The following is a 72,089-nucleotide window of genomic DNA, read 5'->3' on the forward strand; positions in this document are numbered from 1 at the left end:
CCTAGCTTGGTCCAGAAATGATACCCAAGAAATAGATGTACTGATCCACATGTGCCAAGAGTACATCCAGAAACTGCTGCAATATCCTTAAGGCAGAAGCCTGTGATATACCCAATGTGTCCTCAATCTGTCTCTGGAAGGTTCCCACAGATGTGCCTCTCACCAGGCTGAATAATGAGAGGGTCACGGTCAGCTATCTGTCAGGTGCTAGGATCTGCCATATCACACATGCACTCAAGTTTCTCAACAACAGGTACTGTAATGACTCTGTCATAGTCCATGTTGGTGTGATTGACTTGTGACATACCTCTCTGGACTATATGAAGAGAGATATAATTGAGGTCTTGGACTATGTGTCTCAGGCATGTATGTCCTTAGCCTTAAGCAGCATTTTAATTCACCTAGAATAATTCCTCAATACAAACAGAAAATGATTGACTTCAATAATTGGCTGAGGTTTTGGTGTCATTTTAAGGGGATCTAGTATCTGTCAGCCTGATATAACATGATCGACAGACCTCGATGCTTTACCAGAGATGTGTTTCATCTGTCACCCCTGGGATTTCGGCTCCTGGCTAAGGCTCTTGTCACCCCCATAGTGACGTTTTTAGGCAGTGTCACAAGGACAAAACTCCCGACATAAAATATACCAACCAAAAACAACCTTAAGGTCATGTTGCTAAATGCTAGAAGTATTAACATGAAACTGCACTCACTGGAAGCAGTCCTCACCCTGGAGGATGCAGACATTTGTGCAGTCACAGAGACCGGGTTCAAGGCTGTGGAGAACACCCCAGTCATACTGGGTTACATCTCCTTCCACATGTTAAGACCACAAACTGAAGGCAAGAAAACTAAATGAGACAGTGTATCAATATTCATTAAGGATAAATACACCTACAGATCGGATGATGCCTTAGAGATACTTCAGGTGCAATTATCTGTTAGTAGGACACCCTGCATGAATCAGGACACCCACTCTGCCTATTTGGATCACCTTCAGTCTATCAAGATACATCCTAACACCATAGTTTTCAGTCACTTTAACAACCCTAGCATTGACTGGGTGAAATACTCATGCTCAAACTTACCTGCCCAAAGGTTCCTCAACTTTGTTAACTCTAGTGCTCTGGACCAGCTGGTTGACACGACTGCCAAGGATGCCAACATCCTGGATCTGGTGCTTAGAAATATGGGAACCACTGGAGCTACCACACTGTGAGTTTATCCCTGGTGAGATATGACCACAAATCAGTCTCATTTGAGGTTACTGTCACACCTAACTCTCCCCTAGCAGCAACTAGACTAAACAACTTCTCCAAAGCAGATTATAACCTCTTACAGGATGGTATAAGTAGCTTCATTGCACCTTCCCCCCTCAGACAGAACTGGTAAGTATGCCGAGCTCTACACCAATGCCCTATACAAGCACCTGTGTAACTGCATTGACTCGGCAGTACCTGTTAGGACCAAAACAAACTCTTCAAGGAAAAGAAAACCTGCCTGTTGGACAACCACCATTAACAGGCTTTACAATTAAAGGAAGCAACTGCTGTACAAGAGTAAGAAGGAGCGGGCTCAAAAATGGAGACACTCCCTCCTCATTTTAAATAAGGAAATAAAACTTCTTGTGAAGTCTTCAAAGGCAAACTACGAATCCAAGTTAGCTTCTTCAATCAAGAACAACCATAAGGCATTCTTTAGTTACATCCATAACCTAAAAGGTAAAGTTCAAATTTGCACTGAACTGGTAGTTAATAGCAGCACATACACTGAGCCGGTGGACATAGCTAACCTGCTAGCCAACAGGTTCGGTAATAACTTCACTCTCCCGTCCTCACCACAGGTACTTCATGACATCCCTACCACCTGTCCCCTACCTTGTATCTCTAAAGAGCAGGTCATAAATTCCCTCTCTAAGGCCAAAAACACAGCATCAATAGGACCTGATAAAATCCCAGGCTGCATCCTACATGGGCTCAAACAAGAATTAGCCCCACCATTGGCTACTCTTTTCAATTACAATCTAAACAGCTTCATCCCAGATGAATGGAAAACGATCACCATTATCCCCCTGCACAAAGGTGGTGTTTCTACTGACCCCATGAACTACAGACCTATTAGCCTGACTAGCCTCATCTGTAAAGCTATTGAGCAAATCATCATGGACCTTATCAACAAAGATATAAGTAATCTTCAAACACTAGACCCTACCCAGTTTGAATTTGTCAAGGGGAGATCATGCTTGTTAAACCTGGTGGACTTCTTCGAGACAGTCACAAGGACCCTGGACGAGGGAAAATCTGTGCATACGGCCTACCTAGACCTGGCCAAAGCAATTGACACTATCCCTCACTCAGGCATCACTGACAAACTCCCCCAGCTAGACATTAACCCTTATATCGTAAAGTGAGTTACAAACTGGCTCTCTGATAGAACCCATACAGTCAAAATAGGGGAATCCACATCGAACAGCAGACCCGTTACCAGTGGTGTTCCACAGGGATCAGTCCTGGGACCTGTACTGTTTGGAATCTACTTCTCTGAAGTACAAGCTAAAACTAAGGGACGGTGGCTGACAAAGTTTGCAGATGGCTGCAAACTGGGCGTGCTCATAGAATCTCCAAATGATGTCAACATCCTTCAAGAAGCTCTTATGCAAATGACTGGTGCAAAGTTGTGGCTTCAAACTCAGTGCCAAAGTATTTGTTATCATCTCTTTCAGCAAAAGTGATGTTCCTGAAAATTGCCACATCAATGGCAATAAACTAAGTATGAAATCAGTGGTGAAAGATTTGGGCACTCAGATTGACAGCAACCTTGCCTTTGATCACCATGTCTTCAGACTGCTAAGAAGGGAATTCTGTATGGTTCACCTCATAAGTAAGGGCATTGCCTCAAGAAAAAAAGCGAAGTTATCACCTCCATGTAAACTTCACTCATTAGGCCAATAACTGAGTACAATGCCCATTTTGGCATGTACCTTTCAAAGCACCTGAAGCAACTGGAGAGACCACAAAGGTTCCTCACAAAAAAAATTCAAGGTCTTCAGCAGCTATCTTATGTGGATCGGCTGAAATTGCTGTCACTTTATTCTGTTTCATACAGACTACTCAAAGGTGATCTCTACCTTGCATATAAGGTGATCTCTGACCCCACTTTATTGGAAATGCTGCACATCCTCAAGGCAATGGCACATGGGTTACTCACTCTAAAGACCTAAACCTGGTATGTGACATCAATAGAAATTGCTGGAGGGACAGATTTATCTCCCAGAAGTTACCACACCTTTGGAACAGACTCTAACTTCACATCAAACAGGTCCTCTTTAAACACAATCAGGACGACTGCATGGGTAACTTTAAATTCACCCTGGAGGTTCCATCTGTGTCCCTCTTGGACAGGGGCAATAGATGTTGATCATGGTAACAAGGGTAAAATTTGGCTAGGCTTGTAAGGGCCCTCGGTCCATTAGCCTAGAAACTTCCTATGATCCTATGACAAGTACAATGAGGACATTACATGCTTAATTGTCCAAGCATTGCTCCGGTGCCCCTATAGGGCTCAAACAAACCCAGTAAGACCCTTATAATGTTCCTGCCCACTCTGAACCAATAAAGGAATTCCTGATTATCAAAATTATAATGAGTAATTCTTTGCTTATATTTTTGTGTACTTGACTGGTGAGTGCCACTGGGTGAAATCAATTTTGGCCCAGCCAAGACAAGCAACTCTGGCCTAGAAGTAGCAAAGCTCACAGCAACTGATAGCACTTAGGTAGTCTTCCCTTTATATAGCACACCTGTGACCTGCGTGGAGAAATGGAAGAAATCTGACTACAAATTAAAGTGGTGAAAATATACTTCATTAGTGTAAGTAGTTTTACATCACTTCTCATTTCCCTCTCATTATTTCAACATTTGCATAAGCATAAGCACATTTGAGGGCATTGCCCATTGGTATGAATGGCTTCTATGAATCACAGCTCAGCTGAAGTTATTCTGATTGTCTTGGAAAGCCTAAATGCTTTTGTGTGAATGACTAACTTTAAAGTGTGATTAGACATGTCCAAGTCTGTAGGTTTTTCCTGAAACAGGTAACCTTTTCGATGCATTAGTATGATACTGATTTGACAGCATCCCTTTCTTTTCTTAACCCTGTTTCATGTTTCTAAAGCTTCACTTTTAAAATGTTTATGTTTAATTTGTCTCCATTCCAAATGAATCGCACCTCCATTCTACATGAAACACGCTTATCCATTTCTTCCTAGTAAATTGGGATTATTACCTTTCAGTATAATCAAATGTATTTTTTGTTCCTTTTTTTGCAATGTTCATATTCATGATTCCCACTTCTTGTGTATATGTTCACAGTACACGATCAATAAATTTAAAAGCTGTGTCACTGAGTTCTTTAAAAGACCTGTCAACCATCAGGACTGTACTACTTCCAATTTCTAACTATAAATTGAGATGCATATCTTCCATCTGTGGTTATACCAGGAATAGGTTAACTTTTTTATACTTGTGTTTTGCAAATTGATGCCATTGAGTACTCTGTACTTATTATATTCATTGAACATTTCCTATATCTCTTTCCAGCAAAATGTAAGCAATCATTGATAAGCTTTCTTTTAGTTCTTATAAGGACAGCTTTTTAATAGTTTTTTTAAAATATTCATACATTCCCTATGATCAGTTCTACTATAAGACTGGACTTTCCCACTTAAATTTATGATAACAAAAATGTGGGGTGTGTATTTATACACACATAGCATGTTCTACCTTTTCTGGATTCTACATACTAGAGACAGTGTTCTGTTATTATATAATTCTCTTATGTGATCACATATGACTGCAATCTATTTAACCTTCGAATCTTGTACATTTTTATTTAGTATTTCTAAAGGAAATGCAATACTTAGGTATTTTCAACAGTAGGTTTACTTGCTGAAAATAACCTGCTTTTTATCATTAATTTGTTATATATTTCATCTCATCATTTGTTGTAATTTTTTTAGCTCAGTCATATGGCTGGAAGCAGACTCATTAAGATTTTTAGTACCATTTTCAAATGTATATCACTATAGAATCTCACTAGACTTAAGATCAAAATTATTCTGTAATAAGCCTATCATTTGCCTTTATATCTTCTCACTTGGTTTATTATTCCTAGGTGAGTCTTCATTAACTGTAGGTTTCGGCTCCACAACTACAAAGAAGTATTGTTTTCTTGCCTTCATTTAATGTCATCTGCAGTTAAAAACCATTCTGTCCAACTCCTATGCAAATTGAGTGTGTGTGCTGGGATCTTTAATTCTCATTTCAATAAAACAGAAGATATGGTATATCAAATGTAAAGTCCAAACACCTTAAATGATTTAAAAGCTTTTATAAGAAATCTAATCTTCAGTAGAAACAGCTGATGACCCACCACTGGACCAGTAATCAAGGAGCCTCAATCCTCACCACTGACAACAGTGGGGGGCATACACTGGGTGAATGACAAGTACACACACAGTATTTCCAGATGCAGCTCTGCATCAAGTGCACTTTCCCTTAAGAGTACACAGAGACTGCAGTCAGTCTGGGGCTAGTTTCTCCCTCTTTCTCCAGATCCCCAGTAAGAATCCCTACTGGCACAGCTGTAGAGTTGAGATCTCAGCTGAGTGGCCAAGCCAAGACCTCCAGCACCCTCTCTGTTCAACCCATGCTTCATGTCCCTGCCTAAGTAGCTGACACACAAACTCTTGGAGGTTTAACTTACATACACACACACACACACACACACACACACACACACACACCTGGGAAAGGCTGGCACAGATTTACTAGCTATGCTCCCCTTTGCCCAGACTATAAGGTAGTTATCACTACCACCAGCCAACTCCTTATCAGCTACTTTAAGGCCCTTAACAAAGGGTGTCCAATCTTACTGTGTAATGTTAATATTAATACAAATAGTAGTTTGACCAAGAGCAAGGCTATTAGGAGTGGCCCACACAGTGTCACCAAATAAATATGCAAGTACTCTCAAAACTTAAATATCTCTTGACAGATCAGCCACAATGAAAGGTTTAAATATAATACTAAATAATAAAAGAACAAGAATTACTCAGTATATATTCACAGTGACATCAGATTTCAAAATCACAGGAAATATTTAAAACAACATTGCAGGACAGTCTCAAATAAATAAAGAAAAATATCTAAACTAAGCTTTTCTATATTCCTGACTATCTCTAAGAGAATTATACTATTCCCTCCCGCACTATCATATCATATGCCTGCAACCCTAGGCTCCACCTTAGTAACTTGGGATTTTGCTGGCTGGCTCAATGTAGCCATGTTAAGGGATTGTGGTCTGTAACTACAGTGAATTTCCTTCCATACAGATAAGGCTGAAGTTTCTGCAGTGCTCACACTATGGCTAGACATTCATTTTCTACAGCTGCATAGCATTTCTCCTTGGGTTTGAGCCTACAGCTGAGATATACCACTGGGTGCTCTTCTCCTCCTGAGGAAACCTGGCTGAGTAAAGCCCCCATCCCATGGTTTGAAGCATTCACCTGCACAACAAATTATTTGCTGTAATCTGGACTGGCTAACACAGGGGGTCCTCCCAAAGCTCCTTTAAGCTTCTGAAATGCCTGCTCACATGCTGGAGTCCACACTACCATATATGGCCTGTTTTTTTCTTGTGAGGTCTGTGAGGGGAGCATCTGTGGCACTATAATTGGGGACAAACTTACTGTAGTTCTCTGCTGTACCTAAGAATACCCTCACCTGCTTTTTGGTAACAGGGGCAGGCCATGCCTGAATTGCTTCTACTTTGGCAGGTTCCGGCCTGATCTTACCACTTCCCATTCTATGTCCCAGGTTGGACACCTCTGCCATGCCCACCTAACACTTGGGCTTAATGGTCAACCCTGCCCTCTGTAGTCTGTCCAGTACCTCTCTGAAATGCTGCAGGTGCTCTTGCCATGAATGGCTGTAGATGGCAATATCGTCCAGAAAAAGCAAGGGTGAAATCTCCTGCTTCTGTTAGGATATGATCTACCAGCCTCTGGAAAGTCACTGCAGCATTTTTCATCCCAAAGGGCATCTTCATGAACTCATACAAGTCGAAAGGAGTCACAAAGGCTGACCTCTCTCTCTAGCATTGGGAGTCAGGGACACCTGCCAATAGCCCTTGGTAAGATCAATAGTGGTAAGATACTTAGCCCCACCCAGCTTCCCTAGGGCTTCATCTATCCTAGGCATGGGGTAAGCATCTGCCTCTGTGCGACTATTTAATTTCCTGTAGTCCACACAGAACCTGGTTCTGCCATTCTTCTTTGGTACCAGCACCACTGCAGAGGCCCAATGACTGCTGAACTCCTGGAGCACCCCTAGTTTAAACATTTCCTGTATCTTCTCCCTCAGAGTCTGTTGAACTTTCTCATTTTCTTAGGTTTCCAGATGTCTCGGTCTCTCTGCTGATTCTATTTTGACCTCCAAAGGCTGCAGGCTCTCTGATTCTATTTCCAAAAATTTGGTCTCCAGTTCAAGTCTGTTTAACTCCAGATGGATTTTTAAGGCAAAGTTGAACTGTCCATTTACTGAATCCCCAAGGTCAGTCTGGTTGTCCTCCTGGTTGGTGGTCCGTGATGCAGCTGTGTCTAAGGCTGAATAATTTCTGCTTTAGTGAGGTTGGCAGGCATCCGTCTTTTGGCTTGGCACATTTCAGCTAATTGGCTGCTTGTCAGCTTGGCATAATCCTCTGCTGACATCTTTGCCTGCTCTCCCTGATTAACTAAGCTAACAAAAAGTAAATAAAATTATTGTGATATGAAACTCTGAATGCTGACTGTGTGGCTGCTTGAGAGTACAGACAGTTTCTTTTGTGACCATGGTTTACAGGCTACAGGAGTTCAATATCCACACTACTGAATCCCAGTATATGATGTGGTGTTCCCACCACTGCCCACCAATAATGTGATGACCCACCACTAGACCAGTAATCAAGGAGCCTCAGTCCTCACCACTGGCAACAGAGTGGGATGTACACTGTGAGGATGACAAGTACACATACAGTATTTCCAGATGCAGCTCTCTGCATCAAGTGCAAGTTCCCCTAAGAGCACACAGAGACCACAGTCAGTCCGGGGCTGATTTCTCCCTCTTTCTCCAGATCCTCAATAAGAGTCCCCACTGGTATAGCTATAGAGTTGCGATCTTAGCTGAGTGGCCAAACCAAGACCTCCAGCACCCTCTCTGTCCAACCAGTGCTTCATGTCCCTGCCTAAGTAGCTGACACACACACTTTCTATGAGGTTTGCTGTGCACACACACACACACACACACACACACACACACACACACACACACACACACACACACACACACACACACACACACACACACACACACACACACACACATGCACACCTGAGAAAGGCTGACACAGGTTTACTAGCTATCCACCCTTTTGCCCAGACTATAAGGTAGCTATCACTGTCACTAGCCAACACTTTATCAGCTACTTTAAGGCCCTTAACAAACGGTGTCCAATCTTACTGTGTAATGCTAATATTAATACAAATAGTAGTTTGACCAAGAGCAAGGCTATTAGAAGAGGCTCGCACAGTGTCTCCAAATAAATATGCAGGTACTCTCAATACTTAAATATCTCTAGACAGATCAGCCACAATGAATGGTTTAAATGTATTTTATAATAAATAATAAAAGAACAAGAAAATAGTATATATTCACAGTGACATCAGAGTTCAAAATTACAGGAAACATTTAAAACAACATTGCAGGACAGTCTCAGATAAATAAAGAAAAATATCTAAACTAAGCTTTTTCTATATTCCTGACTATCTCAAAGAAAATTATACTGTTCCCTATTTACTTACTTCATCAGAGCAAGGCACATGTGTGGTGAATGGCTCTTGTCAGGTCCAAGACACAATACAGAATGCTTTCTCTCTTAGATAGTTCGCAAATTAATATCTCAAATACTACTGTTGGGATAGCTTGCAGAATGACATAATCTCTTGTCATCTGACTCTATCCCAGGTGAAACCCCCCACTGCTGGAGGTTGGCAGTATTTAGTATATACCTGTGGAAATGCAGACTTCAGATCTTTGGCAGATGCTGGAGGTCATAAAACAATTACATTCCTTCATACTTCAGAGATAGTAATTAGCTCACTCTGAAGACAATACAGAAAACTTCTCAGCACAGACATTATGTCTCTGGCCTGGCTTATAAAGTAATTTAATTTCAGCTGTTTTTCTTAAGTTAACCTCCTGTATTCCAGTTTCCGCTGTTACCATATATGCATTTAAACAGTTACAATAGTACATGTAAATTTCTGTTCTATTCTTGTAGTGCACCCTGTCGTTACATTTTTAGCACAAGCACTTTATAAAATACCTATTTTAACATACATATCTGTATGGACCAGTTTGATATATATATGACATACAGTTCTAATACATTTGTAACGCAAGCATCTTATACAGATCATGTTATTTTAAGCACAAGCACTTTATAAAATACCTTTTTTAACACGTTTGTATAGATCAATTTGATATACATATGACATGCAGTTCTAATACATTTGTAACACAAGCATCTTATATAGATCATGTTGGTATTCACAAATGAAATATAATTATTTACAAAATTCCTGATAGCTGTGCTGGCAGTATCTCCCTTTGTCACAACAGCAACAGCAGTAAAATTAACATTTATTTACTTAGATATAGCCTTACAGAGTAGCTGATTTAACTGTAACTGGAGATGCTCATAGACTGATTATATTTATTACATGTACTACTCAGGTTAGCCCCTTAAGTGTCATCTGTATGCCCCACATGCAAAAAAGCATGGTATAATATTCATTTTAACTTAATTGTCTGTGTTATCCCTGCAGTGTCCCAGTTTCTTTTGAATCCTACTTCATAGGTAGGTCTTAAAGTATAATACTGGGAATGGGTTCCTTGAACTTGTTCACTTTGCCTTGCAGCGTTTTAAACACACCCATTTTACTTCTGTTATTTACAATGTACATGTTGCCACTACAGGCAGGCCAGTGTGATGTGGCTTTGTTCTGGCTTGTTCTTTTCGTGTGTGTGTGTGTGTGTGTGTGTGTGTGTGTGTGTGTGTGTGTGTGTGTGTGTGTGTGTGTGTGTGTGTGTGTGTGTGTGCATGTGTGTGTGCATGTGTGTGTGTGTGTGTGTGTGTGTGTGTGTGTGTGTGTGTGTGTGTGTGTGTGTGTGTGTGCATGTGTGTGTGTGTGTGTGTGTGTATGTGTGTGTGTGTTTAATAAAGGGAAAAGCTTTCTGAGATTGAGATGCATGCTAGATGAAACCCAGTTGTGGGTTTTGATGTTCTGATTGAAAACAATCTCAGTTGGCTAGATAGCACAGAGGGAAGGAGACTTGACTGTGATACAGGGGACCCCCCCACACACACACACACATACAGAGTCAGCTTTCTACTTACTCTCTGTACAGTGACTACCCAGAACACATGTATCCATTCATTTATTACATACCTGTACCGGGACTACTTCCATAACAGTGAATGGGCATGAATGCCCTCAAAAGGCATTGCTCACTTTTTCCCTTCTAGGGAGAAAGAAATAGGTCAGCAGATTGATTCAATTAGTTTAGAGTCATAGTCATTTCTGGGACAGAGCAGATGGTTACATTGCTGGATTTACATGTGGCTTCCCCATTGAGACCGATTTTTATGCTACATCATTCACCACCAGTGGAAAACTGTAGTGGGAGAGAGGTCTCTGAATCAGGAAGGCTTACCATGACATGAGAACCTAAGAAGTTCAGGCTTTAGCATTGCAATAAGCCTTTTTGAATTCCAGGGCTTATTCCTCTACTCTGTATTTCAATTTTTGTCTATGTCTTCTTGTGTTCACAAGACAATGCTATTCCACTGCTGTCTTCATGTACTTCTCATCTGCTATTATTTTGGCATAGGGCTAGGATTTTGGCCCACCGATATAGCCACACTCTTCCTAGAGTTACTGACGTTCCTCATGAAGTCAGCCTTGTTTATAGGTACATACATTGTTTACTAAGTAAACAGAGACAATTCAACTATTCCATAGCTACATCGGATCTTGTATATGAAGACATTGTATTATGAAAAGTAAGAAAGTGCTCCTCTTCCTGACCCCATGCTATGATTCTTTTAAAGGTCAGTGCTATGATTTTTAATGCTCGAAGATTGAGAGGTATGTATATGTTTGGTAGCTTGTGCTAGGCTTTTGTTAGCTACAAATGATGTAGAACTTGAGCTCCCCATATTGCCTCACATTCTGTGATCTCTGCATTTGTTTCCATTTCACAATTAATAGTACTGATGTACATATCCTAGCAAGGTTAGTAGGTTTATCTGAAAGACTTGAGTTTTGGACTTCCAGTATGGTTGGCTAAGATAAAACTTACAGTTTGCTGAGCCCACCTAAACAAACTTACTAATTCACTTACTTGTGCTCATTTTGAGAAGTAAACTTTTGTTTAGAAGCAATCTGTCTGGCCTACAGAGATACAGATTATGCTTGTGACAGTGCTGTCACACAACCCATGCATTGCAAAAGTGCCATACGGCCATACCCCTCAACTGTACACGTTTCCACAGAATATACAGATGTCTACCTCTGCATCATATTTTGGTGTGTTCCCCCAAATATCTGTCCCTACCTGGCAAATAACAGAAGATTTGAGTCATTAAATAATGGCAAGCATTTGAGTTTAAGACACCACCTCCATCTGAAAAGTCATGCTAATGCAAAACCTATTATTCTATCAACTTTTGAAGTTTGTAAGAGCAATATTTAAAATCTGTCCCTATATGTCTCCTTACAATTGCCCTTATGGTGACTGACAAGGAGTATTGATGCATGTAAATAAAGTGCTTTCATTATTTTCCATTTTTTCCCCATTATAAGGTATGTTTAAGCATAGCTTAGCGGGTTTGCACGTTACGGCCTTCTGCTCAGCATTGGGTAAACATCTCATAGCAGTTAAATAAAATGTATAGCTAAAATCCTAATGACAAGATAGCATAGTGATTAGTCCTGGCTTTGCATGCAAGCATTCACTTTATTTTACATGGGAAAGCATTGTTGAAAGTAATTTTTTTATGTTAAATTATGTAATGAGTGATACTTGTCACCAAGGGTAGTATAGCTGGTCCAAAATGGAAGTGTGAGTGCATATAACATATGAAATCACCCATGTATACACAAGTGTCCCATACAGTATAGTCACACCCCATGGTAATGTAATGAAAGCACATAAGGGGTATGTCATGTAATGTAAATCATATACACTTAATAATATGTCAGGAATGATGAATTAATCTACAATCCTTTTAGTTTTTTTAAAATAAAAACTGAACAATGCTAAGTAGTGCTCAGCTATGCTTAGCCAGTTTAAGCATTGCTTAGATGTAAATTCTAAGTGGCAGTTAGCTCAACTGAGTGGATTTGTGCACTGTTAAGCAGTGCTCAGCATTTACCCCTTTAACCACTGTTCAACTCAGCTTAATGGATTTGTGCACCGCTTAGCTGAGCTTAGCATTTTCAATATGGTCCAATGACAGCAGAGGGTGGGAATATGGCCTTATTTAAACCACACAGGTGGGAATATTGCTAGAGCCTGTTGTAGCTGATCTGTGAAGGTACTATGTTGGGTATTGGTGAAGGAATGTGCTTTTGGGCACAGCACTGGGGTATTCAGGAGTCCAGGGTCATGACTGGACTCCTTGTAGAAAACTATGATGATAGACTGCTGCAGGGCAATTACCGGGGCTCACAATACAAAGCAGAAGCCTGGGACCATCTTGCATATGATCTCACCAATGCTACTGGCATCCCCCAAAACTGGTGAGCAGGTATGGCACCTTTATGCCGACCTAAAGCTGAGGAAGGGGGCACTCTTGGCCCAGTAGATCCAAGATGCACAGGCATGGAATACTCCAGTAGTGTGTAAGTATCAGTATCAAGTAGTTTGTACCAAAGTCTAGCCTGAGTATGTGATAGACAGGTATGTATAATGTTTGTTTTTCTCACCTACAGCTGCAGCAGAGAGGGTTAGCAACATCGAAGCCCATGCTGACAGACTGTTAAGGCTGCATCGACAGGCTGGTGAGTACAAATCTATCTTGCAGTATATAGTGAAAATAACTAAGAAGAAGTACATTGTTTGCTGCCAGTAGGTATGCTGTTACTGTGTCAACAGAATAAATAACGTTTGTCAGACTAATATTGATCTACAGGATATGTGTTACTAAAGCACTGTGTCATGTCACTGTAATAAAGCTCTATACCACAAACTGTTGTGTTTACTCCAGTAAGGTTTTGTAGAAATAGAATGTATACAGGTTCTCTACAGCAATTATGGGTTTGACAGCATGCATTAACTGAGGTTGTTCTGAGAATCAGCTGTTAAAAAACTATAGATTGTGGAGCTGTAAAAAAAAGATATAAATGAAATATGAAATATATACTGCACTAAGCTCTGAACCCTGAATAGTAATGTGTAATGTATTACAGTATGTCCCATGCAGCATTGCTATGTGTTAACCTTTGCTGTCCAGATTGTATTATTTCAAAGGATTAATGCACAGTAAACTATCTGCCATGCATGCATCTCAGGATTACAAGGTCAGACTGCCAACCAAGAGAGTATTAGGCAGAAACCAGTCAAACAAGAAACAGCAGTTTCTCAGTTGCTCATTGTGATGAGAAGTCACTTAGTTGCTAATTTTGCACACCCAGACATGGATCGAATCCAGGGAGTGGTAGTAAGAAGTGTGCATATTTACACATAAGGAATCAGGAATAAATGTAGAAACAGTCAGGTAGTGTTAACAGATATTTTTCTCCACAGGTATTACAGGTAAAGAAATGTCGGTAGTAGTTGTATGAAGGGTATACTAATACACCATGTACAACTGTTCCACTGTCCAACCCTGTGTCTGCAAATGACAGCAGGATAGGTACATACAACACACACTCTTCCCAATACATGTCTCTCAAGTGTCACGCTTTCACTGCTAGTGGTTACTGCTGCCATTAACCCTGGATACAGATAGGAAACCGGGTGAAGTATGCCAGAGGCACACTCACATAACAGCAGTGCAGGGTACCCATTCTGTGGCAGATATGTAATCCTGACATGTATGAGTCCCCTCTAGTCATGTACCCAGGGTTGTCACAGTTTGCCCCATACCATTCCAGATTAACAGTTTAACAAGTATGTTTGTGCTACAGAAGCTATGGGACATAGGTAGATGTAAAATGAGGGAATACCAGTAGAGTATTGAGCAGTACTGTTGTGAAAAATAGAAGCCTGTACAGTTGTCAATGTACTTTTTGTCTCTCCCCCAACCCTTTATCTGCATTGATAATTATCATTTATATACTACGGGTATGTTGTTCTCAAAACCTAATGTTGGGACTTGTGTTCTATTATTGTTCATATATTTGATTGGTTGCATGTTAACATACCTTGTTCAAATAGCATCGTTGGTGGCCTGTTGCTGTCAGTGTTACTGGCACACTGTTACAATGCATATACCTTGTTTAAATAGCAATGTTGGTGGCCTGTTGCCGTCAATGTTACTGGCACACTGTTACAATGCATACTGTTGTTCCATTTATGCATGTGTTCTGTTTGCTTTACAACTGTTTCAAATCTATTTTAGGGGGTTAATTGGAACACCCATGCATGCTGTTATAACTAATTTTGAAATGTTTTGTTCATAACTAACCAGTATATATTGTAAAACCTCAACACCATAGCATGTTTGGTAAGGCAGAACCCAGATTATCCGCCTGTCCCACCTCATCTGGCCATGGCACCAGGCCCCAGCACATGTGGGACCCAACCTGGAAGTGTCTTCTCCACTGGTCCTGCACCACCTTTGGGTGGAACCATCTCAGTGGATGAGGCCCATCCTACCCCAGACTCGGGCACAGAGAGGAGACCATCACCGGCCACCAGTTCCAGGGTATGGTGTGCAGTGTCATCTGCATGGAGTTGGATGGATGGCTGCACTAGATGGAGGGCTGCCTGGTGCATCTCAAGAGGCAGGCTGCCCCTCTTGTCCAGCCCTCAGCACCACCACCTTCAGGGCCATGAAGGTGCAGTGGTGACTGCCCATGAGCAGGGACCTCAGTCTCACTGTATCCATTTGGGGGCTCATGGGCTTCAGATTCCCAACCACCTTCCATGTCAAAGGTGTGTACCATCCTCCTGTGTCATATACTGCCTCTGTCTGCTGTCTTGTTTGTCTGTGAATGGAACCCCTCCTACCCAACCTACCTCCCCAAACATACCTACAGCCCTTCCCCAACATCCCATTGTCACCTTAAAAAAAGGGCATCTGTCCCACAAAAAAATCATTGCCCCATGCATAGCTCTATATTTCATTCACATGTACAGTGAAATTAATCAATCTACCCACAAATTATTCTACAAATGTCTGTTGCCAACACCTCTCCCTGTGGGGTGTGAGGCTGTAAATTCCAAATTCTACACATTATTCACAGCTGTTGCTGCAGGCGAAATGTAGAGCTATGGTCCTTTCCTACACTCAGCCTGCACATCCCTAGCTGCTTTTCCTAAATTTTTACCCACTGCTTGCCCCCATTTCACCACTTTCCTATCACCTTTTTTTCTTTTTTTTTAATTAAAATTAGCATGGGTGTAAGTGGGAGTAAGCGCCGCTAAGTGAAGCTAAAAGGACTTAACCATCTCTTAGCATCGCTTAGCTTCATGCAAAACTGCACAAATCCACTTACAACTGCTTAAAAGTGCTTTAATCACTCTGTCTCCATCAGCCCTTGTCCTGCCCAGCAACAAAATAACCAACGCTGGCAAGTCTCAAACACAGGACACTGTGCATTACAATCACAGCAATGTACCACTACACAATCTGAGCCATGAGGATTGTAGAGTTTTACAAACATATCATGCATCATGGTCATTTCATATTAATGATAAAAAGTCATCACTACCAAGTCTTTAACCAAGGACCATATACACTACAATCACAGCAGCATACCTCTACACCATCTGAGCTGTAGGAATTTTATAATGTTTTTACAAACACATCATGCACTATAGTCATTTAGCATGAGGAAAAATACATAGCTGTAGTACTTTTATATACATATATATGTATATAGAAATACACACACACACACACATATATATATATATATATATATATATATATATATATATATATATATATATATATCTCAGAGCAGGTAGAAGTAGCTTTACAGCCACCGTCCCATCAGTTGGATCTAGCAGTAGTGTACAAGCCCACATCACAATACTATGTGAGCATCTACTTAGCTGTATGGACTCAGCAATACCTGACAGGACAACATCATCTCCCTCAAGGTAGGGTAAATGTCTGTGATGGACAGCAGCAATACACAAATACCATAATAGGTGGAAATAATTGCTGGACAGGGCCAAGAAGGAGCAGGTGCCTAAGTGGGAGCAATGTCACATTGGTCTGAACAAGCAAATAAGGTTACAGATGAATTACCCTAAGGCTATCTTTAAGTGCAAATTGGACACATCCACCAAGGCCAATCACTAGGCCTTCCACACATATGTACACTGTAGTCAACCAAAGCCTGAACACCATTGTCATCCCATCTGCACAAAGGACATCCACTGTCATTCCTATACACAAAGGCAAAGCAATCCACTGACCCAGCTAATCATATGTACATCAGCCTCAATAGCCTGATCTGCAAGAGCATAGAAGGCCATATCAAGGACATTATGAACAGGGACATTGGCAACCTCAAACTGCTTGAGCCCACACACAGTGTGGTATTGTTACAGGGAGAGCAGGCCTGTTAAATCTGGTAAACTTCCCTGAAGTGGTCCACAAACACAAGGATGAGGGGAAGATGGTGAACAATGCCTACCTTCACCTAGCCCAATTCTTTCACAATAATCACCAGGTTGCCAGAATACATAAGCCTACACATTTAGGCATCAACCTGTATGTTACCAGATGGGTAGCTAACTGGCTCAATGATAGTACCCACTCAGTCAAAGTAGTGGAAGCCATCTCTAGTAGTACAGTCTTCCAGACCGGTATACCCCAAGGATTGGTCTGGGAGCCTCTACTGTTTGAGATATACATTTCTGAGGTACAAGACAAAGGCAGTGGGCTGTAGCTGACCAGTTTACAGATGCTTGCAAGCTGGCCACTGTCTTACATTCCCCTACTGATGTGAGCATCCTTCAAGAGGCCCTTACTCAAAGTAATGACTGGTGCAAGAAGCATTCCCTCATACTGAATGCCAGGAGATGCATCATTTTCCCTGTTGTGCTAGATGTCATCAACAGTCTGCACTAATTATGAGAGTAATAACAATGTACTGAGCATGCAATCAGATGTGAGGTGACTTGTGCACCAAGGTTGATAGCAACCTGACAGTTTCCAACTGCATTGGGACCATTGTACAGAAGGCTGTCTACATGGCCCACCTCACAAATATGGGTATGTCATCCATGAACCAGGAGGCCACAACATCCCTGTACTCCACCCTTATCAGATGTATTACCAAGTACTATGGTTCCTTTGCATGTACCTTGCCAAGCAAATGCAGCAGTTGCAGAGACCACAGAGGTTCCTGACCAGGCAAATCCAGGGTCTGCAACACCTATCCTACACAGATAGGCTGAAAGCCCTGTCCCTGTACTCAGTCTCATAAAGACTGATCATAGGTGACTTGTGTCTGGCATACAAGGTCATTTCCAAATCAGCCTTGATGGTGTTTCTGCAGATCTGTAAGACAAACCCCACTCATGCAACATGCACACAAGGCCCTCACCTGGTCTGAGACATGTATAGTACTTGTTGGCTGGATAGTGTAGTGTCCCATACAATACACTATCTGTAAAATACACTCCCTCTACATGTCTAGCAGAGTATGTGTATAACCCTCTTGAAGAAGAAGCTGGATGACTGCATGGGAAATGGATAAGACACCCCTGGAATCCCGTGTGTGTCCCAGCTGGACAGGGAAAACAGGTGTTGGCTTTGAAGGGACATGGGCGAAAGTCTGGAATAGGCTTATGAAGTCATTGGGGCCAATAGCCTGGTATCATCTTATAAGGCTATGTACCTAGTACTTTACATGTTTCCTGTATGTATTGCAGACTGTCCTGCAATGTTGTCTGAAATGAATACCTGTGAGTCTCAACTGTGTAGGTACTGTGGTGATAGTGTATACTCTTGTTCCTTCATCAATTATTATCACATATCATTACACCCTGTCATTGTGTGTGGTCTGCATAGCACTAAGTCAGCTCTTAAAGTACTTGCATATGCACCTGGTGACAATATATAGCTCACTCCAATAGCCTTGGTCTTGGTCACAATTACCATTCTACTAATAGGCCCATCACACAGTAGGATTTGTCACCCTTTGTTGTGGGCCTTACAGTATTTATTTATTTGTTTACCGGGAAAGTCCACTGGGCCTGCGAAGTGCCCATTTTCAGTGGAGACCCAGGGAGAAAAGCTCCACATACACTTACATACAGATATAGTATTAACACAATGAATACATTGTATAATGCAGTAGTATTGCATAAATTAAAGCATAATTATACAGAAAATGTTAGAATAACATAGAATCATTGGAGAAATGAAGGATAGTTATTGTAACTTAGGTGTGTATGAAATGTAAAAAAGTGTATAAGAGTAAGTGAGATGTTAGTAGAGAGATCATTGAGCATAGGATGGAGGAAAAGAGAGAGTGAGGCAGAAGGTTAAAGTGGGGATAGCAGAGGCTAAAATGACAGCAGTAGGAGTAGATTTGAAAAGGCAAATGGGGGTGGGCTACTTATGGAGTGTGAAACAGTAAGTAGTCTGAGAAAGGTTAGGTTTTGGGGTAGTCTATTGGAGTAGTCAGTAGCTGTGAAAGAAATGGATTGAGGCAAGCGGAACTACCGTAAGGTCTGGGCTGAAGGGCCCATAGGTGTCCAAGCTGTGCCAGACTTTACCAGGAGTGTGTGTGCATGTGTGTGCGTGTGTGTGTGTGTGTGTGTGTGTGTGTGTGTGTGTGTGTGTGTGTGTGTGTGTGTGTGTGTGTGTGTCAGCAAACATAATACTGCAGGGTATTAATTTACATATGTTGCCTTCCCCTTACAGGTGAAGATGGGGGTTGGTGTCTCTCCCCCTTACAACCTGATGTCAGTGTCTTAGTGGGCTGCCATGATGATGGTGGTCATAGTGAGGCACAGGTGGGGTTGTTGGGGCCTAACTCTGTGCCATTGTTTGGTATCCCACTTTCACCCACCATGTCCCCACACACAGTCAGTATGCCCACACATACCCAGTCCCCAGCAGCCACAGATAATGGACAGTTGGAGGGTGGTGGCATGGAACAGGTTAGTGTGTTGACTATGGCAAGTGTGAGTGTAGACACCAGCCATAGCCAGAGATCAGGCGAGGTCACACACAGACAGATGGACAGGGGTGCTCAACAGAGGACTGCTGCCCATCAAGCCCCTGTCACATGTGCCACAGCAGGTATCAGAAGATGCATTTTATGGTCCATCATGGAAGCAAAGGCGATGTCATGGAGAGACAGTGGGGTGAGACATTGTCACTGCTCAACTGTGCAATGTCTGTGCTTGAGCATGTGGTTGGAGTAGGTCATTGGCCAGGTGGATGTAGGTCAGCAACATGATCAGCTGAAAGCCCACGTGGTCGTGCACATTCACAATCCCATAGTGGCAGTATCACCAGCACTACCGAAGGGATAGGACATCCACATGCATTGATGGTGTGCAGAGAAACATTCACACATCCCTATCACAGGCCAGTCACCACCAGACATGCACAGCTCCTCTGCATGGCCCAGTTGAACACCACCCCTCTAGACACACACATATACACACACACACACACACACACACACACACACACACACACACACACACACACACACACACACACACACACACACATGATGTCAGCCATATGGCTCAGCCTAGGCCTCTGGCAATCCAACACCACACCTTGTGCATGCAATGATACTTATGCCACAACCCTGTTATCCATACCATCGATGCAGGGACATGCTCATATGGGTCTGATGCACAGGGTGACTATAGTACAATGTAGCAATGTAATGCTGTGTAAGGTGCTGTCTGCTGGCAATAGTTATGGGTACACATCGAGGTGTGCTGACTGACTGTAGTGTCACACACTGTATTCTGTTTGTGATTCAGGTATCTGTGTGTCTACAGGCTGTGGGCCTGCTGAGAGTAGCAATGATGAGTAAGGCAGAGTGGAAACACAGTGACCTTTTCATAGCCAAGGTACAGCTGTATATGTACATGTTTACCAGGTGTGTTTGCATTCAACAGTGTGTGATGGGCAACTATGGCAGACAGTGTGACCTTGCTTACATACCTTTGACACAGCCACCTAGCCTTCATACATGTCACCTGGGTGTTCTGTAGGACTACAGGCTCACACATACAAAGAAAGTCACTTGAGTACTGGCACTAGGTCCCTCTCAAGATTAGCCATTACTTTTACTGCAACAGATAGAGCTATCAGCACCTGTTGCCCTTGCCATTTCTGTCCCGTCCACTCAACTGTCATGCAGTTGATGAGGGTATGCCTGGTACTGTGCATGACAGGTTTGGGGTATGTATTCCCAACAAAGGTCAGCTTGTGTTATTCTAACCTGACAAATTCCAGCATGTGTGTCTGCTCTCTCATATGCATGTCTGGAATCTCATGCTGGTAGTGCACACTGAGTCATAGTCCTGTACATGGGACAGCTGATGAAGGGCTGAGCACAGCCCCTACCTGCACAGTCTTATGAACGACATCACTAGATGCATAACAAAAATAGCACAGCAGTACTGTAATGTGGCAGTGTCTGCCACTACTATTCAAGTGGATGATAATTGCAGGGGCTGTTAGATTGCCAATGGTGGGTTCAAAGGCCCTTCACATGTTAGAGCCATCTGACACACACACACACACACACACACACACACACACACACACACACACACACACACACACACACACACACACACACACCACTGCATGGGGACATGCATTGGAACACACATGCACATTGAGGTGACACTTCTCAGAGTAGATGACCTACCCATCTATTAATGTACAATATAAAGTGATATGACCATTGCATGCACTGTGGTGGCTTGGTGTTAGAAACTGTGTAACTGTGCATGTACGGTGGATGACATCTGTATGGGCTGATGCTAGGTTGGCAATAGGGGAGTTCACAAGGTGGAAGAGGCACACAAAATGGTATAGCCATCACACACACACACACACACACACACACACACACACACACACACACACACACACACACACACACACACACACACACACTAAAGACAGCCACAGGGGCTGTGCATACAGAAACACATACACAGTTGCCAATAACATAATAACCCTATGTATCCACTTGTACGTACTATAGTGCTGCATACACATGACATGCTCCACATAGATTATATGCCTGGGACATAACACACAACCTCTTAAAACAAGTAATCTTGTGAATGCCTTCATGGATAGTGGGATAACCCACCAGACATCACAACTGATCTCATCTACTGCTCCTACAACCCTGTACAAGTGATAGAATGACAGACTTTGTATCAGCATGATGTGTCAGTCAGGTATGATTTCTGATGCTGGCATGTGTGTCACTGCAGTAACTTTGACATATTTGTTAATGATATCACAGGAATGCTCATTGTTTGGGAATACAGACCACATATAGGTTGCAAACATGTGGATATTCCATGTACATCTGTACAGATGATTGGCATGTGCTGTATAGTGCTACATGGTGCATGTGAGACAGATGCCATTAACAGGCTCCTTAAAGTAATGTCATGGGTAGGGGGTCAACAGGCCTTAAAATTATATAACCTACACACAATAGCCACAGGAGATATGCTTCAAACACACTACTATAGTTGTCAGTATTGAGATTAGAGCCCTACCTATCTAATTATTTCCACTATAGTATTACACAGTTATTGCACACCCCACAGAGCTTAGAGGGCTGACAAGTGTATACAAGTACATCTAAGGTGAATGACATCAGCAGACATTGTAAAGTCGGGCAATGGGTGGTACACACCTCAAAATGGTATAACCCACCCCCAGAGGATATGATTCTTACCCAAACACACACACACACAGGGATGATGGGATTTTCACACACACACACACACACACACACACACACACACACACACACACACACACACACACACACACACACACACACACACACACACACAGTATCACAGTTGCTAGTATACAGAGTTACGCAGTTATCACACATGCCACAGAGCTTATAGGATTTAACAGTGTTGCAAGGTATATCTACGGTGAATTACATCAAGAGCCCTTGTAAAGTATGGCAATGGGAAATGTACTGGGTGGGAAGGGCATCAGAATACATTACCCTACAAACTTACAAACACCTTCACACACACACACACACACACACACACACACACACACACACACACACACACAAACACACACAGTATCACAGTTGCCAGTATACAGTGTTACGCAGTTATCACACATGCCACAGAGCTTATAGGATTTAACAGTGTCGCAAGTTATGTCTAAGGTGAATTACATCAAGAGCCCTTGTAAAGTATGGCAATGGGAAATGTACTGGGTGGGAAGGGCATCAGAATACATTACCCTACAAACTTAGGTAGTACTTACAACCCGCCCCTCCACCCTCAAATCAAGAACCTGGACATAGTTCTGGAAAAAGAAATCAGAAAGGAGTTCAAATTATACAACAAACACAACAATCTTACAGAAAAAGAACTGGAAATTTTGAACGATTTAAGAAACAACATACAAATCAGAATCATGAAGCCAGACAAGGGAGGGGGAGCTGTCATTATGGATAACATTATTTACGAAAGCAAAATGAACAGCATCCTTAGGGAGGAAAGTAAATACAGAAATGTATCCATCAATGAGGTGAATGTGGCCTATCAAAGAATAGATATGACCTTGGACAACATGCTTATGGAGGGAACTATAGACAACAAGCTGCACAAATTTCTGTATGTACCAAAACCCAAGATTCCAATTATTTTTGGTATACCCAAGGTGCACAAAAATGTCTATGACCCTCCATTAAGACCCATTGTGTCAGCTGACAATTCCAAAACACTTCCCATGGCCAAATACGTGGATCTCAAGACTAAACATATTTGTAATAACAACAAATATATCTTGAAAGACTCATGGGACCTACTTAGGAACATCACCAAGGACCTTTTGACGGAGAATCTCATCTTTGTCACTATTGACGTGGTTGACCTCTTCACCTGCATTCCTCATCAGGAGGGGATGAGTATATTTGAAGAAATGGTCTTTCTGGACAAGACACTCACACACGCAGAGAAGGTAGCTATAGTAGAACTTACAGACACAGTACTGAAGTACAACTTTATTACATTTAATGGAGAATTCTATCAACAACTTAAAGGGGTAGCTATGGGTGCGGCATGCACACCCACCTACGCCAATATTGTACTGGCAGGATGGGAATGCCATTTCATCCTGAATTCAGAATATCAAAGATACTGGTCCTTATATAGACGCTACCTGGATGACATTGTAATTTTTTGGACAGGAGGCTATGAGAAATTAAATGAATTCCTCGAATACATCAACCACACTACCAATTTTCTGAGGTTTACACATTCTATATCAGTCGACAGGTTGCAATACCTGGATATTGAAGTGTACAAGAATGACAACAATAGAGATTTGGAAACCAAGGTTTTTAGGAAAAGCACTTTTTGTAATTCATTTTTACACTTCAACAGCGTACATCCTCCACACTGCAAAAGGAACATTGTCAAAGGACAATTTGTCAGAGGAAGTCGGATGACCAGCACAGACAAAGACTTTCTTTTTGAATGCAATACTTTGGAAGGCATGTTTGGTGCAAGAGGATACCCATCTGATTTTATTAAGGACATAAGAAAAGAGGTTGAGGAAAACAGATCAACAAAATTCAGACCTATTAAGGGTTGTAAGACCAACATTATTAGCCTCACCTCTAATGTCGACACCCCTGAGAACCAGCTCACTTCCAACAAGAATTACAAAGAAGAAGTATCTGAATATCAATCAGCCCTAGTTCTAGAATTTAATTTATTTAATTCCAAGGTAAGAAGAATATTCCAAATAGAATGGAACAAATTCATTACCTTTTCGGACATCACAAACATAAAAGAAAGGACTCCAAAAACAGTCTATAAGAATGCACGCAGCATTAAAAAATTGTTAGAAAACAACAAAAGTAACAATAGTAACCACAAGACAGGAACAAGAAACATCAATAACGGCACTTATCAATGTGGTCATTGCAAACAGTGCCAATATATTTCTAACAAAAAAGAGATATATCTAGAAGCTAGAGGCATAAATATATACAGTACAGGACAACACAACTGAATCCCAGGGAGTAGTATACATGGCTCTATGCTCCAACTGCAATTCATTCTATGTTGGAAAAACAGAAAGGGTATTAAAAGAAGAATATACGAACATCTGTATGAAATTTCAAAGAAAAAGAAACTAATGCCTTATACAAACACACCAAAATTTGTAAAGACTTTAAATTCTCCTTTTTTGTGTTGGAGCAGGTGGATAAAGAATTGAGAGGGGGCCCCTGGGAAGAATGGCTTGAATTTAAAGAACTATGGTGGCAAATCTTATTAGAAGCCACCAAACAGCCTGGCCTAAATGAATGCATTTCTTTGGCCCCTGTATTGAAATTAAGGGCAGGAAAAATATAAACTACACATGCAACAACCTAAAAAGAACAGCAGGTGGTGCTACAGTACAAAACACAGTCCCCAACCAAAACAATATTAATGAATTCACATACACTTTATTTTAATCATACACTGTAGGTCTTATTTTATTCATTTTGTTTTGTGTTTATCTATTTACTATGTGATCCAATTATTAAACTATCAATTTATTTCAGAACAGTACGATGAATTGGGTGAAAAGGTTTTTAAGTACATTTTAACACTATTTACTTCGTGCAGATTTTTCATTTCTAATGAGCCCCATCACTCCTATTGGCTTAGCCAGAATGCAAAAGTCTTTTAATGGTCAGCGTTTTTTAAATTTCATTATATAAAGGTTAGCCAAGTTACATTCAGTTGTCTGATGAAGTCTCACTGGTTAGTGGACGAAAACGCATTGTATGCTTGTAAAGCGTTTATACCTGTTTGGACTACACCTTTTGGATTACTTGGTGTTTTTTGTGACTCAATAAAGTGTGGTTACCTTGGTGCACTTTTTCCTATTCTTTTTTTACCCTACAAACTTACAAACACCTTCACACACACACACACACACACACACACACACACACACACACACGCACACGCACACGCACACGCACACACGCACACACATTTGCCACAACTGAGTATAAAACCCCTGCCTATTTAGTTATCAGTACTACACTGTTACTTAGTTATTACACACTCCACGAAGCTTATAGGGCTGAGCACAATTCAAATGTACTTTAAGGGAAATGACATCAGCAGAACTGCTAAAGTATTGCACTGGGAAGTATTGTAGGTGAGAATGTCCTCAAAATACTCCGTCTTACAAATATATACACTTACAAACTCTTGTACATACACTTATACACACATGCACACACATTTGCTAGACCTGAGAATAGAACCCCTGCCTACCTAGTTATTTGTACTATACTGTTACATAGTTATTGCATGCACCACAGAACTTATATGGCAGAAGACTGTCCAAAGGAACTTCTGAGGGGAATGACAGCAGCAGGACTGCTAAAGTAGGGCACTAGGAAGTGTAGTGGTTGGGAAAGGACTAAAACTGTTTCACCTACAAAGAAACACACAAACACTTACATTTACCAAGACTGGGATTAGAACCCCTACCTATCTAGTTATTTGTGCTATAGTGTTACACAGTTATCATACGTGCTACAGAGCTTAGAGGACTGACAGCTGCCCAAAGGTACTTCTAAGGTGAATCACATTAGCAGGACTGCTAAAGTAGGGCACTAGGAAGTGTTGTGGGTGGGGAAGTCCTCAAAATACTTCATTCTACAAACATACACACATACAAATACTTCTACACACACACACACACACACACACACACACACACACACACACACACACACACACACACACACACACACACACTTGCAGAACTGGGAATAGAACCCCTGCCTATTGAGTTATTTGTACTATAGTTTTACACAATTATCGCATGTGCTACTGAGCTTATAGGGCTGACAAGTGCCCAAAGGTACTTCTAAGGTGAATGACATCAGCATAACTGCTAAAGTAGGGCACTGGGAAGTGTACTGGGTGGGGAAGTCCTCAAAATACTTCAGCCTACAAACATACATACTTATAAACACTTGTACACACACACACACACACACACACACACACACACACACACACACACACACACACACACACACACACATTTGCCAGAACTGGGAAAAGAGCCTCTGCCTATCTAGTTATTTGTACTATAGTGTTATGTAGTTATTGCATGTGCTGCAGAGCTTATAGGGCTGACAAGTGCCCAAATTTACTTCTAAGGTGAATAACATCAGCAGGACTGCTAAAGTCGGGTGCTGGGAAGTGTACTGGGTGGGAAGTCCTCAAAGTACTTCATCCTACAAACATACACACTTATACACACACACACACACACACACACACACACACACACACACACACACACACACACACACACACACACACACACACACACACACACACACACACACACAGGCACATTTTCCAGAACTAGAAATAGAACTCCTGCCTATCTAGTTATTTGCACTATACTGTTACATAGTTATTGCACATGCCACAGAGCTTATAGGGCTGGGGCTGTGCAAAGGTACTTCTAAGGGGAATGAGATCAGCAGGATTGCTAACGTAAGGCACTGGGAAGTGCACTGGGTGGGAATGGCCTAAAACTGTTTCACCTGCAAACAAACAAACACACACACATTTACATTTGCCAGGACGGAGATTAGATACCCTACCTATGTAGTTATTTGTACTATAGTGATACGCAGTTATCGCACATGCTACAGAGCTTCTAGGGCTGATAGATGTCCAAGGTACTTCTAAGGTGAATGACAGCAGCAGATCTTGTGAAGTAGGGCAATGGGAAATGTACTGAGTGGGAATGGCCTCCTAATACTTAAACCTACAGACACACACACACACACACACACACACACACACACACACACACACACACACACACACACACACACACACACACACACACACACATGCACACGCGCATACACGCACACACACAAAGGCAGGTGATGTGATATTATAACCCCCACCTCAGAACTATTACACAATGGAGCTCACTTTCATCTGGCACGTGTGACTATTTATGACTGGTATGTCACTGTCCGCAGCAGGACATCACACTATGCCATTCAGGGTATCCCTGTCTATGACTCAGTCTCTGTGTGCCCCCTGTGTGTCTCTCTCTCTCTCTATCACTGTCTGTCTCTGTCTTCCTCACATCTATGTGTGTGTATGCTTGACATATTGTTATATGTTGCCCATATATATGTCTGTGTATCACACATAACAGGTGCAGATATATCACATATGGGCCACCTACAGCTAGCTGAGGGTAATCTTGTCTGATGGGTGTGTGTAGGGACAGTTAAGGTGTACATAGCTGTCTGTATGCAAAGACATATATGCACAATGCAGTTATATAGTCTGATGTGGGTTCTGACATGACCTTTGATTCTCTAAGTGTAGGAGCATGCCCAATATGACCTTCTAAAGTGAGAGTGGGATTCCATTCCAGAGATAGTTGTACTCCAGTCCGTGGTTTTGTGTGCTACAACCATACCTCTCAAAAGTAATCATGAATCTGCTAGAGGTACTGGGTTTGTTTTAGCAGACATTTTCTGACATATCTGAAGTCTGACACTGGAATGTATTGTGTCTTTACCTAGTGACAGACATCCTCAGATCATCACAGTGCTTTACAAGATGAATACAAGATGTATGATGCACAGAACAATATTATGAGCCCAACTATATACATTCTTGCCCAAAAAGGCCAGTTGAGAGGTGTGGCTGCAGCCGGTTGACTGATGAAGCTGTGTAGACAGTCCAGCAACTTGGTGATATACTGGTTGTGGATGTCTTGGTTGTGTGATATTCTTTCTTACCTGAAAAGGCATACCTCTCAACTGTACAGTTTTTGACAGGTTGTCCAGGTGTTTGTCTAGAGGTTTCCTCCAGTCTACATAAACCTGTGTTTTTATGGCAAAATAGTTGCATATAATTGAAGACTAATGTTACAAAATAATGACAGACATTAGTGTTTCAGACTTCATAACCTTCAGACAATTCCTGCTACTGCAAAACTCATTATTCTACCAACTTTCTCAGTATGTAAGAGAAATATTTACAACACATGCCTATCATTGGGCCTTTGTCCCCTTTTATTTATGACCTTGTCCAGACGTTTTGCTGTCAGAGGTTGAGAGGTATGGGTGTGGGTACAGAGTGCATTTTACTGTGCAGTAATGTTCATTATATGTGTAGAATATTCCACATAGCACTGTGACTTCATGTATGTCAGTGGCAGAGCAGTACAAAGTAATGTGGTGAACCACTGACAGACAGTTGTGTATAGGTTGATAGGTTGCTATGACGTTAGTAGGGTATTGGCCCTGAAGCCTTTATAACCCATGCAGATGAGAGTGTAGCCCATGTTACAACATGCCAGCACATAGAGCCCCTATCCAGCAGGGACACAGGTGGAATCACAGGACTGTATTTGGTGTTTCCCATGCACTTATACAGGGAGCATATCACTAGGGGTATTGAGGCATTTGGCTTGCTGTTGACAGGGAGTGTATTCCACAGATGGGGGAATGTGTGTTACATGTATCTGTCACACTGACAAGCCGTACTGATATCACAGCCCAGGTTAATGTTGCGTCTACAGGTCGATGGAGTGGGGCTTGACTTCCAGATGTGCAACAGTCCCATCAAGGCAGAGTCTGGATTGTTTTGTATACCAGACAGGGGTCACCTCAGCAGAGACTCTATGGAACAGGGTAGAGGGATAGTGCTGTTAGCCTATCTGTCTAGGGTAGGTGTTTGGGGTTTGGGCTAAGGCCTTAGTGTTTGCATGAGCCTGGTGTGTGGAGTCTACATGGTCTGCGGTATGTAGGTTCATGGAGTTCTCATGTGTTTTTTCCTTTGAGGTGTCCATTGTTTGGGTTTTTGTTTTGTTGTGGACCTCCACTTACATGGATGTGTGTTGTGTATTTGCAGGTGAGGTTTACTGACTCCATACACTGCATGGCACCTATGTTACTGCACAATTTGTTCTGGTGTGCACATTCTCCATTTGTCTGGCCAGTGGTTCCTCTTCCCCTTATGTGTGGCTCTTTGTCCTTCTGTGATCCAGTCACAGGCTTTGACCATAGTGGCTGCTATGTATTTGTAATTCTGATGTGAGTGGGGTAAATGCCGTAACATCACACACAAGGTTGTGGACTTCATACCTCTAAGTGTACCTATTTAGCAGGTTGTCCATTATTGCACCACTCCATTTGCTGTGGCCTTTAGACAGTTTGTTTTGCTATATGCTATTATGAGGCTACATGTGCGCTTAGCTGACATACCATCACAGACCGACATCTGGACAAGCCTAAGTATGACAGTCAGACAAAGGCCCACAGACTGGGACAGGGTGTTAATAATGTTCTGCAAAACATAAAAAGTTTGGTGATTGCTTGTTTGCTCTTATGGGTATGAGGTCTGCTTCTCCACTGTCTGCCATTGCTCTTTTGATAGGACCCTTTCTTGTTTTGCAAATAGTTGAAAGGCAAATGCAATGTTAGGACAAGCAGAACAGATATACAAGGCATACTTGTGCTCCAACAATGAAATAACAAATAATGAAATCCAACAAGAAACAGAAGAAATGCTGCTGATGCACAGAGCTGGAACCAAACCTTTATTGCAGCACATTGAAAAAACAAGTTTACCTAGGTTTCGTCCTGTTAGCAAAAGGACTTCTTCAGAACTGTTTCTTGAATAACTACACACCCCTTTTATATCACTGACATCCCCACCCATTTGTAATTAATTGTCTACTTACTTAAAAAAAAGTACACTACATTATCCACACCAAAACATTTTTCACAAAACCATATTATAATGCAATGTCAACTAAATATTAAAATAATTAAAATACTATAAAACTTAAGTTGTAAAAATTGTTAAAAACATATTTATACATTCATTCATATATAAATTGCATATGTTTCTATCCCAATGTATTTTTTAATTTTAGAATTGGAACTATACTAATGTTCTCATTTATACTGGGAAAGACTGCGGCATCCAAACATAATTGCCATTGTAATTCGGTGATATCCAAATGGACATCTAACACCCTTCCCTGTGCATCTTTTACAATTTGTTGAATGACACAAAATTTAAATTCATGCCCTTGACAGTGCGCAACATGTCTAGTCAAAGCATTAATAACTTTGGCATTTTGGATGTCCAATATATGTTCTTTGATGCTTTCCCTAAGCCGCCTACAAGTATTCCCAATGTAAAATGCCATACATTATTGACATTTAGCCAAATAAACCACATTTTGGGAATAGCAATTATAGTGTCCACAAATGGATATATTATATCCATTTAAAATTAAATTGCTACTGGTAACCATAATGTACTTACAAATATTGCACCTACCACATTTAAAATTCCCCACGGGCCTATTGTCACAATTAACCTTGGGATTTTACATTTCCAAAATGTTTTTGATGGATCTGTCCTTTCTAAAAACACATTGTGGGCGCTTACTCATCTTTTTCTCAACACTCTTATCAACCTGCAACAATCGCCAATTTTTGGTAACCACCTGGGTAACCCAATCTGCATCCAGACTGAATGTAGTAACAAAAATCAGCCTATCTTGAGAAAATTATTATGCTGTTGTCTACTATTTTTTAATAATAAATCCTCACTCCCATCTCTTGGGGTCCCATTGAGAATGGCCCTATATAGGCCATCATTTCTCTTCTTTATAACTTCCTCTTTAATAGCCACACACATCTCCAGGGGGTACCCTCTTTTAATGAACATCTGCATAATGTATTCCAACCTCTTTAGAAAGTCCTGATGGTCACTAACCATTCTGGCTGCCTTCACCATCTGTCCCAAGGAAAGGTTTAAATTGGTTGGAACATCAATTAACCAAGACCAATCTATATGACCAGGACCAGATAAATGTTTTCATTGTGTTAATGGAAGCAGTGTTATTTAACAATTTCCTGTTTTTGAGGGACATTACTATAAACAGATAATAGGGGTAGCTATGGGGGCAGCTTGTGCCCCCATATGTAATGTCTTATTTTGAACAGGAGTTTGTTTTTTCAAGTATATTTGGTTCATATGTCAAACATTACACACATTTTCTGGACAATATATTTATTGTCTGGGAAGGTAGTGAGGAAAAGTTAAATGAGTTTTTGGAGTATATCAATCAAACAGCTAGTTTTTTAGCCTTTACACATGAATACAGTGGGGATATAATCTCTTATCTGGACGTCAATTTAAAAATCAATAAAAACAAAATGGAATTGACCTCTGGTATATACAGGAAGTCAACGTTTTCTAACTCGTACTTAGATTATAGAAGTTGGCATCCTCACCATCAAAAGAGATCTATAGTTAAAGGACAGATGTTGAGGGCGGCCAGAATAGTTAGTGATCATCAGAACTTTCTAAAGGAGTTGGAATACATTATGGGGATGTTCATTAAAAGAGGGTACCCCCTGGAGATGTGTGTGGCTATTAAAGACGAAGTTATAAAGATGAGAAATGATGGCCTATATAGGGCCATTCTCAATGGGACCCCAAGAGATGGGAGTGAGGATTTATTATTAAAAAATAGTAGCAACAGCATAATAATTTTCAAAATAGGCTGATTTTTGTTAATACATTCAATCTGGATGCAGATTGGGTTACTCAGGTAGTTACCAAAAATTGGCGATTGTTGCAGGTTGGTAAGAGTGCTAAGAAAAAGATGGGTAAGCACCCACATTGTGTTTTTAGAAAGGACAGATCCATCAAAAACATTTTGGAAATATAAAATCCCAAGGTTAATTGTGACAATAGGCCCATGGGGAATTTTAAAAGTGGTAGGTGCAATATTTGTAAGTACATTATGGTTACCAGTAGTAATTTAATTTTAAATGGATATCATATATCCATTTGTGGACACTATAATTGCTATTCCCAAAATGTGGCTTATTTGGCTAAATGCCAACAATGTATGGCATTTTACATCTTTAGACTTGTAGGCGGTTACGTAAAGAGTCAAAGAACATATATTGGACATCCAAAATACCAAAGTTATTAATGCTTTGGCTAGACATGTTGTGCACTGTTAAGGGCATGAATTTAAATTTTGTGTCATTCAACAAATTGTAAAAGATGCACAGGGCAGTTTGTTAGATGTCCATTTGGATATTGCCGAATTACAATGGCAATTACGTTTGGATGCCGCAGCCTTTCCCGGTATAAATGAGAACATTAGTATAGTTTCAATTCTAAAATTAAAAAAATATATTGGGATAGAAACATATGCAATTTATATATGAATGAATGTATAAATATGTTTTAACAATTTTTACAACTTATTAAGTTTTATAGTATTTTAATTATTTTAATATTTAGTTGACATTGCATTATAATATAGTTTTGTGAAAAATGTTTTGGTGTGAATAATGTAGTTTACTGTTTTTTTAAGTAAGTAGGCAATTAATTACAAATGGGTGAGGATGTCAGTGATATTAAAGGGGTGTGTAGTTATTCAAGAAACAGTTCTGAAGAAGTCCTTTTGCTAACCGGACGAAACCTAGGTAAACTTGTTTTTTTCAATGTGCTGCAATAAAGGTTTAGTTCCTGCTCTGTGCATTAGCAGTATTTATTCTATACTTGTGCTCCTTCTGTGACAACCTGTGTCATTCCAGGCATATGGCTTTTGGCAAGTGACATGTTGTCACTGCTGACACAGAAAGGAGGCAGCCTTTTATAAACTGGCAGTACACTGACCTTCAGGTACCTGCTGTCCTACTAAGCACCATACCTCTCAACTTCTGAGAGTCAGATATCTGGACAAAGCTATAAGTAATTGGGGGACAAAGGCCTAAATATAGGGACCATTTTTAAGTAATGGTCATACAAACCTAGAAAGGTGATTCAATAACAGGTTTTGCATTAACATGCGTTTTTCTATAGGGTATGAAGTCTGACACTACAATCTGTCATTATTTTCTGATCTTAGTGTTACGTGATTTGCTAATGAATTGCCAGACAACCACTATTTCATGATATACAGACCACAAAAATGATGCAAACCTCTGGACATTCTGCAATAGGGCTGTACAGTTGAGAGGTATGGTAGGCACTGTGTAGGTTACTCCAAGCTGTGTACTGTCCATATGTGTGGCCCCCTGTCCATGCCCTGCCCAGCTTTCTTGCAATAACAGATATTGATGTCTGGACAGTGTGTACAACTCCTACCATATGTGTAGCTGACATGCAAAATAGTTGGCACTGCAGTTCTTGGAACATGGTCCTGTCAACCACAGTACTGTACCTAGGCCACTAAGACAAAACAGCCAGGAGTAAGTGCTGGCCACATCCTGACAGTATTAACCACACATATACATAGCTCATTGACCCCTTCATATTGTGGACATGTAACAAGTTATTATGTTGATTGGGACAGCCCTAGCAATGCGTGCTCTGCTGCTATTTCCCTACAAACATACATGCTACTGCATTTCTAAGTGAATATGGGTGTGTGTGTGTGTGGGGGGGGCACACCTGTCAACTGTACACATTTGCACACACTGTGCTGATATTTGCTTTACATGTTGCTTCAATTTAGCATCTTAGTGTGCCCTATCTTGGAGACTAGAGGCATATCACTAAAGACCACAGGTCAGATTGTAATGGCATACATATGAGTTTTAGATTTCGTACCCTTCAGACCATTACTGCAACTGGAAGACCTACTGTACTATCACTGTGTAAGTCTGTAGGGGGTATTTCATCATTGTCACCATTTGTGGACCTTTGCCAGACATTTCTTTATGGTTTTCTATGGCTGACTTGCTGGGTGACGCTGAAGGATGAGTATGGGACCCCTGCATTGGCATCCATGCCTGTAACCTATGACCACCCCCAGTTAGTTGGCCCCCCACGTATACTGCAGTGGGATTTGTCACCTTGGATACTACTGCATAGTGGGAGGAAACCAGTATTGGGAAAACATTTCTGGTGTCCCACATAGCTGTCAGTTGTCTACTGCTATCCCAGTAGGCCACCCCATTCCCTTGCATGCATACAGTGATACCATAGATATGCTGCCAGAACATACTACTGCATTCATTTATTGTTAAGAAGACTGACGTACCTTGTGCCTGTGGCATTTGTGAGGACGGTGCTTGAGGGCTGCCTATGTTGGATGCAGGCAGTACACTGCCTATACATGGTAAGGTACAGGTAGTATGATGTGTGTGACATCCATTTTACTGTGTGTATGAGTCAGAGAGAGGTGTCAGTCCCTGGATCCCTACAGTGTTAGTGTGTGTGTGTGTGTGTGTGTGTGTGTGTGTGTGTGTGTGTATGTGTGTGTTTGTGTACTATGCATTGCATCCTTGCCAAAGCCAGGGCATACTGGGCACACCTCCGTCTGCCTACAGGAGCTGGCTCAGGGGGTTCCTCCTCCGAGTCCCTCTGTGCCTGTAGGGACCTTGGCAGTGGTGGAGGGTGTATGGCCCTTCCCCAGGCTGTTCCTGCCGCAGCTGTATCCACAGGATCATATTGTGTAGCATGACACATACTATGAACATGTGTGCACATGTGGCTGGAGACTACTGCAGGGCTCAACCAGATATGTGAAGGCAGTGGAACCGTGACTTGAGCAACCCAAACATATGCTCTATAATTATCCTGGTTTGTATGTGTGCCTCATTATGGCACTCTTGACTGCATGTATGTGCATTTCTGATGGGTGTCATCATCCTTGGCTCCAGTGCATAGCCAGCATCCCCCACTAGATGGCCATATGGGATCCCCCCCGGCAAATCCCTGGTACAGCTGTGAGGAATGCCAGATGTGGGAGTCATGATAGCTTCCAGGGCTGACAGCACACACATTAATGATAATGCCCTGGGCATTGCACATGACCTGGCAGTTGATGGAGTGAAAGTCCTTGTGGTTTATGTAGACCCTACCCTTTTCACCGGGTGTTGCTTTTATGTGGATGTGCATGCAGTCTATAGCACTCAGTACCTCTGGGTAGTCTGCTACATGGTAGAAGAGGTGCATATTGCTGGTTCTCTCCTCAGGGGTGCTGGGGAAGTAAATGTGCTCAACGGCATGTTGTAGCATGGCATCCAGCAACTGGTGGTGTACCCTGGATGCAGGTTCCTGTGAGACCACCATGATGTCCCCAGTAGGTCTTTGGAAAGTACCTGTAGCTAGTATTCTTAAGGCTATACATACCTTGGTATCCATTGGGATGGGTTCCCCTCTGTTGGCTCTGGGTCTGAGGTGAGGCTGGCACAGCTCAACGAGTTGCTGAAATATGTCCCTGTCCAACCACTCGTGCTCTAGTATCTCCAGATCATGTAGCCCCTGGTAGGTTACCCTGGGCCTGAACATTCTTCTCCTCCTCCTCAGTCTGGGATAGTTGCCAGCATTATCCTCCTCACCGCTCTCAGCCTCTAGCACATGCTGATGTATCAAAGTGACAGCAGCCCTTAACATTTTGTCAGTTAAAATTCCCCCGAGTGTGTACACCACTGGTGCAGTATTTGTGGGAAAACCAGATTGAAAGGTGTTTGCATAGATTATACTGTTGTGCTGCAGATGCTACCTGTATGATTGGCTGACTATGATAAATTCTACCTGCCAGCTATATTATTTGTACTTGATTGCTTTTATTCTGCTAATTCCATTTTTTTTATTTTTTTCCCTTCCCGTTTCCTCTCCTTTTAAGCCTCATTGCCCAAATGTAAACAGTTCTGCTATTTCCATTTTTTTAAGACCCAGTATGTGCCGCACAAACCCATTTAGCTAAAGTAAACACTTTTAAGCAGAAATGGCCCTCCCCTGGATGCGAACATTCTCCTCATTTCATGGAATAAGTAAATACAGCCTCAGACACACCTCCTTGCTTGTGTTTAGCTAAGCTCAAATGGAAGCCGTGGAGCTCCAGTGTGCTTACACCAAGCATGACACACCCCTTTTTCATGTCAGCTGCTTCTCCTGCTTACACCACTGTATTATAGTGCCTACACAGTTAGGTGCATCCAGACAATGGTCTCCCATTTTGCTATTGAGTAGATTTTGTTCATTTGCATACCCCACTGCCTTAGTCCCTTGTTACACCACTTCACCAGAGACTATGTCCTTAGCAACCAGTGCTACTTGTTATTCTTTAGGTTCTGCATACTACCCACTATAATGGTAAAATTCATATTTCATATAGAATTGTGTTTTTACATTTTTTTAATTTTCTGCATGATCTCGTTTGCGCGCCACTGTGCTATACTTAAATGGCTGAAATTGGCAAAAAACCCCAAAGTTTTGATTTTTATAATTTTGACACAGTTTTTGACCATTGGCATGCCTAATGATCATAATACATCTTTACCTTGAGCTGTCATACCCCTGTTTTGATTTTTGCAGAAATGTAAATGGTTAATAACTGAATACATTGCTGCAGGAGACACTGTTCTGGCACGGATCCTGTCTGCTTACTGAATCACTAAATCACCTCATTTGCATAGTTTTCGCCAGCAAATGAGGTAATTAGCATTGTTTAGTGGTGTCCATGCCAGAATAGTGGTGGCAGGCTCGTGCATACTCCCAGCCTTGTTTACTGAATTGCTTGGCGGCCATATTCCGTGCAGAAGCTGCTACACTATTCTGGCATGGTAAAATTGCTTTATTGAATCCTGGGGTATATCTGTGTCATAAAAAGCTGTAAGCAGTTATAGTCCAGTCATTAGCCTTTGGTGATAGCTGCCTTAATGAAGAAAAACTGTATTTTCAGTTGGCTGTTTGCTCTAAAATAACATCCACTTCTTCTGCTTAGGTTGTTGCAAGACAAGTGTCCTCTGTAAGTGTCAGTAAGTTGGATAGATGATGCATAGGTCTGAACAACCTTTTCTTGAAATGAATTGGCTACAGAATTCCAGATTGCCATTGAATAAAAAGGTGAGCTACAGGAATAACATAATAATTAATGTCCCTATGGTTTTAAAGGCTTAGTTGCCACAGACTTTATCAAGAGCATATCATATGCTGCTCTACCTACAATTTGACCATATTCATTATTAGAGATGACCTATCTATCCCAAAAGCCAGAACACCATTGGATTAAAAAGCCTAAAGCCATTATTGCCAAAATGTTATTTTCCAAATATGGTTATAATTCTAGCTGTGTGAAAGAATAAAGAATTTACAGTTTTCACCATAAACGTGAAATTCCACTTGATAGACATGACTGCCTGGTACTGCATACTTTAATGGGAATGAAGGAAATGGATTAGACTTACTCAAGGAAAGTATGGTGACATATAGTAGAAAATGTGTTTGTTTTTTGTTTATTTTTTGCTTTTTGCATTTTTCCTTGTAGACTTGTTTATTGCACAATAGGATTTTATACACTTACGCAGCAATGACTTTTAGCTACCCATTGCATAGTAAAGATCATATTAAAGGTTCTGCTTTTAATTCACTGCCATCTAATTGGGCTAGCAAAGACTTTTGCTGTCCACACTGGTTGAAAGAATAAGTATTGTGTGGTGATAACTTTTCTGCTAATACTGGTGAATATTAGTGACGATTTGCAGTTTGTTTAACAGAAGATATGCTAAACTTCAAGTTCTCAGTGTTATTTCTTCCAGGTAAGAGATACTGTTGTGACAATAACTTGAGCATCACTGGTTACACGAGTAACTTATGTGCAGATTAGGAGTTTGTTTATTTTATTTTTCAGTATTTAAAATTGAACAATTGCTAGGTTAAATCAGGTTTGGGAGTGCACAAAAAGCTTTTGCTGTTGTAATACTAGTGATGTATGAAGCCAGAAGTCTGAATGAAATGCCACTGAGTGTACTCAGGATACTGTTTCAGTAGTATGCTGACTCCCTACATATAGTCAGGCCACTATATGTGTCATGTGGATGTAGTTTTAAATATGGAGAGTCCATTTATAGCAATACTGTACATCATTTTTGAATTTAATATATCTCAAATGATGGTGAATACAGTGTCATGTACTGTATGTATGTGACAGATGTGCTAAACAGAATCATAGAATCATAGAAAGTGCAAGGCAACTGGGCCATGTGGCCATTTCTACTTTGCCAGTATTTCACCTTAGACTTTACCTTTTTTTAAAGCAAAGTGTAGTTGCTCTACAATTATGGGACTTAATACACATTACTAGATTTTACAAATGCACAGTACATTGTCCCCACTGCAGCAAATATCAAAATTCCTATTACTTCCTTTGTGGATGACATCAATATTTACTTACTCAGACCAAACTCAGATATTCCTAAAATATTAAATTATATTAGTGTTTTTCAGTCTACTCTAATTATAGTTTAACCTCCAAAGAAAACTTCTATTTTTGCCTTAAACTGTAACTGTGACTACATTGATATTGCTACTCTAGATAGTATTAAAATAATTCAACTCTAAAATATTTTGTGAATACCTTACAACCAAGACTCAAAACATAATTCAAAACAAAACATTATAAAATGCAGGTTAAGCATACACAAAGACCTACCTAAATGATTGAAATCAAATTTTTCAGTGTTGAACAAAGTGGCAATCATGAAAATGAATATATTCCCCCCCAATTTTTTTTCTTCATATCTGCATCATTACAAAATATCCAACATTTTTATTAATATTACAAAGGAGTTATCCACATTGAGTTGGTATCCAAAATCAATTAGACTAAGTTATACAAAAAAACTATGTGCCCCTAAAAAGCATGGTTGTCTAGCTTTTCCTGTTTTTATTATACTTTTTAATTGTTAACTCTTTTATACTAAGGCATAGCATAACTATCAGGTAACCTTATAATGACTGGCAATTATTTTGGGTAAGAATTTGGAAAAAATATATTAAAAAACTATATAATATAATCACATAGCTCTTCCTTTTTCTAAACAAATGAGAGATTAAATCCCCCAAATAATTGCTGCCTTAGAAGATTAATTTCATAATTTCATTGACTAACAAACCTAATGCATTTTAAAGCTAAATGTCAGTCCCTATGTTTCAACAATTAGAGTAAAACCTTAAACTGAAAGTAAACAATAAAATGCTGGATTGTAGTAAGCTCCCCTTACTTCAAAACAAAATTATCTAGGATTTACCATCAATCAATACTTAATCCCAAGGTCAAATTAGGCTGAACCTTAAGTGGCCCAAGGATTATATACCAATCATAAGGCAAATAAATGATACATTCCTCCCATATTACAGATATGGTTTGCAACCAATTATTAATACATCTACTGCTGCAAAAATAAATTTTAAAAAGTTAAAAAATAGAAACTGGTACAAAATTTTAAATACAACCCATTCCAACTTGTTAAATACTTGATTAAGATTATTTCTTATAACAAGGTAATATAGTAATTCAACAAATTCATAATCCACTAATTCCTCTTAAAAACATTTTACCCACAATATATGATATTAAATAATGCTTACTTCACTTAATTTAAGCTATCCAAAATTAACATCCTTTCACATCTTTCTAATATACTAGAGAAAGCAATACAAGCACAACTCATGGCACACATAACACTAAACAATCTCCTCTCCCCTACCCAACACAGCTTTTGCCCTGGCCATAGCAGCATGACTATCCTTCTTTCCTTTCTTGAAACCATAAACCTCAAACGCGACTCAGGCAAGTTCATATCCACACTATTCCTAGATCTGTCAAAGGCCTTTGACACCATCTCTCACACCCTACTTATATCCCAACTCCCCACCCTACACCTCTCTCTCACCACCATTGCCTGTTTTTTCAGCTACTTGTCCAACCACCAACAAGCTGTCCAATGGAAAACTTTAACCTCTGCCTTCCTTTGTACACCCATAGGTGTCCCACAAGGTTCTGTTCTTGGCCCTCTTCTCTTCAACCTATTCATTACCAACTTTCACCAATCCATCCCAGACTCATCTATCATCCAATATGCAGATGATTCAACAATCATCTGCTCAGCCTTCTTCCCTTCCAAGCTCCTAGCAAACACCCAACTAGCCTTCTCTAAAACAGAAATCTGGATGCAGTCTAACCATCTGGCACTAAATGAAAATAAAACCAAACTAATGTTTTTTTTCCCCTACCAAAACTCCATTGACAAATCTACATTCACCATACAGAGCCAAAACAACACTCTCCTTGAAATAGTTCCCAACACCAAGCTTCTTGGCATCATTACTGATGAAGAACTAAAATTTGACACCCACGTCTGCTCCACAATCAAGAAAATCCACTAAAAGTTAGGTCTCCTCTACAGGCACAACCACTTTCTAAGCCCCTCTACCCATCAAACTCTTGCATCCACCTTCCTACCCCCTTCCTTATGTATGGTGCCCCTTTTCCATCAATCTCCATCTTGGTCTTCGGTCCAAACTTGAATCCTGCTACCACAAGATCTCAAAATTTACAACCAATTCAAAAAACTCATCCCACCACTGCCACTCCCTCCTCACCCTCAGCTGGCTTGAACTGCCCAACTACCTCAGTTACCTGCAACTCACCATTGCCCACAAGCTCATCTTTAAACCTGCCAACTGCCCAGCTCTTGTTACTTTCTTAAAACCTTACATTCACAACCATTCACTTAGATCTGAAAACCAAAATCTTCTTCAGGTCCACAAACCTGCACAACCTTCTGGCCATCTACTGCTGTCCCACTCCTAAGCTAAACAGTGGAACTCTCTCCCCACACACCTACGCAACCTACATAACCATACAAATTTCAAATCTCAGCTACTGTCTCATCTTTCTTCCCAATGGAAAAGCCCTTGCCACGCTCTAACTTAACCTCCCCCCTCATTCCACCTTGCACTGACTCATCCAACTACCTCTACTATTACTTCATCCCACCCAAAACAATCCCTCCCCTACCAAAAACTAATTTTCTCTCTAATATCTATTGCACTAGACTCCACAATCTCAGTTATACTATTACCCTCTCCATGCAGAATATTTTCCTAACCTACTAATGGCTAGTAGCTATATATTATGAAATGTTAAACCTACAATTGAGTTTATAACAAAAATATTCACTTTATGTAAATGTTGAAATTTCTGTATTGAATTATGTCTTTTCATTTTTGTAACATTGTGACAAGCCAATTGCAAATTTCATGGAGCTTATCTTTAAATGTTTAATTAGCTGTATGAACTATGTCCTTTTGTAACATGTGAAATGTAATGCAATTATTGTGGAGCTTTTCCCCCCAGGCATCCACTGAAAAAGGGCTCTTCTTGGCCCAGTGGACTTCCCTGGTCATCAAACTTAAATACAATAAAAATAAATAAAACTCTCACCTTTCTCAGTCTTGTAATGCATGCTTTCCCAAGAACATGAACATCCTTCATATATTTTAGGAATGCCATTACACTAAAATTCTTTGAGATGCACTATATATCACGTTATAATTAGGCTCCTACAATAAAGGGAAATATTGGCACTTTGTTATCATTCGTATTTCTCCACAAAGGCTGAATTAATTAGACCTAACAATGCTAATAAGCTTATTTGCCCTCATCAAGTTTTACATTTCAAGGAAATGGCTTGATTTAAAACTCATTTATTGGTCATATTTTGAAGAAATGTATAAAAGCCTGCAAATATATATCCTTTGCCAACAAAGATAAACCAAACAACCAGGAATACTAGGACAATATATTCAATACTATTGCCTGTCCTAGACACCAGAAAATATGTTCTTTCTTTTTATTGTGTGCTGCACTCACCCTTTAAGTGATTAAAATTCCAATCATTTTTGTGATGGAAAATGTTATGGTATTTTTGCTGTGTAAATAGTTTCTTGTTTATACTTTAAAAATTTGTCGATGATTTAACTGTTATATCTATTACATTAATAATTTGTTGTAGAGATAGTAGCGTTAAGTCTATAAATTTAGGAAATACCATATTTTTATTCATGGCAAAATAGTACTCAAACCCACACTTCCATGGCAAGAAAGGTACAATTCTTCACTGGCAAAATGGAAAAGACTGTTCATCATTTCTTCTCAAACTGACATGTACTAGATACACCTACAGTTTGCTAGCTACATAGCTATTTGTCTTGACTTTGATTTTTGCCATAATTATTAGTGTTGGCAAACTCACACTCATTGTCCTTCCTTCTTCAGATACATGTATAGCAAGATCAGTCATATCCTTCTGCATGTCTTTCAGTGTACTGTTCCTAAGATCATTTACCCTCATGTGGACCATTATGGGATGTAATCATACTTTCTCTGTGAAGAGGTGCTTGTTGCATCACAGATTTGAGATCTAGAAAGACCGTTAACCTTCATCCCATTCTTATCCAGCGCAGAAAAAGTGGTTTCCATATGCCTGCCAACAGAGTTACCTATTCTAAAACATTAAGCTGAATAGATGCAGTCTCAGTGGACCTTAATTATGTTGATTATGTACCCTTATGACTCCTACTGGTATAGGTACTGGCTATGGTCTTCCTAGGTTAAGGTGGGTATGTTTTTGTGCAAACTAAATGATGGAGGTTTCTTAGCCCTTAATCTGAGATGCTTAGGCAGAATTCTCTTGTCAAAATCAGCACGTTGGTGCAGTGTAGTTGTCGTGTACTGAAAGTGCATGTGTGTGTGCATGTGTGTCTGTGTGTGCATATGTGTTATACTTTTGGAATGGGTTTGAGGTAGAAGGAAGACCCAGAGGCAGAGGAGAATAGCTGCAAATATTCCATTGTTAGCAGCAAGGGCAACGGTATGAGTACATCACTGATCAGTACTAATACTTCATAAAGGTCCAGTCCACGAACTTGTGACACATAACTAGGAACCACAAGTTGTGTTTCACCTCCAAACACTGGTAACCAAATAAGCTGCAGTTAGCAGTCATCTCAGGGATTAAGGAAATAGAGGCAGGGAGAAATGGTTTAAGGATTTTCGACATGTGTGGTTTCAGTGGATAATGTGGAATAACCTGATCAAACAGTAAGGATACTAATAGATGGAGTGAAAAGAGTAAGGGTAGGAAACGTTTCATTTTGAGGGACTAAATAGTAAAAGAGATGGGAAAACTAGAGGGAGACAGTATGAGGTACTGACCCTAGACCATTTTGGGTGAAGTTAACAAGAGAGGAGTGTTGATAATATTGAGTAAAGATGATGTGGTAGGGGATAACAGAGGCACAAATTATTAGTGGGGAGTGGTTTCTGGGAAGACACTTGACTGAAGGGAAGGGATAGTGGTTGAGTCACTGTGTGAGCTCAGTATAGCTGAAGAAGGAATGTTTATGTATTTCTTTCAGGTTTTGGAAGACTAAGAAAAGAAAGGGGTGGACAGTAGTATAGTAGAAGAGGTAGTGGTAGTGGTAGCAGTTGTAGTGGTAGTAGTAGTAGTAGTAGTAGTAGTGATATTAGTAGTAGCAAAACTGGTAGTAGTGGTAGTAGCAGCAGTAGTAGTAATAGTAGTGGTTATAGTAGTAGTAGTTCTAGTAGTAGTAGTAATAGTAGTGGTTATAATAGTGTCGGTGGGGTGTTTCGGGAGTTACAGTTCTGTATTAGATCTAGATGGAGGGAGAACATTTGGGTAGAGGAATTTCACCAGAAAGGGTGTAGTCATGAAATGGTATGGTTATAGAGAGTTAAATACATGTATGGATGTTATGTGTAGAATAGCTAAAGGGAATTCACATTATTCACAGATGATAAAAACAGGAAAGCAGACTTGATTGAAAGTTGTTGATAAAATGGGCATGGCCCAGGTAGGGGTGAAAAACAGAAATATCTGTTGAATTATGCCCATGTGGAAATGAGATGGAAAGTGAGGGTAGCACAGGAATGTAGGTGGGGAGTAGAGATGGAATATGTGGAAGTGTAGTGGAACTGATGAGGTGAGGTGAGCACTTGAGATGGTAAAAAAAGTTCAAAGTGTAAAGAAGCAGGGGTAGAAAGAAGAGGAATATCTGGTGATATGAGCTGATAGTGGCAAGGAGAGGGTGAATAATGAGCTGGGAAGTTCTAAGGAACCAGTTAAATCTGGGATTATTACTAATCAACAGAGTTAAGTCTGAATGATTCATAAATGAGAGAAGGGGGTTACTACAAGTTCAGTGTGTAAACATGCAAAGGCAATGGGGAAATGGAAGGCTAAGTGAGCAGAGGCTTAAATGAGAATCCATGAAGCAGGCAGCTAGTCAGGAGCTAGTGGAATTAGAAAAGGATGGGAAGATATAGTGGTCAAGGGAGGATGTGGATGCATGGATGTTACTGTCGAACATCAAGGAAAAGTGAAAAGCACAGAAAGTGGTGATAATCAGGGATAGACTGCAAGTGAGTGTGAATTGTAAGTGTGGGATTCTGAAGATATGTATGACTTTTCATGAGGGCTGTACAAGATGAGGTGGATAAGGATGAGAGAAGTGATCATGAGGCAGAAGAGTTGGTATGAACAGAGTCATATCATTGAGAATACAGAGTATGACATGATGAAGAATAAGGAAGGACAAAAGTTTCAATATGATTATTATAAGCATGTGGGGCAAACTTTATCGGGGGACTTGTTGGGTTGTTTAATGAAATGCAGTATCCCGAAAGGAAGTAGTGGTAATGGTATTACCCAAAGGGGAAGGAAACTGGAGAAGACCCAGACATTTGGAAGCCAATTTCTCATATTATGTACACACAAATATGTATATGTATATATATATATATATATATATATATATATATATATATATATATATATATATATATATATATATATATGCCACTAGCAGTCCTACAGGGGATGCAAGCTTGCTGGTAAAGGCTTAGATAGTGTCTGTAAAGCATTATCATCAGAGGAACTTAAGCAGTTGCTGGAATTTATGGAATGAGGGGACATTTTCTGAAGTAGGTGTCCAGGGGTAATTTAAATTGATATCAAAATGGTTCTTGATATGTTTAGCTGCTTTTTTATATAGAATTTTAGAAGTAGTGGGTCATGGAAAATTTAACAGTGGGATGCTGGTAAATGCAGCATTTTGGAAAGTGGGGTAAGAAGACAATACTTTTTTCCCCCACACACATATTCTTTTTAGGTATGGGGGTCCCCAGTCATAGAGTAAACATGCTACTCAGGGAGCACAGATGGGAGGAGTTTGAGAGACAGTATTCATTTATTCACAGATCTTCATAAAGTGATAACGTAAGAGGTATGAGGGTCATTGGCAGAAGACGTGGATAATGTTAGGTCATTCTAGAGGTTACCTGTTCTGGAATTTCATTTGAATTAGTCAGTTGTGGTGATGGTGGTATTAAGGCAGACGATGCTGGAGATGGAATTTAAAAGGAAGGGAGGGGGGGTGACAAGCTAAAGCTGAAGGCATAACCATGGTATATTAGTAGGAGACTGTGAAGAACCGATTGGTAAGACAGGATGCAATTTGGGTAGATGAGACAGGTTGAATCTCTTTCAGATATGGTTGTTGTGCATAATAGTGTTGCTACAGATTATTTCTATGTTAAGAATATATACATACACTTAGAAATGAAAATATTAGGGAGATACAAGAAATGTGTGATACGTTTGTATGCTAAGGCAACAGAAGAAAGATTAAGAAGAACAGATTAAGATGGAGAGTCTGGAAGAAGACTAATACATGCTAGACTTTAGTACATATGTGGTGGTAGTAACTGTCAAGGCAGGTTCAAAAGGATGCAGATTAGGTGAGGAAGTTGGAAAGAAAAGAGGATGGGGAGGGATTGAAAGGTGTTATCACTGCAGGCATTTAAGGAGTCATGTAGGGAGGCAGGGACTACAATGCAATATTTTAATGCTATATTTTTACCGCTTTTCATTTGTCACATTTTGCATTGCATTTCAGTATTCTCTTATTATTTCATCATAGTTTTCATAAGAAGAAGTTATAAATGTTATGCAAAGCGTTAAACATATACTGCATCAATATAATTTATATCAGATCATTTAATAAGGCAATCTTTCTCATTATCCCTCCTTTTAACTTTTGTTACACCTTCTCAAAGTCTCACTCACCCTTATTGCAGCAGTCCTCACTTTTCAAACCTTTCTTTTCAACTATTAAGTTTGTTGTATCTTTGTTTCCCTCATCTACATCATATCCCTTAACTAGACTCTCAGTTTATAATCTCTTGTCATTTTACTTTCATTATTCGTCACTTCCTGTGTGCCTTGTTTTGATGTGCTCCCCATCTCTTTTTCCAATTCTTACATCATCTATTTGTCCATGTTGTATTCTCTAGTCCCACTTTTTTTCATCCATAATTTCACTCTCTCTTTAATGTATTCTTCTACACTCTTTCTGTTTATTTCCTAACATCCCCCACTGCTAGCTGAAATTCCAACATTTCTTCTTTAGTCCATTTCCTCCTTCTTGTCTCAACTCTAAACAAATCAACTTAAAACTACCATGAATGGAATCATCCTCTGGAATATCATTGTCCTATCCATTTCCCATAGCCATTTAATTTCCTCTCATGCCTATCACGTGTAATTTATTCAAATTTGCCATATCAGGCCACCAACAGCATGAGGTCTGGGCCCATCCCTATTTTTGTACCCTTAACCCAGTTCTGTACCATTTATGCACTAATGTGGCATATGTATCTCCAAACTAGCGCACTGTATTTAAGAATGTCATTGCACCCAATACTTCTCCCAGAAGGAACTCTCCCTCAGCCTCCCTACATTCTTTTACACATGCTTTCCTCAACCTCTCCATTTCCATCTGGGCTGTTCTTTGATCTTTCTCACAAACTCTATATTCTGCCTATCCTACCTTTCTGTTCATTTTCCAAACTCTTAATATGTTCCCATGTTCTTTGGCTTCTCCCTTTATACTTCCCTTCATGTTTCATCTTACATCCCCCCATTCCAACTCTGCCTGTATTTTCTCCATGGATTTTCACAATGAGACATCTGTGAAATAACTAATCCCTTTTTCCTACTCCATATTTTTTGCTGAATTTCTTCAAAAGAGACCCAACTATCACTTACCACTCATTTTAAGTCCTTCACTATGCTAATGCCTCTCTTCTCTCATTCCCTCTTAATTTCATTTCCATTTCCCCTGGCTTTCCTTCCCATAATGTTCCCAATTGTCTTTACATCCATATACCATTTGTAGGTTTTATTCTGAGAAAACTCTTCACTGCCCTGCCTGATCCTAGATAGTTTCTTGGTACAGCTGTTTATTTTCCTTTATCTCTCTCTCTTCCCAGTAAATCCATTATCCTCTTTTCAGTTCTTACCCAGTTAATCTCAGAGACAGTGTTATCAATCTTACATAAATTTTGAAATCTGATGCTCCCCATTTTCCTTTCTATACACTTGCAATCTGTACTTTATTATTCACCCTCTTTTCCACATTCTTATAAACCTGTCACATACCTGATGAATCTCTTCCATTTCTCTTGAGATTTTATTTGAATATGTCTCCCCATATAAATTACATGTGAGAAAACTATACACCTTACCAGACAAATCCTTCACATCAAAGTATAAACTTTTCCATGTACAAGGCAGCTACTCTGTAAACTGATCTCCCATTCTACACTACCTGATTGATTATCTTATGCATACATTTCCAGGTTGCATAGCCAAAAGATTTTGTACACCCATGAGAACTATTTCTGCCTTCCCTTTGCCTTCCTTTTCAGCCCAGCTCTGAAAGTTTAATAATGCACACTGAATGTCTGTGAAGGACTTCCCTTTCACAAAGCCTACCTGTTCTTTTTCTGTTATTCCTGATAACGCATTTTTAATTTCACTATTAAAATTCTTGGAAACTATGATGGGACATTGATTGCATTTAGGTATACAGGAAAATGTGACCAGTTAGAAAGGGAAGTGTATACATGGAGAGACTACTTAAATAAGTTAATGGTCAGGCAGAGCAGTAGTTAGCAGACTTCTGAGCAGCTCTGAAGTAGATTTCAAAAGGTTTGAAGAAGTAAGGCAATATGTTGGGATACCATTATGAATGTAGTTATATAAACATTTGATGACACAACAGAAAAGGCAGGACAATGAAGTGATGAAAAGGAAAAAAAGTAAATGAAAAATAAGTTTAACAATGGTACACCACTGGACAGAGGTAAAGAGTTAATAGGAGAGACATTATGTATGTATTTATTTTATTTATTCTTTATTGGCCAAGTTAGTTTCACAAGGCTAGTGGGCTGTTTTAGGGGAAACCTAATGTGATATTTATGCTCTTGGAGGACATTTGTTCAGGGCATTAAGGAATTTCCCCTGTTCTTTTTGATAGATGCCATGAGAGCTTTAAAATCCACCTGAGCTACCACCAAATCTAGCAGATGGGGCATCAGTTTCACATCTCACCAAAATAACAACACACTCAGGATTGTAGCAGCTTCCTAATGGTGTACTACTGTGTCAGCAATACAGTCACCTAGAGTTGGAATAGAACCCACAGCCTTCTGGTCTTCCAGTGCTAGGGACTCAGAGATTTTATGATGTAATAGAAATGTGGAAGCTGGTGTGGATAAAACAGGAGTACTCTGGGAGGACCAGGAAGATTTGGAAGTAGTGTAGGAGATGCGCAGAGCACTGACAAGTGTGGACTAACTTATGATGCCCAACCGAGACTGTTGCACTAGTGGTACTCTGACACTTGGCTGACTGAGACTGTTGCACTAGTGGTACTCTGACACTTGCCTGACTGAGACTGTTGCACTAGCAGTACTCTGACACTTGGCTGACTAAGACTGTTGCACTACTGGTACTCTGACATTTGGCTGACTGAGACTGTTGCATTAGTGGTACTTGACACTTGGCGGACTGAGACTGTTGCACTAGTGTTACTCTGACACTTGGCTGACTGAGACTGCTGCACTAGTGGTACTCTGACACTTGGCTGACTGAGACTGCTGCACTACTGGTACTCTGACTTGGCTGATTAAGACTATTTCACTAGTGGTACTCTGACACTTGGTTGACTGAGATTGTTGCACAAGTGGTACTTGACACTTGACAGACTGAGACTGCTGCACTAGTGGTACTCTGACACTTGGCTGACTGAAGAAATTAAAGTCATAAAAGAGGCAAAGTGTTGAAGGCATGAGCAGAGGATTCAGGAGATTTTCATATTTGATGGTCTTGCACAGAGGTGCAGGAGGTGTGATGAGAATACAGTTTGTCAGTGTATATGTACAAAATGGCAACAGTGGACATGGTAATTTAAGATATTTTTATAAACTGGGAGGGTGGGAAAAAGAACAGAACAGAAAGATGGAAGTCATGTGGAGAGTAAGATATGTAAAGAATCTGAGAGCAGATAGCTGTCAAACTCCATTATTGGAGTGGATGCCAGGAAGGTGCAATATGTTCTATACTGCAAGTGAAGAAAAAGTTGCAGGGATGGCTGGTGTGGAGAGTGATGAGAAATGGGAGAAATAGGAGAAAAAGGAACTATAACAAATAATATGAATGTAAAGGAGGGAAGGTGAGCAGTCAGAGTCAAGGATGTTGGGGTGAAAACTTGGCGTTAAATCAAAGGAGTGACAGAAATGGAAAGGGGGATGCTATGTGGATACCCTATGAGGTAGACGTTTGGGGAAAGGAGACAGCAGAGAGAGAGAAGCTGAAGGAAGCTAGACTCTACATTTTATTTGAAAGTGAGTTGCTAGTTTTTGTAAGAGTGATAGCTGGGCAGGAAAATAATTATGGAGAGGGAAAGTAAAATGGGAAGAAGGGTTATAACAGGATGCATAAGAGCAAATGAATGATAAAATAGTGACTAGGTCTTAGCGTTATGGGACAGTCAGTTGTTAACATAGCTGGAAAGAAGCAAAGAAATGTAACGGAGATGGAGAAATGAGTGGTACTTATGCAAGTCTATCAAAGTTATGGTTAGAATAACAAATGGTTTTCACTAGTGTTCTAGGAGGAGATATTATTGTGGCATTATTACAGTACTCAAATGGAGATTCTGTTGTAGTACTTTGTAAACTCTATTTAGGAGATGAGTGCTTGTAACCATTAATGTTTATAAAAAACTTGAGAACAATATTTACATATGCAAAGAAATGGTAAGTCTAAAAAGCAAAAGGAAATTAACAAAGGAGGTAAATTGTATTCAGAAAAATGTATGACACGGATGCTTGTTTGCTCTTGTATTACAGTTGTATGTAACAAACTGGTTGGTTGGATTGGATAGATGACAGAATACATTGGACAAGTCAAAATCAAAGAAGCTAAGTTACATGTGCAGATTCAGAATTAAAAAGGGGATCAGTGTAATGGTTAAAATGTTTACCTCACAGTCACAAGGTACATGGTTTAATTCTCACTTTTGAAAGGAAAACTGACAACACTTAAAATGGCCCACAAGGGATGCTAGCCTAATACTTGCATATGAAAATGAATAGAGAAGATGTTACAAAAGGTTTTATTACCTCAAATTGTACATGCATGCAATATTTTCCACTGCAAGGTTATCACTTTGGAAAGTGGTATAATGATTCCTCATGGTATTCTGGGAAAATAGATTATGCTGTTAAAACTAAAAAATATCTCTTTGTACATAATCGTACCTCTCAACTATACAGATTTTCTCAGAATGTCCAGATTTCTGCCTCATATATATGATCTGTTCCTCATACAAATTGTGCTTTTTGACAAATCACTGGGATGATCTAAGGATTAGTCACTACTTAATGACATGCATTTGAGTTTCAGACTTCATATCCTTCAGAAAATGCATATTAACACAAATCCTGTTATTAAAGCAACTTTCTAAGTTTATAAGAGTAATATTTAAAGTGTGTCTCTATTTTGGGGCCTTTGCTCCCCCCCCATTATGTCAGGCTTTGCCCAGATTTCTTGAGCTAATATGTTGAGAGTTATGATATGTGTTATTCATGACCTTTGTGCTTAGTTTTTCATTTTGCTCTTGGTGGTGTTGTCACACCACACAGTTGTGCTGCGGGTAGTGCGCTGTCTGGTTCGATTCTCACCTAGAGCGTCTTCTGCGTGGAGACATGCGTGAATGGGCGTACCTTTGTTGAAGGTTGTGCGTCAGGCCTGGCAAGCCGGTACGTAAAAATCAACTGCCAATCATTAGCGGACCGGAGTTCTGCTGTGGCGACTCCTAACCGGGAAAAGCCGAAAGACACAACATATTGTTTGGTGCTTCTCTCCTCAAGCTGTCACTAAAAGGGTGGCTAATTATTAACCTTAGTCAGTCTACTCTGATTAGCAATTAAACTGAATAAATGAAGGAATAAATGAAAATAAACAGTGGAATAAAGATGGCCGTTAGTGTAGTTTTCAGCATATGAAGGTTTTTCTATGTTTGAATTCAAGACTATAAAACATGAAGGGAAGAAACAAATTACTGTTAATGTAAGATTAAATGCAAGACAGAGAAAAGAAACATAATGTATTAGATAGCAAACTATTTGTACTGAATGCTAAAAAAAGAAAGAAGAATCAGTCAGAATATGTGAAAACATGATGGAAACACACAAGCAGATTATCAAAGTTGCTCAAATAGGATATGTCCAGCCATAAGTGAGAAAGCATAGAGGATGAAATGTTAGGATATAGAAAGTGGCCTGAAAATGTCTATAGCGCTGAATGGGTGACTATAGATGAAATATTATCAGTAAATGGCAATAAACAATACAAGACTGAGGAAGAATGTGTTTAAGTAAAGAATGCTTCCAGCAGTATACAAAGGAAAGACTCTTTATTGATATAATGGCAGATAATTATGAGTGAAGGCATACTGAACAAGCAAAAATTATTAAGATAAAAATTAAGAATTTTATTATAAAAGGAAATCAAATGACATAATCCTGTAGTTATGAGTTTGACCCCCTCAGTCTCCATTTAACTAAAGTGTATCTATGAATCAGAAAATGCTCTGTGACTGCCCCTGAAAAGTAGTACTTGTGCCTATTGGCTTTATATGGTTAACAAATTATTAAAATAGAAGTATATACTTTTTATTATAAATATGCACATTTAGTTATATGTGAATTATACCTAACCCAGTTTCACTTTTAATAACATCCCTACCGTTCATAAACAAGTACTACTAATGTAATTATCCATGTAACACAACACAAAAATAAGCAGATTAACACCTCTTGTTAGTCCTTAGTCTGACAACAAGCACCTCAGGACTGCAGCACTCCATCACGCTGAACTGCAGTGTCAGTACTGCAATAAAAATGCAGGTTCATAGTGGGAGGATGTGCTCCACAGCTGCCTGATGTGCTGGCATTAATGCCACATCAATACCCCCTGGGCTGCTGGTACTGAGAAATCTTCATACTTATGCCAAAGCTGTGCTTTGTAGAGAGGATCATTCAGTAGAAAAAATGTCATGATTTTATAGCACTCCTCAGTTATGAGGCAGTCTCCTTTTCTCTGTATCACTCTTGGATTATATTCAAATTCAGTCATTTATTCAAGGTACAAGGCATACTTGGTGCACCAAATGATGAGATGGTTCTGCAAATTAATTCCCAGATGATATACTAGCTGGCAGGTGCTCACAGTATCTACAAAACTGGTGTCAATACATCTGTCAATCAGTGATGAAAGTGAATAGGAACATATAGGAACACGGAATTCCTTTGTTTCTTTTGCAACAGGAACAGAGTTCCTAACCTTCTTTCTATCAGTATTTCTAATTAAAAATGTCTGTCCACAATTTAATAACAACTTCAGAAGAAGCTATAACTTTCAATGAGATATTTCCATCAAAAAAGCTAATTTGCATTTATGCTGTTTTGCTCCATGTACTTTAGCATCTGTTAGCATTTTGTATTAATTCAGTAAATCTTCAGAGCAGCATACTCCATTGTGTCATATTTACCTGTTTCAGATTATCAGAGTTTATCACCGTTTACAGCAGTTTAACTTTTGGAGGGAGAAATGAACATTTTCGGCAGTCAAAAACAGAAGATGATGATGGAATGCTGGGTAAAGAGAATCACTAGGACTTCTTTTCAGCCACAGAGTAGGAAATCATGTATAAAATATATATTAAATATAAAATAAGGGGATGCTGACATCCTTGTCAACGTTCTCTGATTTTGCAAAATGTGCCTGATTTTGCCTCAGATTTTTCTCCCTGTTACTCACATAGTTTTTGCTTTTTCTGGTAAATCAGAAAAGATTACAGTCAGTCAGTAATGCCTGTCATTAGAGATTCAAACATCTTACTGTTCAGAAAAAGCAGGTTGATGCAAAACCAGTCATTCTATTAACTTTTCCAGTGAAGTGGAGTAATATTTAAAAATTGTCTCTTATTTTTGGATCTTTTTTCACCATCATTTGTAACTTTGTCTAGAATTTTGAGCAAAAGCATTGAGTGGTATGGTCTGTAAATATGAGGAAAATACAGTTAGTAGAAATAGAGACATTGACAATTTGCACTAGGACCCTTGAATTAGGTAAAGGTTCCAGTAACAATAATTTCTATTTGATCATTTTTCCCCTAAGGTGATGTAAGGACAAAAGTGGATCAGTGTCAGGTGCCCATTTTTAGTGTCATGGGTTCATTGATAATCCAAAAGACCATTGAGGAGCCTAGCCCAATGTCCCCATTACCCCGGAATACTGTCTGGTTAAGTGACTTGCTCAAAGTCACACAGTAGGCAAATGGAGGCTGAGGGAATCAAACCCTGTACCAAACGAAGCAGCTCTGCACAGCTCATAGCCTGTGTTAAACTGAATTAAATTATTTACAGGACAATTAAGAAAAAATCCTTACTAAAATACTTTGTCAGCAAGGTGGAACTTCATGAAGAAAATATAAAATGGAAGTTCACATGGTACTGTTTACCTCTACTACTAAGAACAATTACTTTGCACTATTAGATTTCAGGATTGCCACAAACTGTGCCACTTACGACTTTAGAATAATTGGTTTTGCATTGTAATAACCAATCCATTACTGAGAATTATGTCTCCTCAAGGTGGGAAAAGTCATACCTCCTCATAAAGGTAGACGCAGCCCAGACTTTTCAAATTTAAGACCCACGCAGCACAGACTTTTCAAATTTAAGACCCATACCCCTTATCAAAAATTTTACAAAAATACATCCATTTTCAAATCCCAAACAACTTTTTCAATAATAATCTATTCTCCAGCACATAACACAGTACCACCACAATGCTCCTTTGTTTTACTAATGCTGTTAATACTATTAATACCAATAAAAGCACTAGCATTGTAATATCCTCCCTCCTCCTGGATATGTCTACAGCATTTGATACAGTCTTACATCACAAAATACTTCTAGAGCTTACCTCTTTAGGCCTCTCCCAATCTACACTGTCATGGATCCACAGCTACCTTACCAACAGAGTACAGGCTGTCAAATGGAAATAAGAAGAACACTCCTCTTTCTTATCTGTTCCTGTTGGCGTACCTCAGGGCGCAATTCTGGATTCATTACTGTTTAACATCCTTAACAATCTTCACAAAGCAGTCCCACATCCACCATTTGTTCAAAATGCAGATGATGCCAGTTTTAGATTTGCAGCTGAAATACCTCACCCAACTACAAAAACTCACCCAAGATTCCTTCTTCTCTATTGAATTCTGAGTAATAGTTCCCCCAACTACCACTAAATTCTAAAAAATGCAAAACTTATGCTCTTTACCCCTAAGTCACTGTCATCTCATAATCAATCATTCAGCAGTATCTCAGCTTGGATCTAGGACTTTTGATCGAAAGATCAAAATCCCAAATCCATTACCACCGAACACACTTTAACGAAAGCGCTTTCATCGAAAAAGCACTTTCGTTAAAGTATGTTAAAAAAAAAAAAACACAAAATCTACTTGAATGCAGGGGGCAAGCCCCCTGTACCCCCCACACCCCTCCTACTTTAATATTCTCACTCTGAGGTCGCACTACAGTGAGGAAAAGGGAATCTTCCCTTACCGCACCGTAGTACGACCGGAACAACAAGCATACTTATGCGAAAGTGCTGCTTCGGTGAACAGCACTTTTGCGCAAGTATGCTCACCAAATTGGGATTCGGTGAAAGATGCAGTCGAGCATCTGTACGGATCTCCTCAGCTTATGATACTCAGATCAAAACAGTATCCAGCACAAAACTACTCAGAGTGATACTAGATAATAATTTATAATTTTTACATACACATCTCTCTAGTTATTAAGAAAACACCAAAAGTTTGGATTCCCCTGCTGTTCTAAGCCCTTTATCACAAACTCATCTAGGATAACTATTGCATCATCTTACATCCTCCCCTCATTTCTTTACACATTACCCATCCATACCAATCATCACGCCACATTAAAAAACAAACTTGAGGTCTGCTACCATAAAATGGCCAAATTTATATCAAACTTATGGAACTAGTCATTGCTCACAAAATTATGCACAAACCTAATAACTACCCATGTCTACAAAACATCCTTCAATGCTACATCCCTCCTAAATATCTGCAGTCTAACAACAAAACCAAAAAATCACTCCGTTTGCTGAAATTTATCTGACTGAATATACCACAAATATCCAAATCAGATTCCAGTCCTATAATTTATTGTTGTACTTGATGGTAGGAATGAATTGCAATTTTCCTCATTCTGCTGATCACGTATGTATTTTTTTTGCTTCATTTTATTTAAAAAAGTGAAAAAACTGATCAGCATGCATTCGGCAGAATTCCTTATTTTAAATGGGTATCTAGACAAAACATTGAATCTAAGAACAATGCCAGTTAGGAGACCATTACCTTTTGTCCTGGTCAGTTATATTAGTGATGCCTCTGTTAATAGTGGCATAATTAGAAGATATTCTTGGAGTTATGTATATCATAAAAATATTTGTGTTGTAACTTCTGGAGATAAGTGTGTGGTGCCAGACGTGTATGTGACAGATCAGTGACTCATGCTCTTATCTGTGATCACAAATGAGTGAAAACCAGGGTTTGTACCTAACGTTTGACATTGTGCCATCCTAGGAATTTCTCATTTCCCCCGAGATCCAGTGATCTCACCGTTGGCATATATAAGTTTTGAGAGTGTAGGGGGGATATCCCCACCACTTTGGAGGTGTCTGTGGTTTTGCCGCATTGCAAAATTCCTTTTTTAAAGTGTGGTTTGCATAAAAGAGGAAGCTTTGGTTTTAGCATCATAATGAGAAGACTGCTAACAGGCAGCTTAGTAAGTTACTAGTCGTCAACAAGATGCTCAACTTTAATAAAGATTAGAGAATGGGCAACCTGTACATTACCACTCTGAAGCTAATTGAAGAACAAACGTTCTTCAGCAGGGTGTTAATGTACAGGAAATGTCCACTGAAAAACAAGTTTGCTGCTTCATGGCAGCATATTAACTTGACATATGGCTTGGATGTAAGAAAACTAACAGCCGCCATTATTCTACACTTGCTAATCAGTGCTTTTACAGTTTAGCAAGTGTAAAGTTAAAACAAATAGATACTTTAAAATTTTGAAAAGTGTTTCTGTGTGTTTCTGTGTGTTTATGTTTGAGTCTGCATGTGCAAATGCATGCATAAATGAAAGAGGAAGTGAGTGAGTAAGAGAGAGAAAGAGAGAGAGATCAATTGAGCAGTGGCTGCAACAGACAGTCAGCACATTTTTTTTTTAAATTAAGGGATATGCATGCCTTGCAACCTCTTAGCTCAAGAAACTGGACAAAGCCTGAAATAATAGGAGGACAAAGGCAGAAACATAGAGACAGACTTTAAATATTGCTCTTATAAAATTAGAAGGTTGCTAGAATAATAGGATTTATTTTAACATGCATATTCTAAAAGATCCAAAGTCTGAAATTAAAATGTTTGTCATTATGTAGAGACTTCAACCCCCAATGATTTCCCATTAACAGAAAAATTTATGAGGCATAGACCAAAACACTGAGAAAAAAGTCTGGTCATTCTGCGAAAATCTGGGCAGTTGAAAGGTATGTATGAAATATTTAATAGCTGGCATTATTAACTGAGTTTAATCGTGTGTTTTTAAATGTGCACTGCTTAAGAATATGTCTGTTTGTGTGTGTGTGTGTGTGTGTGTGTGTGTGTGTGTGTGTGTGTGTGTGTGTGTGTGTGTGTGTGTGTGTGTATGTGAGAGAGAGATAGAGAATCTGTGTAGACATTAAGTACTTACCAAATATATTTTGGATGTAAAATACTTTCTGAAGCAACATTTACATATACTACAGCAAGTTTGAAACATTAGGTACAGGACCTATTTTAGATGCAAAATATAAAAAAAAAAATATATATATATATATATATATATATATATATATATATATATATATATATACATATATATATATATATATATATATATATATGTGTGTGTGTGTGTGTGTGTGTGTGTGTAGTTAAAACATAAATATATATAAAAAAATTATAGCTAGCCCATTTTCGAAGCACAGTAATGTCTTCCAGGCAGTGTGCTATTGTGTAAATAATGCCCTTGTAGGAGTGTAGAGGCCTTCAGGTTGTGGAGCTGGGCTTCAGAACACACCTGGCTGTACTTTATTTACAAAATAACATGCACCATTTTGGGCATTATTTCTCACATAACATTTTTTACACATTTTGATAACTTCAAACATAGCTAGATTCGTTATTTAAGGACTAGTTTTACATAGTAATAAAGTCACCTATTAAATGTACTTGAGATGCAGCATTTGCAACTCAAGGCATAATATTTTTTAAGGAAGGTTTCATACGTACACTAAATAATTGTGTCATTCTTTATAGTATAGGTTTCATCAACAACTCTGAGAGGTCCTCTCAAATTAGTATGAAAGGCCTGCATGTAATTTTAGCAACACCTAATGGTTTGAGGAAAATTAACTCAATTAAATAATTTCAACACTTTCTTTTTCCGTTATAGTATAAATTCTTGTTAAACCCAGCCACTGGGGATGCACAAGCCAGTGCATTTCTTTGTGCCGGTCCCAAGCCCGGATAAATGGGGAGGGTTGTGTCAGGAAGGGCACCCGGTGTAAAATTTGCCAAATCATACATGCAGACAACAGTACAGAAATACATACCGGATCGGTCAAGGCCTGGGTTAACAATGACCACCGCCAGTACTGTTGGCCAACAGGGTGCTGGCGAAAATTGGGCTACTGTTGGCTGAAGGGGGAGAAGAGTGGGAAGGCATGCCCAAAGGCAGGTAAAGGCTAGGACTGTGATAGTGAAGGTCGGAACTTTGAATGTTGGCAGTATGACTGGTATAGGGCAAGAGCTAGCTGATATGATGGACCGAAGGAAGGTTGGTATATTGTGTGTGCAAGAGACAAGATGGAAGGGGAGCAAGGCTAGGTGTATCGGAGGTGGTTTCAAATTGTTTTATCATGGTGTGGATGGGAGGAGAAATGGCATAGGCATTATCCTGAAGGAACAGTATGCTAAGAGTGTTTTGGAGGTGAAAAGAGTGTCAGATAGAGTGATGCTTATGAAGCTGGAAATTGATGGTGTAATGATGAATGTTGTTAGTGCATATGGTCCACAAGTTGGGTGTGTGATGGATGAGAAAGAAACATTTTGGAGTGAGTTGGATGAAGTGGTGATGACTGAACCCAAGGGTGAGAGACTGGTGATTGGAGCAGATTTCGATGGGCATGTTGGTGAAGGGAACAGAGGGGATGAGGAAGAGATGGGTAGGTATGGTGTTAAGCAAAGGAATGCAGAGGGTCAGATGGTAGTAGATTTTGTGAAAAGGATGGACATGGTTGTGATGAATACATATTTTAACAAGAATGAGGAGCATAGGGTGACATACAAGAGTGGAGGAAGATGCACACAGGTGGATTATATCTTATGTGGAAGGGCCAGTCTGAAGGAGATTGGAGACTCTAAAGTGGTGGCAGGGGAAAGTGTAGTTAGGCAGCATAGGATGGTGGTTTGTAGGATGACACTGGTGATCAAGAAGAGGAGGATGAGTATGAGGGCAGCACCAAGGATCAAATGGTGGAAATTGAAAAAGGGTAATTGTGAGGTGATGTTCAGGGAAGAGTTAAGACAGGCACTGGGTGGCAGTGAAGTGTTACCGAATAGCTGGGTAACTACAGCAGAGCTAGTAAGAGAGATGGCTAGAAAGGTGCTTGGTGTGACATCTGGAAAGAGAAAGGAGGACAAGGAGACCTGGTGGTGGAATGAAGAAGTACAGGAGAGCATACAGAGAAAGAGGTTGGTGAAGAATAAGTGGGATTGTCAAAGAGATGAAGAAAGTAGACAAGATTATAAGGAGATGAGGTGCATGGCAAAGAGAGAGGTGGTGAAGGCTAAGGATAAGGCGTATGAAGAGTTGTATAAAAGGTTGGACACTAAGGAGGGAGAAAAGGATGTGCACTGATTGGCTAGACAGAGGGACCGAGCTAGTAAAGATGTGCAGCAGGTAAGGGTGATAAAGGATAATGAGGGAAACATACTCACAAGCGAGGACAGTGTGTTGAGCAGATGGAAAGAGTACTTTGAGGGGTTGATGAATGAAGAGAATGAGAGGGAGAGAAGGTTGGGTGATGTGTGGATAGTGAATCATGAAGTGCAGTCGATTACCAAGGAGGAAGTAAGGATAGCTATGAAGAGGATGAAGAACGAAAAGGCTGTTGGTCCAGATGACATACCTGTGGAAGCATGGAGGTGTTTAGGTGAAATGGCAGTGAAGTTTTTAACTAGATTGTTTAATGAAATATTGGAAAGTGAGAAGATGCCTGAGGAATGGAGAAAAAGTGTTTTGGTACAGATTTTTAAGAATAAGGGTGATGTGCAGAATTGTAGTAACTACAGAGGGATTAAACTGATCAGTCACAGGATGAAGTTATGGGAAAGAGTAGTGGAAGCTAGGTTAAGAAGGAAGGTGATGATTAGTGATCAGCAGTATGGTCTCATGCCAGGAAAGAGCACTACAAATGCAATGTTTGCTCTGAGAGTGTTGATGGAGAAGTACAGAGAAGGTCAGAAGGAGTTGCATTGTGTCTTTTTGGATTTAGAGAAAGCATATGACAGGGTGCCTAGAGAGGAGTTGTGGTATTGTATGAGGAAGTCAGGAGTGTCAGAGAAGTATGTAAGAGTGGTACAGGATATGTATGAGGGTAGTGTGACAGCGGTGAGTTCTGTGGTGGGGGTGATGGATGCGTTTAAGGAGAAGGTGGGATTACATCAAGGATTAGCTCTGAGCCCTTTCTTATTTGCAATGGTGATGGACAGGTTGACAGACAAGATCAGACAGGAGTCTCCATGGACTATGATGTTTGCAGATGACATTGTGATCTGTAGTGAGAGTAGGGAACAGGTGGAGGAGACCCTGGAGAGGTGGAGATATGCTCTAGAGAGAAGAGGAATGAAGGCCAGCAGGATTAAGACAGAATATATGTGTGTGAATGAGAGGTAGGATAGACGAATGGTGAGGATGCAGGGAGTAGAGGTGGCGAAGGTGGATGAGTTTAAGTACTTGGGATCAACAGTTCAGAGTAATGGTGAGTGTGGAAGAGAGGTGAAGAAGAGAGTACAGGCAGGATGGAGTGGGTGGAGAAGAGAGTCAGGAGTGATTTGTGACAGATGAGTACCAGTAAGAGTGAAAGGGAAGGTCTACAAAAGGGTAATGAGACCATCTATGTTATATGGGTCGGAGACAGTGGCATTGACAAGGCATGGAGTCAGAGCTTGATATGGCAGAGTTGAAGATGTTAAGATTTGCACTGGGTGTGACAAGGATGGACAGGATTAGGAATAAGTATATTAGAGGGCAGCCCAGGTTGGAAGGTTTGGAGACAAAGCCAGAGAGGCAAGATTATGTTGGTTTGGACATGTGCTGAAGAGGGATGCAGAGTATATTGGGAAAAAGATGCAAAGGATGAAGCTGGTGGTAACAGGAAAAGAGGGAGGCCTAAGATAAGGTTTATGGATGTGGTGAGAGAGGACATGCAGGTGGTTGGTGTGACAGAGCAAGATGCAGAGGACAGGAAGAAATGGAAACAGTTATCTGCTGTGGCGACCCCTAATGGGATAAGCCGAAAGAAGAAGAAGAAGTATAAATTCTTGTTAAAATAGTAGATTTTTGAATGACAAGGAGGACCCTGCTGTGTAAATCTTATGTTAGATATTCCCCAGGATTCAGCAAGCTCTGCGTGGCATACAGGAATAGTGCAGGAGCTGCTGGAGGCAATATGACCACTGTGCAATCCAGGAATAAGCTCCCAGGATGTGCACGAGCGCTCCTGCACTATTCCTTCATGGACACAGCTCCTGTATGCAAATTACCCCATTTGTAGGTTTAAAACATGCAAATAAGGTGAATTTGCAATCCAGGAAGCTGGCAGCCAGCAGTGCAGGACTAGTGTAGTCTGCAGAAATGTAATCAGTTAGTACCCGAGTACATTTCTGCAAACTACAAATCGGAGCTATGACAGCTCCAAATAAAGGGTGTATATAATGTGGAAAGCATGCCGATGGCCAAATATATGGCCATTGGCATGGAAAACAGTTGCAAAAAAAAAAAAAAAAATGTTTTTTTTTTTTAGCTGATTTCGGCTGTTTAAGCGTAGGGCAGTGGCACACAAATGGGATTGGGCCGAAAAAAAAAAAAGCTTGAAATAAGCATTCTATCCAAAATCACAATTTTGCCATTATACTCAATGGCAGGCAGAAGACAACATGGCCAGTGAATAGTGGTTGCTAATGGGGAAGGCTCAGTGTCAGACTTGTAACTAGGCATTAGCAGGCAATCCTGTGCAAATGAGGGGAATGATACTGAATCCTAGATCTCCCCTCATGGCTAGCCTGCACCCAACCGTGTTGGTACAGGAAGACCATGGTGCAAGCCTAAGAGCTAGCTGACATCATAGAGGGGTGTGTCAGGCATACTGTAAGCTTATTGGAGCCCTGTGGCTTGTATTTGCCCTTAGCTTAGCATAGCTAAGCAAGGATGTGTGTCTGAGGCTGCCAAGCACTCTTTACATTGCCTAAATGGGTGTGCACACCATGTTTTAAAGGAAAAAAAAGTAAATCAGGAAATAGCAGCTCCATGCACATATGAGCACTGTGTTTGTGCTGCACGCCCCTGGGCTTAAACAGGAAGGCAATGGGAAGGGAAACCTGCAGTAGGAAGGTAATCAAGAAGAGCTAGCATAGCTGGCAGGTGAAATGTATCATAATCAGCCAATTACACAGGCAGAAGCCCAGCCCAGCACACCACTATAAACTATGCAAACACCTTTACCTCTGTTTTTTTCCACAAACTCTACACCACAGGGTGTACACAAGCAGGGAAATTTTACCAAACAAAAGCAACAAAATGATAGGGGCTGCAGCAGCTGTCATAAATCAACATGTGAAAGAGGCTGAGTGTGCTGAAGATAAGAATGCTGATGACCAACCCACAGTGAGGAGAAGGAGAAGAGTGTACAGACCCAGGGTAACCTACCAGATGCTACATGAGCTGGAGATAGTGGAGCACTATAGGGTGGACAGGGACTTCCTACAGCAAATTGTTGAGCTGTGCCAGCCACACCTTACACACAGAACCAACAGAGGGTAACCCATCCCAGTGGATACCAAGGTATGTGTAGGCTTAAAAATACTAGCCACAGGTACCTTCCAAAGGCCAACTGGGGATATCATGGGGATCTCAGAGGCATCAGCATCCAGGGTACTCCACCAGTTCCTGGATGCCATGTCAGCAAATGCAGGTGAGCACATATATTTCCACAACAGCTGTGAGGCGTTGACCAGCAATATGCGTCTCTTCCACCAAATAGCAGAATACCCTGAGGTAGTGGGTGCTGTAGAATGCACACACATACGCATCAAAGCACCACCCGGTGAGTGGGGTAGGGTCTACATCAACTGCAAGGGCTTCCCCTCCATCAACTGCCAGGTTATGTGCGATGCCCAGGGCATTATAATGAATGTGTGTGCTGGCTGCCCTGGAAGCTATTACGACTCCCACATCTGGCATATGATGCAGCTGTACCAGAGATTTGCCAATGGGACATCCCTTATGGCCACCTAGTGGGGGATGTTAGTTACGCACTGGAGCCATGGCTGATGACACCCATCAAAAATGCACACCCACCTGAACAAGATCTCCATGATGAGGCACACGCACAGACCAGAATCATAACAGAGTATGTGTTGGGATGCTCAAGTCGTGGTTCCAGTGCCTGGACACATCTATTGGAGCCTTGCAGTACTCACCAGCTACATGTACCCAAATTGTCATTGTATGTGCCATGCTACACAATATCCAGTAGAAACAGCTGCAGCAGGAACAGCACGGGGCAGGGCCACACAGCCCCCCACCATTGCCAAGGCCTGCACAGGCACAGAGTGACTCGGAGGAACAATCTGAGCCTGCCCCAGTAGGCTGAGGGAGGCATTCCCAGTATGCCCAGGCCGTGGCAAAGAGGCAATGCATAGCACATACACTGACACAGTAGGAACCCAGGGAATGATACCTCTCTCTCTGACTCACACATACAGTAAAAGGGATGCCAAACATTACACTACCTGTGCTTAACCATGTATAGGGAATGTACTACGTGCATCTGACATAGTCAGCCCTCCAGCACCATTCTCAATACTGGCACAACCACAAGGTAAGTCACTCTCCCTATCAATTGCTGAATGAAGTTGTATGTTTTCTTACTTGTATCTATGGTATGGATGTGAGCATGCAAGGGAATTGGGTGTCTGAATGGGATGCCAGCAGATAGTAGACACCTATAGTGGCAGCATGAGATCTGTAACAGATACTGGTGTCACCATAGTAGCCACTACCAGACAAGGTGACAAAACTCACTGCAGGAAATGTGGTGGGCCATGTGTGTCCATGGGACACACACATGCCAGTCAGGGAGGCTCACATACCCAACAACAGTCTCAGCCAGCAGGAAAGGCATAGACAAACACAAACAAAGGTTGTACTAAGGCCTCTAATTGATGGCTATGGAGAACAGCCCCCTCCCCCAGACCTACACAGACAGACTACAACAGGTCAGGCAGTGGGGTGTTAGTTTTGAAGGGTAAGAAGTCAGAAACTGAAATGTAGGTCAATCAAACCTAAGGCCTGTAGTACACTGGTAAGCCTCTAGTCAGCATGATAGGTCAGAATACAGAATGAAATGGAGTACCTGAAATACCAGTACAGTAATTGCAAATGTGTACAGGTGTCAGGTGTGCTCCCCCCAATTCTATGTATAAATGTAGTAACAGTCAGGTGTGACCCCCCTCAATCCTATGTAGAAATGTAGTAACATGTATGTGTAGGTATAATAACAGTGGAGCACAGATTACCTGAGCTGGCCAAGGGAGCAGGATAGATAATAGCATGTGTACAATATGCAGGGCTGCATGTGTTAAGTTGGTGTGTGTTGTATATTGTGTGAGAGTGGTCAGTATGTATGCATGGTGAGGTTTGTCCTGGTGGCCATTAGCCAGTACTGCCGATGACAGGGCCAGGTTCTCACAACTGCAGTGCCAAAAACAATGCTTCCCAGCAAAACACATTCCAGCAGTAAGCCATAGTAAATGTTTGGAAGTAGTATGTCACCATCTGAAAGATGGACATGGCATGAATGTGGGCCCAGACATACAAGCAGTACACAGGGGGAAGTACCCCAGAGAGACAGAGTATATTATGTAACTGTCAAATGGACACACCCTTGGAACTGTGCATACAGGTTAGCAGCACATAAGTTGGGCTTGTAGTAGGGAATACCTATGTTGTCTGGCCAAACACTGGCAGACCACAAAGGTCACAGGTGTGAAGTATTGAGAAACAGCTGATGTCCCTGCACAAGCCAGCATAAGTGGAATGCCCCATGCATATCTGTGAGTCAGATGCAAGTAGTGTCCATAGCACACATGCACCCAGCTCATCCCACCATCACCCACAGGTACCTCTCTGGTCTGATCCCTGCTGTTGGGAATGAGTACAATATGACCCCCACCTCTGTATGGCAATAGCTAAAGAATGCAGCATACAGAAAAGGTGTCCCATGCAGGTGTGTCCCTAGCTGTAAGCAGCACCCTGCCAGCATCCACACCACTGGATCAATAATGACAAAGAATTGGCATTAACACCTTGCACACCCACCCTGTCACCCCAGGGGAATATAGTGTATTGCAGTCTGGGACTGTCAGAGTGACACAGTGCAACGGCCTGCTACAGCTGGCCAGCATCACTACCAAATGGCCTACAGTCCTCTACCAAAGTCCTGTGTTTCACCCGTACTGCCAATGTATGTTATTTCATGGACTCCCAAAGAACAACATAACACAGTCCACAGAACCCAAATGCAAGACCTTGTGGGCAAACCACAGTAATATGTCCACCATGTCCTACTGCATGAACTGTGGACCAACACCAAATTACTGCTGGAATGAGGTGATAATTGTAGGGAACATATCAGATAATGTTCGCATAATGTTTGGTAGAGGATAAAATAATATGGGGGGGTAGGAGCATGGGTGACATGGAGTGTGTGAAGTCTGAAACTTAGCTGTGTGCACATACTATCCCTGTCTGCAAACACAGGAATAGGTGGCTAGAAACCTGCTCGTAAACCACAATGTGAAGGGTTATGTTCAGAATTATGACCCCTGCCTCTGGGTAACCTGTGTGAATCAGTACAGCTGTGATGTATGGCCACAGCAGGATATGGCCATACTGTCACGTCGATGGATGTACAAACATGGGATCCTCATCCACCACTGTACCAAGGTACTGAACCATTTACACAGACCCAGCAGCAAGTGTCTGCAGCTCCCCTTCAGAATGGCATGATTATGCAAGAATATGTAGGCTGCAGACCACAATACTGGACATAGCGGCATTCACCCTGTGTTCCCCAGGACATCACTGCAAGCAAATATGTATACCTGACAGTACTTGGTGACATAAAACATCACAGTATAAAACAGTACATATGTCTGAATATCTCTGCTAACACCAAGACCATGTAACAGAAGCAGCACAGACACAATTACCTACAGTAACCCACTATCCTTTGCCCATTTTGACCCCATATTGTAAACCAATCTACAAATATCCTGCAGAAACAGGTTACTAGCTGTAGGTGTAGAACACAAAAGCCTGCACTGGAGTACAAGCTACTTGGAATGGATTCACACAGTCAATACAGAAGGTCATACTTTGCATGCTCCCATACTTAGAGAAATGAAGGCCATGTCAGACAAGAAAATACTGAAAGGTCATACTGGGCATGGTCACTCACTTAACTGAAGCCCATGTCTGGCAACAACAGTGGACTATACATATCTGACAGTCGCAAATTTTAGTGCACACACTCCTCAGTATACACCAGTCATGATTTGCATACACATTGGATAGGAATACACACATATATCCAAGGACAACACACTATAAAAGGCCAATGTTACATATACATCTATGTGTGGAAGAGAGTGACCAACAGTGACAAAGAGCCCCCATCATGAGGCCTGTCCCACCCAGCACACATACAATTGGCTAAACCACATGATGTGCAAATGTCAATCACCGTAGGCACTATAGTGTCTGCAGTGCTTGTGCTAACTGTGTAATATGACTGTACAAGCCAGTAGTCATCTAGCAGTTGCATACACATACCTGTGGAATATAAACCTGTGCGTGCCAGAGTGTTGTTTATCTGCCTCTAGATGAATGGGTTATGGTCTATACACAAACACTGCATGCCCCATTGCCCTATTATGGCAAGTCTGCTGATGTATTCACCTTGAAATACAACTTTGGGGAAGTTGTAGCTCAGTAATCTCTGTGGTGTGTCCTCTAACTGCGTAATGCTATAGTGTGATGTATTTGGTCGGTAGGAGTTCTATTCCCAGACATGGCAAGTGTGTGTGTTTGTCTGTGTAAGGATCAATGCTTTTGAGGCCAGTCACACTCACTACAATTTCAAATGCCCTACTTTGGCAGGGCTGCTGATGTCATTCACTTTGAAATACACCTTTGGGGAAAGAGTAACCCAGTAATCTGCATGGTACATTCTATAAATGTGTAATTATGTAGTTTGATGTACTAGTTAGGTAGGAGTTCTAATCCCAGACATGGCAAATGAATGCACTTGTCTGTGTAGGGATCAATGCTTTTCAGGCCATTGACACTCACTACAATTTCAAATGCCCTACTTTGGCAGGGCTGCTGATGTCATTCACTTTGAAATATACCATTGGGGAAGGAATAATCGAGTAATTGCCATGGTGTGTCCTATAACTGCGTGATGCTGTAGTATGATGTATTATTTAGGTAGGAGTTCTAATCCCAGACATGGTAACTGAGTGTGTGTGTGTTTGTCTGTGTAGGGATCAATACTTTTGAGGCCATTCACACTGACTACAATTTCAAATGCCCTACTTTGGCAGGGCTGCTGATTTCATTCACTTTGAAATACACTTCTGGGGAAGGAATAGCCCATTAATCTCCCTGGCTCATCCTAACTGCGTAATGCTGTAGTGTGATGTACTATTTAGGTAGGCGTTCTATTCCTGGACATGGCAACTGTAGAACTTTGTGTGTGTGTGTGTTTATCTGTGTAGGGAGAAATGCTTTTGAGGCCATTCACAGTCACTACAACCTCCATTGCCCTGGCAAGCCTGCTGATGTCATTCACTTTGAAATGCTCCTTTGGGGAAGGAGCAGCTGAATAATCTCTTTGACATGTCCTATACCTGTGTAATGCTGTAGTGTGATATACTAGTTAGGTAGGAGTTCTATTCCCAGACATGGCAAGTGTAAAGGTTTGTGTGTGTGTTTGTTTGTCTGTGTAGGGATCAATGCTATTGAGGCCATTCACACTCACTACAATTTCAAATGCCCTACTTTGGCAGGACTGCTGATGGCATTCACTTTGAAATACACCTTTGGGAAAGGAGTAGCCCAGTAAGCTCCATGGTGCATCCTATAACTGCATAATGCTGTAGTGTGATGTACTAGTTAGGTAGGCATTCTATTCCCAGACATGGCAACTATAGAACTTTGTATGTGTTTATATGTGTAGGAAGCAATGCTTTTGAGGCCATTTACAGTCACTACAACCTCCATTGCCCTACTTTGGTAAGCCTGCTGATATCATTCACTTTGAAATGCACCTTTGGGAAAGTAGTACCCAGTAATCTCTGTGGCACGTCCTATAATGGCGTAATGCTGTACTGTAATATACTAGTTAGGTAGGCGTTCTATTCCCAGACATGGCAAGTGTCAAATTTTGTGTGTTCACTTGACTTTATAGGGATCAATGCTTTTGAGGTCAGTCACACCAACTACAATTTAAAATGCCCTACTTTGGCAGGGCTGCTGATGTCATTCACTTTGAAATACACCTTTGGGGAAGGAATAGCCCAGTAACCTCCATGGCACATGCTATAACTTCATAATGCTGTAGCATGATATACTAGTTAGGTAGGAGTTCTATTCCCAGACATGGCAACTGTGGAACTCTGTGTGTGTGTTTGGTTGTGTGCGTGTAAGGATCAATGTTTTTCTGGTCATTCACAGTCACTACGCACATTTAAAATTGTGAACATCAATAACTGTGCAGTAGTAGAGACCTGATCCAAGGCTCCAGAGAGCACCCCTGCAATACCAGGTACAGCTCTTACCACATTTGTTGGACACCCAACCAGGACCAAAACAACAAAGGTGGAGGAGTGTCCAAATTCACCAAGGATATTCACACCACCAGGCTACTTGCCCAACAGAATGTGTCTGAAATACCCCTGGTGCAACTAACAGTAAGTCAGACTGCATTCCAAATTGTATAGCTTGCTACAGATCCCCCACCATGCCCCATGATTCCCACTACAGCTTTTGAAACATACTGTGAAATATTATGATACAAGCAAACACCCTAATACTGGGTGACTTACACTACCCTGCCATTAACTGGGAAAACTACTTATGTACTGACATGTGTGCCCAATGGTTCTTGGAAGTCATAATTCCCAATGCCCTTGATCAAGTAACCCATAGTCGTACCAAATATCCTAGACCAGGTCATTACCAACATGGGAAATCAATGCTCCACACCTATGGTCACCCCATTGGTGGTCAGGTCTGCCCATGAGCTAATCACCCTTAACATCAACATCCCTCCCCCACACCCGAGTAAGGAAACCTCTGTAACACACATCTCCAAAGCTAACATCATGCTACACATGTGAGACGTGACTAACGTCATGACATCCATGCAGATGGGAACTGAAAGGATGATTGTTGAATCTTACATGAAGGCACTGTATGAGCACATCCACTCATGCATGAATCGTGCCAGCCAATAAAGAACCAAGACACTCCCCACCAAGAAAAGGATGCCAATGTGGTGGCCCCCTGCCATAAACATACTGTACAACAAAAGGAGGAAACTGTTGCAGAAACGGAGGAGTTTCCAGGATGCAAAATATTCCCTTACCAGCCACAGTAAGAAGCAGAGATCACTCATAACATCCACCACAGCTAGTTATGAACATAATATAGCCAAAGATGTCAAAGACAACTGCAAGCTGTTCCATATCTATGTGAGGAATCTAAATGGCAATGATTAGATCTGCTCTGAGCTACAACAGGATGGTATTAAATATACTGCTCCCAGGGATATTGCCAATATCCTGGCAGATTGATTCAGTGCCAACTGCACCCCCCCTCCCACCCCCCAAAGGGCCCATCTCAACACAGAAAGATTGTCAGATTCTGGTGATAATGGCCACATAGGTAAAAACCACACTCTCTCCAGAGCTATGACAACAGCAGCCATGGGACCAGTCAACATCCTGGGCTGTGTACTACATGAGCTACAGACTGAACTGGCACCTTACCTACATGCTATGTCTAATCATAGCCACACCTCAGGCTTCATGCCCACTGTGTGGTGCACAGTTACAGTTATCCCAGTCCACAAGGGGGGATCCATCTTGGATCCTGGGAACTACATCCCCAGCAGTATGATGTGCCTGATCTGCTAGGCCATGGAATGTATTATCATGGAAATTAAAACAAAGACACTGGCAACTTGCTAACACTGGACCCCAACCAGGTTGGGTTTGTGAAGGGCCGATCATGTCACCTCAACCTGATTGACAACTGTGAATCCATGAAAAACTCTGACCCATGGCAAGCAGGACTACAGATTCCACCAGATTTTTGCAAATGCAAAGCAAACAGTCCAAGAATTGATGAGCACACAAGTTTATTCCACCACATGGACACAAGAACAGTAAGTTAAGCACTTTCACGTAGGTCTGGGACCACCTGCTCCAAAACCAGAAATTTAACATTCATATTCTCACAAAACTGGGAATGTTTATAACCTACGTGGAGGTAACTGGGAATCAAAATTGGAATACAAGGAGTTGCTTTGGCAACTTAAGCTGGATGCAGTTAGGGCTCCAGGGTTGAACGATAATATTAGCATTAGTAGTGTTTTGAAATTAAGGGCTGCCCGTCTATAAATTAGAACAATAATAACTCTACAGTGAGGATAAGTTGACACTACCAGGTTGACACGATTTTCATTTTACGTAAGATGACCCTCAGGTTTTAAAGTATATTATTATTTAGATTTATATGCCCATAGAATTTTGTTTAAACAGCTGTTACTGGGTAATTTAACTAAACATTTTGGATTGTATGATTTTTCAAAATGTGGCGACAGGGGAGAGGGGTGTTTTATTACATTTTTATATGAATAACTGTTTAACTAATTTTAAGGTATTTTGTGACTTGGGTGAAAAGGTGGGTCATGTGACTATCTACTGCTATTTTAAAGTTGGTTATGTATGTATGTATTGTTCTGATGAAGCTCAGTATTGACTGAGTGAAAGCACTTAACTTACTGTTCTTGTGTTCATGTGGTGGAATAAACTTGTGTGCTCATCAATTCTTGGACTGTTTGCTTTGCATTTGCAAACATCTGGTGGAATCTGTAGTCCTGCTTGCCATGGGTCGGAGTTTTTCTTGGTCTGTGGTTTGTTTGATATTATTCCTAACTGTGAATTCATCTCAAGAGCTGTGGATGAGGGTAAGGTCATTTACACAGCCTATCCAGGCCTCACCAAGGCCTTCGACACTATCCCCTAATCTAGAATCATAGATAAATGTATCAAGCTGGCCATTAATCACTATGTCACCTGATAGACTGCCAACTGCTGTTCTGACAAAACCCACACTGTAAATGTACGTGACACCAACCCCAGCCCCAGACAAGTGACAGTTGGAGTACCTTAGGGTTCAGTCCTGGCACCGCCCTTGTTTGGCATCTACTGCTCTGAAGTACAGTCCAACAGTAAGGTACTCTGGCAAACAAAGTTTGCAGATGACTGCACACTGGGAGCCAATACTGAATCCCCACATGATGTGGATATTCTACAGAAGAGCCTTACAGAAAGACATGCTTGGTGCCTGAGCCATGGTGTCAAAATCAATGCCAATAAATTTATAGTTATCGCCTTTGGGAAGGGATATGTACCTGTGAAGTACCACAGAGGTGGCAGTACACTAAACACCTAAAGTGTGATAACAGACTTAGGG

Source organism: Protopterus annectens, chromosome 1.part0 (genome assembly GCF_019279795.1).
Source record: "Protopterus annectens isolate FY-2018-M chromosome 1.part0, PAN1.0, whole genome shotgun sequence".
Taxonomy (NCBI): Eukaryota; Metazoa; Chordata; order Ceratodontiformes; family Protopteridae; genus Protopterus; species Protopterus annectens.